The sequence below is a fragment of the Cuculus canorus genome, chromosome 3 (assembly GCF_017976375.1).
Source record: "Cuculus canorus isolate bCucCan1 chromosome 3, bCucCan1.pri, whole genome shotgun sequence".
NCBI classification, from domain to species: domain Eukaryota; kingdom Metazoa; phylum Chordata; class Aves; order Cuculiformes; family Cuculidae; genus Cuculus; species Cuculus canorus.
Window position 1 is genome coordinate 121,734,470 of NC_071403.1, and position 71,273 is coordinate 121,805,742.

Below are 71,273 nucleotides of genomic sequence, written 5' to 3' on the forward strand. Positions count from 1 at the left end.
AAATTTTAAGCTGTGGTTTGAGATACCTGCAATCTCATATGACTTTTTCCTCCTGTTAAGTAAATTGCAAAGAGACTGTTTAATAAAAAAATGCTAAAACCTTAAATACGCATAATAACATATAGCTAATAAAAAGCCAGGCAAAAAAAAAAGAGCTAGTTTGCAAGAAAGGATGCCAAAAACATCCAAAAAAACCCGAATTTTCAGTTAGAACTGTCAGAATCCTGCTCTAACATGAGAGCCTGCAGCGAGCAGCAGAGGGCGCTGAGAGAAGTGGATTTGTTTTAAACTCTAGCCAAGAATACAGGTTTGCTGCGAACTGGATATCGAGGGGTATGCACTTTATTAGAGATCTGCGCAGGATTTAAAAGGGTGGAAGCCCATTACTGAAACAGGACTTTGATTAGGTGCAGGATAAAGTTGTATGTATATTTATATACCCAAAACTTTGTATTAAACGAGAGGAACATAACTTCTTGAATTAAGATGGATTTTTTTCCTGACCTCTCAGCAAAGTGGCCACCACAGTGTCACCGGTCCTCTCCCTCCCAGGGCTGTTAACCGACACCTCACTGCAGTGAGGTGCACGCTGCATTTAAAAGTGCTGGGTAAGAGATTTCTTCTAACTGCCATAGAATCACAGGATGGTTTGGGTCGGAAGGAACTTCAAAATCCACCCAGTCCCACCCCCTGCCATGGGCAGGGACACCTCCCACTGGCCCAGGCTGCTCCAAGACCCATCCAACCTGGCCTGGAACCCCTCCAGGGATGGGGCAGCCACAGCTTCCCTGGGCAGCCTGGGCCAGGGCCTTCCCACCCTCAGTGTGAAGAATTTCTTCCTAATGTCCAATCTAAATCTTCCCCCCTTCCAGTTTAAAGTCATTCCCCTTCATCTTATCACTTTGTGCCTTTGTATAAAGCCCCTCCACAGCTTTCCTGGAGCCCCTTCCAGAACTGGAAGCTGCTCTAAGGTCTCCCTGGAGCCTTCTCCTCTCCAGGCTGAACAACCCCAACTCTCTCAGCCTGTCCTCATAGCAGAGGGGCTCCATCCCTCGCATCATCTCCGTGGCCTCTGGACCCATTCCAACTGTTCCATCTCCTTCTTATGTTGGCGATTCCAGAAGTGGACACAGGACTCCAGATGAGTTCTGGCAGAGGGGCGGAATCCCCTCTCCCTGCTGCCCACGCTGCGCTGGGTGCAGAGCAGCACACGGGGGGTTTCTGGGCAGCGAGGGTGCTCCGCTGGCTCCTGTCGAGCTCCTCATCACTCAGCACCCCAAGTCCTTCTCCGCAGGGCTGCTCCCAGTCACACCATTCCCCAGCCTGTGTTTAAATCACGGATCGCCCCTAGCCAGGGGTAGGAAGGGCCGGTTGAACCTCATGAGGTGGAGGTTCAAACACGGGGTGGTCTGTTAAGAATAAAAAATGGTTGTAGATAAGAACGGGCGGTTTTCTCCTCACGGGGCAAACACTGCTGCCTGCATCGTTTCCAGCAGAGCAGCTGTTGGGAGCCCATCCCGGGCAGGAGCGGGGCAGGAGGCCGCGGCTGTGAGGAGCTGCTGTAGGCCCCGAGCTCCCATCAGAGGGCGCCGCCGCCCCGCTCAAGGCCGGGGGACCCTCCTCCTCCTCCTCGGGCACCGCCGCGCCCGGACGGCAGCAGAGCCTTTTAATTTCTTAAAATGCCAAAAAGAAAGTCCGCGATAACTCCTGCGGGACACGAGCCGTCCCTCGGCGGCACCGCAAAAGCGCTCCCCAAAACCGCCAAACCCCCCCTTGTCCCGCCCCCCCGCCCTGGTTTGTGTGGGGTTTGAGTCTCGCCCGTAACGGTCAGTGCTGAGCGCGTCGCGCTTATTGCGCATCGCAGGTATAAATCGGCGCGAGTCCTCCCCGATCGAAACCGCTCAGGGAAGCTCTGGGAGTGCAAAACCAGCACCAAAAATGCGAAGAATCTTTGTTCAGTTGGATTTTCTAAACGACCCCTCTAGAGGCGTTTGTCACGTTTCGCGAGTGAAACGCAGTGTGGTGAGAGCGGGACTGCAAAATAAGGCTTTCCTGTCCACACCATTCTGATAGCAGAGAGACAGCGGTGGACAGATTCGTCTGAGCTTCTCTTTTTTTCCCACCCCTCTCTCCCTTCCCCCGGCACGTAAGGAATATTTAATTGCGGGTACCACGGCACTGCAAAGCTTTGGCTGTCACAAAGCAGGTTGGCTCTGCCCTGTGCCGGCCGTGCAGGACAGGGCTCAAAGGCTTCAACGGGAGCGGTGGCGAGTGTCCCTTGAGGAGCCTGGCATCCTCCTAGGAGGAGCATCCTCCCGGGGGGGGCTGCACGGCTGTCTCTGCACAGCCCCATGCAGACAGCACGCATCCCCTCTCCTCTTCCAGCGTGTTTTACTCCAGTGCTTCCCTTGCAAACGGTCTGTCCAACCCACTCGAGGATGTGCCCTTTTCTCCTCCTCCTCTCTGCAGCAGCTGAGGGAGAAAACCCTCGCCTCTGCTCTAACAACTTCCAGCAAAGCCGTTGTCCAGCTCCTGGTACAATATCTGGCTGATATTTGTCTCTTGCCTTTTGAGGGTTGAGTTTTTAGAAGAAGATGTCCACTTAGAAACAGGGAGGGAGGAGGGGGGAGGCTGAGGGGAAAAGGGATGAATTTATGCTTTCTGCTTTAATTCGAGGCCAAAGCGAAGAAAAAGAGAAAAGCCCACCCTTCCCACCAGCCAACCAACCACCGGCAGAAGAGTCTCCTGATGAAGTTCTTTTCGTTTTCGAGATTACATAGATATAAAAGCGTCTTTACCTGTAGGACCTTTGAAAGTACAAAGGACACAATGCACTTTCCCACAGGATCCCATGCAGAATAACAAAGATTTGTAGGAACGTTATAGACAGAGCTTGAAATTTCCAGAGACAGGACCTAGAATTTAGAAACACCTTCCTTCTCTCTGTCTCTCTGCCTCTGTGTGTCTCCTCTTCCCTCCCCCCACCCCTCCTCCTGGTGCACCAGCCCACTGCGAAGCTCGATTGTTCCCTCTCAAAGGCGGAGATGGGCTCTGCTCGCCTGCAGAATCGGTCGCCTCTTTGCTGTACAACGCGTTAAAAAAAAAAAAGAGGACAATGCAAGGAAGGTTTGCCTGGGGAAAGGGAAAAAAAAAAAAAAATAAAGGTTAAAAATGGTCCAACTCCTCCTCTCCCCTTCCAAACCGAGAGCTACCCGAGAAACGCACAAACCCAGCTCTGGTTTTAATCGTTTCAGAAAGTAGCTAATCGCTATTCAAATGTGGGCAGAGAAGGCTTTGTTAAACTCCCTTTTTCCTTTTTTTTTTTTTTTTTTTCCCGCAGAGAAAGTGTTTCCAAGTTATAAAATACACAACCCGAGCCCGAAGTGTATGGCTTTGAAAAGGAAATCACTGATCTAAATTTACTCCTTTTAGATTTGCTTGAATGTGCTCGGTGAGACGCTGCTTTGGTGCTTTACTGCATCGGAGAGGATCGTTTCTGGACGTGTAAATAAAAGCGTATCTCATGTGGGGAAAAGCATAATATCTCGTTGTAAATGATGAATCGCCTAGTGCAGAGGCAGCCTATTCTTTATTTTAATATAAATAGGATAGAAAACGTATTCATTAATTTCTCCATTCTGTCTGTCTATCCATCTGCTAAAATAGCGGCTATACGCGCTCTATAATATGTCTATTTGATCACTATATCTCCGTATATCTGTGTAGATGTTTAAATACGTACACAAACATGCATTTATATACACTCCTATCCAAATCAGGTTTGTATGTACCCATGCATATGTAATGTGCAGTAGACATGTGCCTACAGATGCAAGAATATATAGAATTTACGTCTATAAATGTGTCCATTTAGATATGTCTGTACATGGGAAAAGTTATCTGTTCAGAGATATATGTGTGTCTATGTGCATGTATGTGTATGTCTGTACGTGTGCCACTCGGTATATGTATATATCTTCATATGCTGCATATAAGTTTCTCTCTGCGTGTATATGTATATATACAGTCACATATATGTCTGTAGATATATGTAACTGTGTAACAGATAATGTTTTTTACTCTCCGATTGAGGTAGACTTCTGCAGCCTATTGTTTCAGACAACAGATATAAGTTGCGATGGAAGAGGAACGTCGGATTTGGTGTCTGTCCCCCATTTCCAATTATAGATGGATCATTACAGACAGAGAAGTACTGAGAATCCAGACATCTGCTCTTCACATGAATGCACTCACCTCCTAGAGAACAGCCTGCCATCATGCTCTGGAAACTGGTTGAAAATGTCAAGTATGAAGATATCTATGAGGTGAGCATATCCTATGTATATGAGTAGAGAGTATAGGTATATTTAAATATACATCTAGAATATAGATACAGGCAGGACTATATAAAATAGATATTTAGCTCTGCATATACATACAGGCAGATAGAGACGCATACACCGACACACACAAATATAGCGACGGGAAACCAAGAGTAAATGCTTAAATGTTATTTATTTGCATATTTGTATTCAGCATGCCAAGTCCTAAACTTTTTTTTTTTTTTTTTTAATGGAAAAGCTGCTTGATGCGATTTAAAACATCAAAGAAATGATCTGGGGGTTGGAATGAGGCAACTTAAAGGCAAGAGTGTGATTGTTTAGACCTCGAATTAAATATAATTCGATTAAATAGGGACAAATGTAGAGGAAAAAAAAAAAGCTGAAAATAGAAGAGAAACACAATCCGGTATTCAGGGACTGGATACATTTCTTTATTTTCTTTTTTTGTTTTGGAATTCCAAGCTAAGCTTAAGCTGAATTTGGATTTCTTTTTTCTTTTTTCTTGTTTTCACAATCGGAAACGTTCTTTACGATTTTTTATCCCTATGTACTGCTGGATGAGATGTGACTGTGTGCACATACTCGCTTTAATTAAGCGGCACGCACATTCTCGCACGTTTGCGAGCACACACACCCGAACCGAGGCACTGAGAGGCAGCTCCGCATTCGCCGCAGACACGGAAAGTTGAGTGCTTTATTCAGACATCCGCGTTATTTTCGAGGCCAAAAATCAGACCAGGAGAAAAAAAAAAAAAATCCCAGCTCAAACGTCGCGAAACCTTTCTTAATTTCTCACGGTTTCCTGACCCGGATCTTTCCCAAACGGGCTCTGCGAATGCGGTTCTTGTAAGTTAACCAACGTGGTGATGGATTTGCTCCGAAACGGGGAAAAAGGATGCGTAAAAAAAAAAGGAGTTTTGCAAAATTATAGTTTAATTTTTTATTTTTATTTTTAATTTAGAAGGGGCATTTTTCACGGCGATAGCGGCAGGAGGGGAGGTTTCCAGAAGGGCGCAATGTGCACAGGGGCTGAGCCGTGGGGAAGCGGCAGGGAAGGGGCTGGGAACCGCGCTGGGAAATGGGATGGGGACCAGGCAGGGGATCGGGCAAGGGCTGGGAACGGGGCTGAGAAGTGGGATAGGGACTGGGCAGGGGATGGGGACCGCCCTCGGTACCGGGCAGGGGCTGCGTACCGGGCTGGGAAGCGGGATGGGGACTGGGCAGGGGACTGAGCAAGGGCTGGGAAACGGGCTGGGAAGTGGGATGGGGACCGGGCAGGAGCTGGGAACCGAGCTGGGGTGTGCGGTGGGGACCAGGCAGGGACTGAGAACAGGGCTGGGACCGGGCTGGGGAGGATGGGACGGGGCTGGAGCGGCAGGAAGGGAGCTGGGAAGGTGCTGGGACGGGGCTGGAAGCGGCAGGAAGGGAGCCGGGAAGGTGCTGGGACGGGGCTGGAGCGGCAGGGCCGGGGCTGCGGGGAAAGCGGCGGGGGGGGGCAGGGCGAGGGCAGCGCCGCCGCTCCTCCGGGGGGCAGGAGGGGAGCGGGGCCAGCGAGACCTGCCCCGGGCCCGGCACAGGCGGGGCGAGCGTCCGTCTGTCCGTCCGTCCCGCCGCCCTCGGCAGCCCGGCCATTGTCTCTGCCGCAGCGGCGGGCGGCGAACCCCCCCCCGCCCGGGCGGGGGGCGCGGCTGCCGCTTCGCCCACCCTTCCGAAGGGGGTTTGAGCCGCTGGGTCGCCGGGGAGCGGCTGGGACCTGCGGGCACCGGGCTGGGGGGCGCCCCGAGACCCTGTGCACCGCGGAGCCTTGGAAAGAGAGGGAAAAAATACCACTGTTGGGTGTTTTCTAAGAGCTGAAGCCCTCTAGGTTTATATTTTTTTTTTTTTAAGGGAAAAACAAAAAGTGTTTCTCTGTCTTCTTTCCGATTTATAATTAACAACAAGGGGCGTCTCAGCCACTTAAACCGAATCTGTTCTTAAAACAAAAGTGTGTGTGTGTGTGTGCGCGGGGGGGGCTGCTCGGGGAAGTGTGGGTCTATTTAGGAAGGAACGCAAGTTGAACTTTAACAGAAATGGCAGACAGTCCAGTTGAACGGGTTCCTGCAACATCAAAAAGGTTTTAAATCGCCCCTGGCTTTGCCCCGAAACTATAAACTTACTATCCTTTAAAATTCACTGCATACATTTCACATTTGGGTGAAAATCGGGAGAGATAGATACATTTTCATTTTTATTTTCATACCGGGAGGGAGGAACAGGGGTCAGGAAAAAAAAAGTGGAGCCCAACTTAATGCAGATTCCAGTATTTATTTGGCTTTTGCGAATAAACACGGTCTGTAATGTGCACCAGAAGGGCTTAATCTCCGCTGTAAATATTACAGTGACTGCACATTTCTTAAAAAAAAAAAAAAAGGAAAGGAGTAGAAAAGCCTCCTTTTTTCCTCATTATTTGTTAAAAAAAAAAAAAGTAGAAAAACAAAAGCACCAAAGGCGATTAATTCCTTGTATTAGGAATGTATAATTAAATGTTAAAAAAAAAGGAAATCTGTTTTCTCTTCGCCTCTAGCATTGCTGCATCTCACTTCCTCGCTCCAGCTCAGCAGTGTCTACTTTCCCCATCTTCCTCCGCTCGAGTTAATTGAAGTTATGCCTCTTCCTTGCTAAACTTTTTCCCCCCTCTCCCCAAACTCTGCCTCTGCCAGCCCCCCTCGTCTGATTACATCGAGTAATTCTCCACTGAATGAACGTCATTTACAATAGTAGGGGAGCTCTCGAGCTGGCTGCCAGCTTCACGCTCCATTTGGTCCTGCATTCTCCCTTTAAAGTAGTCGTGTAATATTAATAGTCATGAATATCAATTATTATGAGGCGGTGTAGGGAAGGAAAGGGAGGAAGGGGTAGCGGAGCAGTCTGAGCCCAGCCTTGGGTTGAAGAGGATTGGATTTGGGAGCTCAAAGGAAAAAAAAAAGGGGGGAAAAAAAAAAAAAAAGCAGCCCCCGAGAGGGAGGGGTGGCTCCTGTGTGCAGAGAGAGGTTTCCAGGCTCGGGTTTGGGGGCATCGGGTTTTTTTTTTTTTGTCTTTTTTTTTTTGTCTTTTTTTTTGTCTTTTTTTTTTTTTTTGATGTATAGACTTCGAAATACCTCAAGCTGTTCTGTGTCCAACACGCCCCTTTGCAGATCTCCTTGATATTTTTTCCCTCCAATTATTAGTATTAGCACCATTCTTTTATTTTTAGCTATTACAAGACTTTTTTTATTTCCAGATGTTAGTCCACACCTATTCCGCCATGGTGAGTTTGGATCCATGTTGTACTAGAATTGCATGTTCTCTCTCTCTCGATCTGTTGTCTCTCTCTCTCCCTCTCTCTCTCTCTTTTTAAACGCCTTTGGCTTGGTAATTTAGCACAATAATTGGAGGAGGCTTGCAGCTGCTTCTCCCTTTTTGCATTGTGTGTTCTCGACTCGAGCAAGGGGAGCTTGGGGGGGAGAGCAGGGGGAAAAAATTCAACTTTCCCCCCCCCTCTTTTTTTTTTTTTTTTTAATATAAACGATGTGTGCCATCGCTTGTGGGGGGCTGAGCTGCACTTTGTGGAACAGATATTTTTCTTGTTTACTTTTAGCCTCGCAGCCTGAGCGTCACGGAGTTGGACAAAACTCCTCTCCCACCTTTTCTCTGAAGCCTCCACACACTATCCCCCCCCGCCCCCCCCAGCGTCCCCCCGCACACCCCAAAGACTTTTCATTACAATTAACCCCCACCCCATTCTCCGGAATATAATATTGGGAAAGGAGACAAAAGGCACTGGAAGTTGCTGCAGAAATCATAGCAGCTGGATTTGTTCGATACCGAGGTTTCATTTTTACTTTATTTGATATATATTTTTTTGAAATTTTAATTTATTTTTTTTTTTTAGGGGCGGACTCTTTATACAAAGAGCTCCCGAGATTTTTATTCTGGGTTTGGGTTGTGGGTTTTTTCCCCCAAGTCCTTTCTCAGACAACTCCTTACCTCGGAGTCCTCCGAGAAGTGCAACTTTCCCTTCACCCTTTTCCACCTCAAGATGGGTTGGTGATTTTTAACTTCAGCGGAGGGAATAAACAGATGTTTGGAAACTTTAGGCAGGACAAGGGGGAGGGAGTTTGGAGAGGGATTTGGGTGTTCTTGATTTGTCTTTATCTATTTTTTTTTTATTTTTTTTTTTTTACCTTTTGTTTTATTTGGGGGAGGGGGAGTCGCCTTGCTGGACCGCAGTCACGGATCACAGGCATCCGGAGCACCTTTTTAATGCCGACATTTAGCATTTCTCCCCTTCGCCCTCGATAGTTCTCGGGAACAGACACGGTCTGGGTGCGAAAGGCTGAAGGTTTCTGCTCCGCAGAGAGGGGAAAGGGAATTTCTGCGCCCTAGCGCACAGCTATTTACATTTTTATTTTATTCTGGGGAGGGTTTGTACTCCTTTCTCTTCCATTTTTTTCCTCTAAAAGGACCTGTTTTCGTTGTCGCTTGTATTTCCGCGCTGTAGGACCGGCATGACGGAGTGCCCAGCCACAGCTCCCGGCTGTCCCAGCTGGGATCCGTCTCCCAGGGACCCTACTCCAGCGCTCCTCCGCTCTCCCACACCCCGTCCTCGGATTTCCAGCCGCCTTACTTCCCACCCCCCTACCAGCCTCTTCCTTACCACCAGAGCCAGGACCCCTACTCGCATGTCAATGACCCCTACTCCCTGAACCCCCTGCACCAGCCCCAGCAGCACCCCTGGGGGCAGCGCCAGAGGCAGGAGGTGGGATCAGAAGCCGGGTCGCTGCTGCCACAGCCTCGGGCCGCCCTGCCCCAGCTCTCGGGACTGGACCCCAGGCGGGACTACCACTCAGTAAGGAGGCCAGATGTCCTTCTGCACTCAGCCCACCATGGCCTGGACTCCGGCATGGGGGACAGCCTTTCCCTGCACGGCATCGGACACCCGGGGATGGAGGAGGTCCAGGTAAGGGCCGCGATGCTTTCTCCTGGGGGATGCTGGAGCACCCACCCCTCGGCTGGGAAGGACCAGGGGGGGCTCCACAGCGATACCGGGGGGGGACACCATCCTTCTCTGGCACCGGGCTTGTCATTGTGGCACTCCTCCTGCATCGCCTTCGTTTCTCCCCTCGCTGTCACGCACAGGCTCTGCGAACCCCCCTCCGCGGAGAGGCAGTGGGGTGCGGGGCAGCGGGGTGCAGGGCAGAGGGGTGCAGAGCAGAGGGGTGCAGGGGAGAGAGGCAGCGGGGTGCAGGGCAGAGGCAGGCAGGGTGCTCTAAATACTCCACGTGTTTCCAAACCTGGCACAGTTTAAGCCTGGCTTTTCAAATTCCAGTTATTTCCTATGCAATTTCGGCTTTACCCACCCCCCTCATCCCCAGCCAATTTCCTGCAGTTCAGGGGTTTTGTTGGAACTGCCAAATTATTACATTTTTTTTTCATCCGGGAGGGAGGGAAAATATAAACAAAATCCAAACCAAAAGCAATAACCGGTGATGAAGATCAAGCCACCCCCTCTCCGCTATGATTAGTACAGGGTAGCACCGATTTAAAAGAGTTCTATTCCCTCTTCCGGATAACAAAGGAGTTTCACCGTTCTCAAAGGCAGTGTTTCCCAGCCTTCTTCCATCCCACCAAAATCCTCATCACGTGCTGTTCCCTAAAGCCAGAAAGGCCCTGCAGAGCTTCGGTGCGGGGGTGTCTCCCACCTTACTGGAGAGGGGCACGGCCTGGGGGGGAACCCCCAGCGGGGGGAAGCCTCCGGGGGCTGAAATCAGGCTTTCCCATCCGGGATTTGGGAGTCCCCTCCATCCCTTCCCCCCAGAAAATTTATATATCATATGCATAATTTATATATATAATTATTTATTTACACGTGGGGCAAATAAAGATCTGGAGCAATGGATGATACGGATTTCAAAGTTATAGAAGAGGAGAAAAAAAAAAGGAGAAAAAAAAAAAGGAGAAAAGAGGAGGCTGAGATGGAACAAAAAATAGCCATGAAAAAGGCTCCTGCTGAGCATTACAGGGCTCGTCAGTAGAGAAGCAGAAGGGCTGTACGGCAGCGGCTGCAGGACTGGCTCAGGGCGAAGCTCCGGGCTTTGCTGGGGACAGTTATTTTGGAAATAGAGGTGTTTTTCTGTCCGGATTCGCCTCTGCTGAGCGGCCGCGGGGTCTCTGCGGGTTCCCAGGCTGTGTGTGAGAGCCGGGGCAGCGCTCACCCCCGCGGGCCGCATTCCTGCTCCGAGGATCCCGCGGGCAGGTCGAGGCGAGTTTTACCTCTGTGAATGCACGAAGGGGATCGCTCTCCCTCTTTCTCTCCGATAGGCGTTAAGTAGCGTTTGTGCTTTGGTAATTACACTTTCCCCAAAGAAAAGCTGGAGATTGTTCACTCTCGTGAGAAAGAGAGAGGGGAGAGGAAAGAGATAAAGGAAAAAAAAAAGAAAGACGGAAAAGAACGGAAGGAGAGAGAAAGGCAAAGAAGAGGAGCTAGAGAGGGGAAAAAGAGAGGGGAAGGTGGAAAAGAGAGAAGGGAGATAGAAGTAAAACAGAAAAGAGGTGGAGAAAGAGAGGGAAAGAGAGAAGAGGAGAAAGAAGAGAGAAGGAGAAGTCCTGCTCAGCTCAAATAAAGCTGTTCTCCTTTCTTTTTCCAATAAAAGCTCCCTTCTGCGGGCAGGGCATCTCCCCCGGCACCCGGGACGGGGCGGGATGGGCTTGGGAAGGGGCAGACGAGGCTGCGAACCAGCACGACTGAGGCTCTTGGTTTGGGGTGCTGAGGCTCTTGGTTTGGGGTGCTGAGGCTCTTGGTTTGGGGTGCTGAGGCGGCGGGGGGGCCGGTCTGGCGCTGGGGGAGGAGGGGAAGAGGGAGAGGAGGGTGTCCCAGGGAGAAACACGTGAAGGAAGAAGTGTCCAACTGCAAGTTAGCACAGGCGGGAGGGAAAGCAGCCCGGCACTCGCTCCGACCGCTCAGCATGTTCTACTCCTGCCCTCTCTAATGACAGATGGAGTTGGGCAGTTTTCCACTCCGATTTTCACTATGGATTTAGTCTAGATTCAACAAATCCTCTCCAGCTTCCAAGATTCCTATTTAGGCGACATATTATCCCCCAAGGCTAGGGAGAATTTACAGGAAAGGTCTTAAATAAGGGTCTTCCCCGCCCCCCCCCAATTTATTTATTTATTTTTCACAGTCCAAAAAGTTGAACTGATATCTAGGGGTACAGTTGGAAAAGAAGATGTGTCTCATGCATGTCTGGTCAAATCCGTGCCGTGAGAAGGGTCTGGGCTGACCAGGGAGGACGAGACAGAGGAAAAGAGTGCGTGACAGAAAGAAACAGTGGTTATTTTATAAACACCAAACGCAGACCATGTGTGAGCCATTGTCCAGGGGTAGAATTAAGTGATTGTAACACGATAGCCCTCTGTTATTGTAAACAGGACGGGTTCTATCGCTCTTGCTGCCCCTTTCGAGAGGAATTTTCAATCTGCCATTTACAGCCTTCAGACAGGGAGCAGAGAACCCGGGACGCGGCTATTGAAAACAAATTTGCATCTTCTAACAGGGACTCTGAAAACCACCAGCGCAGCTCCAGGGTTTCTTTTTTTTTCCCTCCTCGCTAGCTAGGCGAAAGTGGAGTTTTACTGCTAAGAGAGAGGATAAAGAAAATATACAAGGGGAAATCCAGATTCTCTAAAGGAAAATAAAAAGATCAGTCTTCAGAGTGCTTTTTTTTCTCGGATGACCCACAGCTGTTGAATAAGTTGTATTTATGGTACACAGGAAACTCCGTGCTATCAGATTATTGGAGGAGGGGAGGGAGGGGAATCTTGCTCTCTAAATTTTCTAAGTCTGTCTGGAAACTCATCACCTTCCCCCTCCCCGCACACACCCCCACTCCCCCTCCTCTCGCCGTCCCCGCTCCTATGTGCTACCTAGAGGCACGGAAAGTTAAGCTGCACCAAAACACCCAAGTCTCTTCTAAAGTAACCCCTGGTATCACTTTTAACTAAAGAAGTCTAGTAATTAAAAGTCTGAGTTGTTTTTCCACGTTTCCGCATGCAGTCCTAATTAAATCTTTACGATCCTCTCTGTGACTATTAACTGCCAGCATGCTGAGCGAATATCCTGTACAAAAACCCAGCAGGAGGGCGTAATTAGATAGAAAATCAGACAGGAGTCTTCTCATTAACTACAACAACTAACCCACGTTGCTGATGGAGCGCGCGGAGTGCACGCACGCACATAGAGCGTGTGCACAGCTCCAGAGATAAGGTGAGATAAGGAGGGGGAGGGAAAAAAAAGAAGCAGCAAAGGAAAGATGGCGTTTGTTATTTACCTCCAGTCCTGTGGCATCGAGGAGCACCGCCATGCACTCCAGCAGGCTGCAGGCTTTGCTCACCATCCCTCTTTGGGAGCTGCTCAGGGAAAGGAGGGAAGGCTTGGCAATTTTATTTTGTGCCCTTTAGGTACGTAGCCCGTTGATTAGAAGAGAGAGACCCACACAACAGAAGGAGCCACCGAGTGTCTGTGCCAGCTCCTTCCAGCCTGGGTTCAGGGGAAATGAAAGGGAAGAGCTCACGGAAAATATTGTTCTGTCCCGTTCTGGGGAGATGTAATTGTCTCCTAAATCGTAAAATCGTAGAATCCCTTGGTTGGAAGAGACCTTTGAGATCATCAAATCATATTCTATCTCGAACGCCTCTGCTGAGCAGAAAGAGATGGAGATAAGGGCTGGATCGGGATAAGCTCAGCCTCTCGGTGCAGCGCAGATGAAGTTAGAAAAACAGGGAAGAAAATCATTGCTTTGCTGTAAAGGTGTTTTCCTTATCAGGAAATAAAAAAAAAAGGTTACAAGTCCCCGAATATGCAATAACCCAGAAAACACCCAATTTTACTTAGTAACGAGAAAAATAAAAGACCCAAGAAACCCACAGGTCCTCCTTCTCTCTCTGAAACCCTGAATTTACCCTGACACGGAGCCTGTCCTAATTCTGCAATAAATTGCTCTGACGACCCCTCTTCTCTTTGGGAGACGATTTTGCTGTGCCCGCCGCAGGCTCAGCGGTGATTTTGGTTGGTTTGTTTGTCTTCTGTCCATCCCCACTTTCGCGCTGAGAAACTAAACCCAACATTTACTCCGTCCTCTGTGCCCGTCTTTGTTCTCTTCCCTGCTGAAGAACTTAATGCCCTAATAACAGGTGTGAGGGCTGGAGAGAAAGAACGTAAAGGGGGGAAAAAAGAGGGAGGGGAAGGCTTTGGAAAGGAAGTAGGGAGAGTTTTCCTAAGCCATCAGTTTGATAGTTCATACTTTAGATAAGGAGCATCCCTGCTCCCCGTCCGCACTGACTCAGGACGTGGAAGCAACCTCGGGAGCTGTAAATCTCTTTCTGCTCGTACCCTCCACCATGTGGGCGTTGCGCTGTGCTCCGAATCGCTCAGGCTTTAATTAAAAGTCCATAATGTAAACTATTATATATAAAAAGTAAATGGCCCTTGAATTATTAAGATGTAGGAGGGTTACACAAACAAACAAACAAAAAACGAGGGGAGGGGAAGGAGGGCGAGGAAAGGGGAGGGAGAATTTAAGTTGTCCTTAATAGTGTACATTTATGTCATGCAATAGATTTTGCAGATGTTGCCAAATTGCCAGATTTTCAAAGGAATAAATATAGAGCTTTATCGAATGCAAAGAAGTCTATGTTGTATCTATGTTTTATACGATAACAAAACCAATATTGCAACCCCATATGCTTCACACCTCTTTTTTATTATTATTATTAGAAGACCGTATAATTTGTAAGAATTTCATTTCCCTGTCTATTTTGCGTAATAATAATAGTAATAATAGTAATAAATCCCTCCTCCCCTAGTGAATTAATATAAATGGAAATAACAGAAACTCCAGTTTGGGGTGACATGATTTATGTACGCGATTCTTTAATATCCAGTCAATTTGAATAGTGATGTTTTTATATCCACAGTCAGTTGAAGATGCCAATAACAGCGGTATGAACTTATTGGACCAGTCTGTCATTAAAAAAGGTATGGATTATTCCAACAAGCTAGACAAACTTTTACTGTGTAGCAATATCTTCATGATGTATTTTTACTTGGGGGCGATTAATTTATCCGGGAAGCAGTCATTCATGGCAGCAGGATGAGGAGCTGATTGGATCGGCAGATAGAGGGAAGGGAAAAGGAGAGAGATGCGAAAGGGAGAGTGCGTATTTCCCCCTCCCCCGTCCTTCGAAGGGTTTAATTACACAAACGCTCTCTAACGGCGCACCCCGTGCTCAGATGCAGCTTCCAGGGCCCCCTCCTCTTTCCCCTCGCGGTCCTCGATGGGGACCCCTTGGCTTTGGATGGGGGAAGGGGGCCTATTCCCTTTGGGGCTTAAAGCGCGTTTCCCAGGCAAATCGAAGACGAAGGGGAGAGAAAGAACCGCCTGTGGAAAGGCAGCCCCGACCCCCTTCCCCCCTTCCTGCCAGAGTCCCCCCTTCCCCATACCCATTTTTTAAACCTCCCTACATATGCGCACATGATTTAGTGTAACTGCAGCATCACCCCATACTGTTAAAGGGAATGTGATATTAACAAATGTTTGCAGTCTCTCGTACAGCTGTAAGCAAAATAATTAACTAATTAAACTAATTAAATGTAATTACAATAACTCATTTCGGGCGTATTGCAGCTGCTTAATTTTTTTGCATTTCTCTGACAGCCCCTGGAAGATGCTGGGCGATTGCTGGTGTGTTCTGCTGATAGACATTAAACAGATCACACGCTGCAAATGGAGGGAAAGCTATCTTTAATTATCTAAGGAGTTTCTATTTCTAGATTCAATTTTAAGTACCAGCGATGAGGCTTGGAAATGCTGTCCCTTATGCTTACTATCAACAGCACTTATCTCCAGGACCTTTGTTATTTGTCAAACGCTCACAAACGCTTTAATAGGGATAATCTTTTAGAATGTAAAGCAAAATAACAGGGAAGGTGTTTATTTAAAATGTGTTCGAGGCGGCAGGAGGTCCTTCCGTGTATTTATTGTCTTTTAATTTAAGCCCTCGTGTACAGTCTCTCTGGCACCCACCCGATCGGGTTATTTGGGGGAGGACAGGGGGACCTCGGGGGCCCTGAGCAGCAGCATTTCTGAGCGCAGGGTGAGAAGCCGAGGGTGTATCTCAGAAACGGAAAAATAATACACGTTAAAAGAGAAAAAGTTGTTTTTCCTGTTTTGATTGAGTTTGAACGTTCAGCAGACATTGAGCTCAGGCCCTGTAACCTGATGGCGTTGGGCTGTATTTTGCTCTTTTTCCCCTCCTCACTCCCCTCCCCTTCCCACCCCCGCTCGACACCTCAGACGCGATGTTTCCTCTCGGGTGTATTTGATCAATTGGTGCTTGATTTGTGGTCCAGAGACTCCTTCCTACTGCTGCTCCGTGCTCCTATTTTCCTGTCGCGGTGTAGTTTTTTCCGCAGAACACCTCTGTTGGTCACTCAGCCCAAAATACCTTCTTCCCCCCCGCCCCGTGTCTCTCCCTCCCCCCGGTGAGGAGGAGAGCGGAGGTATTTGATGTGCGCGCTGAGTTGGGTACGGGCAGCGCCGATGTGTGAATATTGACCGCAGTGTGCGTTGGGCAGGGGCTGAGATGGGCTCGTTGGGCACCGCCGTGGCCAAAGAGGCGCAGCCCCGTGTAGGTGGGATTACGTGTGCCTATTTGCAGCCATAGGGAGAGACGCTCCTGGGGTTATTATCCATGATGAACAAGACACACATGCCCTTTGGAAATTAGGTTACAGAAAAAAAGATCCCGAGATTCGTCTGCAGCTGTTTTAAAGTCGCTGGAGGAGTATTTTCTTCCTTGCTGAGCTCTAAGAAACTTTCCAGCATAAAAGGGACATTGTGAGCTCAGTTTCTTTCTTTTTTTTTTTGCACAGCGAATTTCCTGGGTGCGGAGGGAGAGAAATGGGTAATAAATAGCAGGGCATATTTCTGGCAGGCGATATTTAATCAGAACGAGAGAAGGAGCAGCACAGAGAGGGCTCAGTGTGGATTTTGCTTTGCTCCCTGCAGTTTGCAAACGTGAGGGTGTACTTTAAAGTGAGAACAAGTGATTTAGACTGTGTAAGTGGCTGTGGCAGGAGGATGGCATAGACAGACAGACAGAGAGATGGATGGATAGATAGCTAGAGAGATGGATGTATAGATAGATAGATAGATAGATAAATACATACATACATGCATACACACACACACAGATAGATATTGCCTGATTGCTATGCAGAGGAGCACTCCCTGTGATACATATTCCGTAGGCGGGGATTGGAGTGGATCTATTCATCAAACCCCAGTTTGTTTCTTAAAACGCTTTAATTACAACGTAGAGAAAAAGTACGATGAGAACTTGAAGCCTAAACTCAGTCATGTAACCCAGACTTTGTCCGTTTCTCCACGGTCTTTGAGACCTGCAGAGGGAATTATCTACGCAACAGGATTGCCCAAAATATTAAGGAAATTATGTAGGGATTCATAGGCGGCTATCGATTTATCTCGCGTATCGATCCCGCACAACAGATTACGTATACGCAGCCTCTCGTTATGTTTGCTGTCAGAGCTTACTTGACATTTCTGAAGTAATTTAGTTAAGAGGAAATGAGTTGTTCCCAGTAGAGAGAGCAAACGAGTGGAGTGAAGGTAGCCAGCGTGATAAATGGCTCTTTCATTTGGAGATCTCCAGAGCTCGTTTAAGGCTAATTTTCTGTATTAGCCCCCTTTGAGCTATTAATGCAATAGGCAGGGACCGTGGCCCCTCGTCTCTTAGCTGCCCCATTAGAGCGAGCATTAAGCCACCAAGCCTGAACTCTGCTGCCGCGGTGGCGCTGAAATAATGAAAGGTGCTTTTTAAACTCTTCTAATCTGAAGTGGCAGAGGGTGGTTAATACGATTTGAAGGGGGCTGGTCAATGAACAATCAATAAACTAATAATGAGAAGGATGCGGTACATTAACAGTCTAAAAATCCAACAAGACATTAAAAAATCATCGTTAACTCCCAGTTCCATTAAGATTTGGGTGGTGGAAGTGGCAGGGAGGGACCCAGACAAATCATCACCGTGATAATAATCACCAAGAGCGTTAAGACCAGATTTAACTCGGTTTTAAGAGCTTACCGGCTGCACGTTTTGAGGCCTTTCTGTGTGCTGAGGTGAGGGGGAGGTGGTTCCCGTGTGTCAGGAATAAAAGATCAGGTCTACTCCTCAGCTGCTCGTTTGGGATCCGCCTGGCACCGCCTGTGGCGAAAGAAGTGGTCCTCTTGCGAAGCCCTGCGTGGCCCGAGTCCCGGGTTAATATTTTGTGACTCTGGGGCACAGTCAGTGACCTTAAAATTATCCTGATGTGTTTATTTACTTTCTGCCGTTTCTGACGATCGCGTGCACGCTCGGGTTTGATTGAGCACAAAGGACCACTGTAATTTTGGCACCTTAGCGCATCGCCTCCCTGCAAACACCTTCCCTTGTTCGTATTATTTTAAAGAAAGAGATGAAAGGAGATGTCTCGACATTTTTTTGTCCTCAATAATGCAGCATGAGATTCCTCCTCACCCTCTCTTGAAGTATCCGGATAAATGATTAACTGAAACCACCCTGGCCTCAGCTTTCCAGGTGACAGATCTGGGAGTCGAAGATGTTGTTTCATTGCCACTCCGTTTCGTGCTTTTTCCTGGATTACCCACTGACCCTTATGATCCACTTTAATTGAATGCAAAACAATTTCGAGGGAATCCGTCTCACACTGAAATTTGGCCCCAGCTTCCAGGGAAGAGGGACTGCGATGGAGGAGAGGGAGGGTGGAAGAGGAGGAGACGAGAGGGACAGGAGGGGAAGGAACATGAACACACGTTGTCTATATTTATTCATTAAAATTAAAATAAGAAAGGAGTCTTTCAGCGGCAATGGGTAAGACCTCGTCCCTTGACCTGCCAGGTTTAGCTCCCAAGTCAGAACAACTCACCAGTAACAACAAAGTCCTGTTGATAGAAATGGCAAAGAACTTTTACAGATTTCAGGTCCAGTGGGCAGATAAAAAAAAAAGTGAAGGCACTTTGATAGCTCATTAGTAATAAGTTTGTTAGTGATAAGCATAAGAAATATTTCTTCTGATTAATTGACTGATGGACTATCATGTTATTCACCAGGGTTATTGCAACAATATCCATAGCTTAAAGCTATTCAGCTATTTTTAAGGCATAGTTCTATTTATTTGCTTATTTTTAGTACTGTGGAAGTGCCCTCTTGTTTCCATTTCCCGTTGTCCGTGTGCATTTGGGCGCATTTTCACGCGTTTGTGGAGAGCAACCCAGCAGAGAACCACCACCGCCACCAAAAAAAAAAACCCTAAGACTTAATGTATGCACAGAAAATTGTAAACATGTAAAGAACTGAAAGCTTCACGCTGAGTTTCGCTATGCTCCATTTCCCCACCATTTCCTGCTGTCGTTTTAAAGCGATCTCACTCATCTAGAGATCCCGTTTGCAGGAACAGTATGCTTATAATTACTAACAAATCAAGCGGCTACTGTTGCTCTCCCGGTTTATTGATAAGCTGAAGAGAAATGGAAGGGGGAGAAATGACAAAGAAGCCGGAAGTAACCACAGGAAGAGAAAGAGAGAGATAATAAAGAGAGAGAGAGAGAAAGAAAGAAAGAAAGAAAGAAAGAAAGAAAGAAAGAAAGAAAGAAAGAAAGAAAGAAAGAAAGAAAGAAAGAAAGAAAGAAAGAAAGAAAGAAGAGAAAGAAAGAAGAGAGGAACAGAGGAGAAAGAGAGAAAGAGAGAAAGAAAGAGAGAGAAAGAGACAAAGAGAAAGAGAGAGAAAAGAGAGAAAGGAAGAAAGAGGGAGAAAAGAAGAAGGAAGGGCTAGATAAGGAGAATGAGGTTTAAAAAGAGAGGAGAGAGGGAAAGAAATAAAGAAGGAGAAAGAGAGAAGGGAGAGGCTTTGGAAGGGGGCACTGTATATCTGTGAACGCTCTCTCTCACACAGAACAGAGTTTGGGAGTGAAGGAAAATGTGGACAATTTCTGCTGGGATTAACAAGAACTGGATGGGATAAAGTTAGAGCCGAAGTGGTGGGGATGCTGCGTGTATCCGTGAATGCTATTCTGTATTATTTCAGCAGTTATGGCAACCCCTGACCAACTGGGAATGTTGACGTTGACCAAAAATACACTGTGCTTTACAGTTTATTTACATACACTCAGGGATTTGACACACGCAGCTGCACACACGGATGTGTCTATCTCTTCACCCACTAAAACCTCCACGTTAGATATATTATCTCTGTTAACGTCTGGGCTACATCTGAAAAGCTATAGCCATGATAAACATATAGATTGGATATAGATAGAGATAATTCATTCCATGGCAAACACTTTTTTTGAGGCAGCTTTAGGTAATTTACAGAAGATATAGAGTCTAGATAGAATACATCTCTCTGAAGCTATGAAATCGCAATAGATATGCTTACACCGCCTGGTAAGCTTCGAAAATGGCTTTAGAGTTGTTAAACTCCAACTGATGGGTACGTTCACACAGTCTTTTTCGGGGAGGCAGTGGTAGGAACAAAAGCTGAGGAGCTCTCAGCATGGCTGGGAAGGGAGGCAGCCTGCTTCCCAGCAGCATCTTGCAGGGAAAAGCAAAATACTGAGCAGGTGAAAATCCATATTTCAAAGGTTAACTAATGTAATGAGCTCTCCCGAAGGCCAGAGCGAGTGGAGGGAGGGACGTTTAAGCGTTGCACAGGTCCCTCTCTCTCTTTAGTGAGTCTGGACTAAGATCAGATGGTTGTGGAATTGCTGCCTCTTGTTTAATTTCTCAGTTCACTGGACAGTGACCCGATAAACTGGTCACTAAATATAGGCACTGCGAAGGTGTTCCCGAGCCGCTGAGCCCATGCGCTTGGCCAAAGGGGAAAACGCCCGTCAGGAGGAGCTGTCAGGTGGCTCCGCTCTGACCTGACTTGGGTGGGTTTGAACTTCTTCTTGATGCTCCCCTCGAATGACGTTGCAGAACCCCGTGCTTCGAAGTGGCAGACCTGTGTGTGGCGGGGGAAGGGAGAGAGACGCGTCATTTTTTCTCTTCCATTACTACCTCTCATACCCCAGAAGAGTCTTTTCCTGTAGAATCAATGGGAGGGAAATCCTATTAATAGCAACGAAAGCAGGAGCGCACCCTAACCCTGCTATAACTGTTCCTGTGCCGCTCTCAAACCGTTTGAAGCCGCCTTTATGAGCTGCGTAAAGCGCCCGACTAAAAATAATAGAAAAATAGGAATCCATTTCGCTTTCCGATTCCCTGGAGTAAAGCCACTCGAAATAATTTGTTTATACTGGAGACTATATACAAGGCATATGAAGCAATATGTATATCTCAAATCGACATGCCTTTTGGTTTTGGGCTGTTATAGAGCTTTTATTGTGGGGGTCTGGTCTGGCAGTAGGAAATGATCTGTAATAAAAACAGTGGAACACGGTGGTGTCTATTCCATGCGCTGAGGTTATAAAATTGGCAATTGCCCAGTAGTTAGCACTTGGTAATATATTAGGATACCCGATCTTATTGTTTAGCAGCTCCAGACGACTTAAATGCCCCCTCAACGCTAATGGTTTGATTCTTCAGATATGTTGCAAATAAACAGGGTTTTTATGACTTAACTGACGTGTGTTATAACTACCTAAATAGCTGCATATGTGCACGATAGAACCCTATTATTTGCCGGATTGGTTTTACAATTGATTGAGTGGAAACGGGAGGCTGTGAGGTAGTATCTGCTCGACGAGGGTGTGTTAGCAATTAGCCCTCTCCTCCGAAACGCGCCCGGACTCCACCACCACCAGCAAAAAACCCGATTCGGAGTGTATTTTGTAAGGGGAGCGCGTGTTGCCGCGATTCCGAGAGGAAGCAGCAGCAGCAGCTGTCAGCTCTTATTAACTCCTGCATAAAACATACCATAAGTACGGTTTGTTATCAATTACTTGCAGAAATGAAACAACTGGGAAAATGCAGCGAGGCTCCCTATAAATTAAAGTGATTGGTTGATTGATTAGTGCACCTGCTGTAAATCATAACAGTTACACACAATTATGAGGCAGCTATTTAAATGCATTTGTAAACAAAACTCATGTCACGGGGGAATCGCTCTCACTTTGGTTTAGTTTATTTTTTGTTTGTTGGTTTATTTCGGAGTGTGCCTGGTTGCTGTTAGAGGAGTTTCTTCATTGTAATGCTCTTGGTTGCTCTTAAAATAACCTCGCTAGTTTCAGAGAGAAAAGAAATGCGTTGTTTTATCGTGGACAGAATAGCATGGGTTTGATTTGTTTAGTTTCACTTTATTGTTATGTTTTGTTCCCCCTTCCCTCTATAACTACCTTGAAATATGTGTTACAGTAATTAGATCAGCTTTACTTAGGGGGGAAGAGTTCCTCCTGCTTCACGGACAGCACAATAACATAAAGGTGGTGAACGCCATGGTTAGACCAGGCTTTTAAAAATTTATTTTATTATTTTTTTTAGTGTTCCTTTTATTTTCTTTTTTTTCTTCTTTTTTTTTTTTTTTCCTGAAGGAGAAGACTCATTTTATTTCATAAACCAGACTTAATGAAACCACAAAGCAATAACAGAGCTGTCTTCTGGTTGCTGTGTCCTCCAGCTTTGATACTTACTTAAGACAGCGACTCTCTTCGTCTACTGAATTTATTCCTGGCTCTGCTTAGCAGTAATGGAAACATCAGTAAAAAAAGTAAACTGTCCTTTTTTGTTTCCCCTCCAGAGAGGCGCTGTCCGTTGTACAAAAGGCATCGGGGGGCTCTGGGTGAGACACAGGCTCAAACCAGAAAGTTGCCAGGTGCTTGCCAATACGTATTTTCTTTCCCAATGCTCAAACCCTGTATAGAGGCTGTACTGCACCACCCTTCTCTCCATCCATCATCCATGGAGCAGTTTCCTTGAGGTTGGGGGAGCAGCACCCTTTAGGTTGCTGGAGGTAGCCAGAGATTCAAAATTCCCTTTCATTTTGCTGTTCTGTGCATGTCAGAGAGACTGTGGTTACCCTGTGCTCCTTCCCGGTGTGATGGTTTCTCTCTCCCCCTCTCCCCCTTTTTCTTTCTCCAGTTCCGGTTCCTCCAAAATCTGTTACTTCTTTGATGATGAATAAAGATGGATTCCTGGGTGGAATTTCAGTCAACACCGGAGAGGTGTTTTGCTCCGTTCCCGGCCGCTTGTCTTTGCTTAGTTCAACTTCAAAGTATAAAGTAACTGTGGGAGAAGTTCAAAGACGCCTCTCTCCTCCAGAGTGTCTGAACGCATCGCTCCTGGGAGGAGTGCTTAGAAGGTAAGAGGCCGGGAGGAGAGTGTGGACGTGCCCGCGAGGGGCATCCATGCATGCGCCAGGAAGGGTTGGTCAAGAGGATGGCCAATATCTATTGATCCTTACGATTGCCACAGTGTGTTCGCGTAGCCCTCGGGATTAGGAGAAAATATGCTGAATTCAGGCATTGCGGTCACCACGTGGAGATCGGGGAAAGATTCAGCCTTGCGCGTTTTCTATCAAGATTTCTCAAAAGGAGAGGACTGAGACACGAAACTCTCGTGCATACACCTTCTACTTTTTCTCCTTCTCCTCACACGTCTCGTGGCAAATGGGCAAAATAAAACGCCACGATGGCAAATTCGCAGTTAGACGGTGCAGGATGAACCCGATGTGTCCCAGGACCACGTGTATTCCTAAGGATTTCCTGGATAAATCTGTGAAGTTCCCTGATAAGGCAATTACCGTGGTGGCTCCCAGGACATCACTGAAAGTGGCAGTGGAGTAATAGACAACCTGGGAGGTGCGTGAGGACTTGGCTGAAGAAAAGCCATCCACACACAGCTTTGAAGGTCACAAACTTAATGCTCCATCTAGAGGGGGTTGATAGGGGAATTAGTGACAGTCGGTCTTCAGGTCTTTGCTGTGCAATATTCGTGCAAATCGCCTTCTAATATCCTGGTGGGTTTTGCCGAAGACCTGGAAAGAATTTGCGTTATTGGTGCTGAGGAAAAGGAGGAATAAAGGGTAACTTGGAGGCCTGGTGGCCACTCTGCCCCATCAAGAGGGAAATGGGGCATTTAGGGGTGAGGAAAGAACAAGTTAAGCTCTGAAATCCTCAGCTGGAAAAGCTGTCAGGGAGAAAAGCCTTTAACTTCTTATTATGTATGGGGAGGACTATGAATGGTCGATACGACTGTTCTGTGAGAAAGGTGAGCTAAGGATCTGTCTCTGGTCAGGGCAGGGAAGAAGTGGTTATGGCCTTTCATTCAGGCCAAGGGAATGGTGAGAGGGAATAAGAAGTCATTTTCTACGTGTGAGGTGTACACCAGACCCAAAAATAAAGCAAAACTTCGAGACAGAAAGAAATGAAATTAATTCGGCCCCAAATAAATTTCAGATGACGTTTAGAAGTTGCTAATTCTAGAGAAGGACATATCTTGCCAATCCTTGGTTGGGCACCGTTAACGCTAAGATGTGTTAAAATGAAGTTGTTGTTGTTGGGTTTGGTTTTCTTTTTCTTTCTGCTGAAAAAACCCCATCTGTAACGACGTCAGGGGCTCCAGCTCCGTGTCTGGAGGAGGGAAGTCCTGCTCCACGCAGCCATTCACCCCAGAACACGTGGGAGCATTAGGGTCTCCTGGAATAGCTGCTGTTCCACGTGGATGGCTGCAACCCCTGTGTGGCTGTGACCGCTGCCAGAGCGCCGCAGAGGCTTTGGCTCTCGGGCGCTGCTCTGCACAGCCGCAAACGGAGCAGGAGAGCATCGCAGAGATACTCTGTGGGAAATATGATTATCGAGGTAAAGAAACATCATTACTGAACTTCAGTGGACATCTGGAGGTGGCCCAAGCCATAATCATTGGCTGCTGCTGACTTCAGGTCCTATCTGGAATCTAGATTTTAGACAAGCTTTTCGTTCAGAGCGGATGAAATATAGAGAATATGAAATACGAAATATCTCCCTTGCCATTCTGCCTCCCAGCCTTGCTTCTCCCATACGAAACGGCGAGAAGCCGCCCTGGCTCCTCTGTCGCTTCTGGTTTCCTCTCGCAGAGCGTGGCTGCAAGTTGTTAAACAGATTTTAAGTAGGGACTCAGAGATCTTTCCAATGGGCGCTGATCTTAGATGCTACAGCAATCCCCGCTTCATCTCTGGGGATTTACATATGTATGGGCACCCGAACAATGGCTCTGCGTTTCCCACCTCGCTCACCCTTTTATTGTCCTTATCAGCAACCTCCCGCAGATGCTCCAACCTTCCCCCGGGCACTCGGTCCCCTCTCCATTCCGCTCCCTGCCTCCAGGTGAGCTCTGCCTCTCCGCATCGCTTTTCCACCCAACACACGCACACTCGCACGAAACTGTTCCTGAGGTCTCCCAAGCATTTTCCTCCTTTTCTCTGTACCCGCAGGCACAGACATTGTCCCTTCCAGCCTTTCAGTTTGCTGTTCTCCCCTCTCCTTTTTCCCATTCTTCCGTTTTTCCATCCTTCTTTCCCATGCAGCCGTTTTGCCTGGAATTACTCAAGATTGAATGCTCCCACGTTTCTGCCCATCTCCTCACTCCATCCTAGGGCGAGTTAGTGTCCTGCAGCAGGAACCCCCTCCTCTCCAGGTCAGAGCCCTGGGCATGATCTCTCGGTACCTGGATGATTGCATCTCCCCGGAGAAAACAGGGAGAAAAGCGGGCTCGTCCCCACTTCCCACCCCTGGGAGAAATTAAGCAAATCTCATCAAAGCCCACCAGAAATCAACACCCCCAAAGTCCTTAACGTCGAGCGAAACCCTTCCCGGGCTTCAGGGACCGCACAGACGTTTCTTCCAGGAACGCTGCGGGGTTAATGACGATTTCAATTTCTTTGCAATTCTAGAGCCAAATCGAAAAACGGGGGGAGATCGTTGCGAGAAAGGCTAGAAAAAATCGGTTTGAATTTACCAGCCGGGAGGCGTAAGGCCGCAAATGTCACTTTACTCACCTCCCTGGTGGAAGGTAAGCGGGGGCACAGCTCCCCTCAGCCCCCCCTGCTCCCAGCTGGTCCCTAAAAACTGGGGATCGGGGCGGGGAGGGGGGACGGACATTGCAGAGGTGAAATTGGGGGGGAGTTCGGCTGAACACGGTGAAGGGTCCCATCCCCAGGAACGCAGGCACTGGCTGGAGGCTCATTCTCCCCTCTTGGTGATGAGTGTGTGTGTGTGTATGGTTTTCCAGGGCGGTTCCAGCCCCTCACTCCTGTTAATTCCCAGCCTGTGCTCTCCTACTCCACTGCTGCTCCATCCTCCCGGTAGTTCGCTCCTCCCGAGCCACCACAGGACTCTCCAAGAGGAAAAATAATACAGGATTTGTTGCTTTAGTTTGGTTTTGTCAAAGAAATCAGAGCAACTTGAGAGCCACAGTGTACCTGAAGGTGGTGAGAACCGACCAGAGAGACCCGAGGAAGGAGGGAGGGAAGGGGAGTCTGAAGTTTCACCTGATTTCAAGTCAACTAACATGATTTTGGTGTTAGGCGTGTTTCTTTGATTTACTGTTCCCGTATTGAGAAGTAGAATTTAGAGTCACTGAATATGTTTATGGCATGTGCGTGTTTATGCTACGAGAGGTTGGACCTTCTCCAAACCCCATAACTGGAATAGTATGGATGCAATTATGAATTATGTGTATCTACATTACACATACACACCGAGAGGCGTGTAAATAATCCCCTTATCTTTTCTGCTTATAAACATTTGTGCTAGATATTAACTTTTCAACTCTTTTGATGGAGCTGTGCGGGGCTGAGAGGAACCCGATCCTGGTTCAGCATCGCTCCTCGGCTGCAGTGATGCTAAAACCGATGCCGAATGCGCAGCGAGGCTCTCGCTCCCCCCCTCTTCCCCCGATTTCCTCACAAATCGACGGTTCGCCTTGGGAGAACTCCCTGCTTTTGGAAGAAGCTGCACCTGCTGGAGATTTATCTTCCTTTCCGCCCCGTTGGGCGCTGCTGCTCTCGCATCACCTTCATTAAGCGCTGTGGTGATTAGCGAGAAGCCCCGGACGGCAGAAGGTGACGTCGGGAGGAAACTCCTCGTCGTTAAAAACAATGCGGTCCTGGAGTTATCTGTTCTGTGTGTTGGAAATCCTCCCCTTGGTCCCTCAGGCGGTTCTTAAACGCTTCATTGCTTTATTCTGGAGGGGCTGAGCCATAACGTGGTGGAATCCCCCCAGAGTCGGGGGGTCCCCCCGCTCCTCCCCTCCCCCTTCCTGTCCTGTTCCAGTGGGATGCGGGGCGTCAGGAGGAGCTGGATGACACGAACCCCTGGAGGCAAGGCCGGCAGGAAAAGTGACGATCTGAGTTAGAAGGATGGTTATTTTTCACAGAAGAAAAGCTGCCATTTGTTCTGTCCTTACAGAGGAGTTCCTGCTGCACGGTGGCCATTTAAAAAAAAAAGCACATTAACAGTTTCCAACAGACGAAATGCAGTTATGTGCATCGTTTTAGGGCTGTGGTGGTAACTGTGATAGTGATGGGAGTTGTCTGTGTTTGTTTATAAGCAGAGTGTGTATCAGGTCCCGCAGGGAGGGGCGATAGCATCCTCCTTGCTTCCACAGCCGGAGAACTCCGGCCCGGGCCGCGTTGTGTAGAGACGGGAATGGTTTCTCCGGTGTAATGGGAGTACTGTCTTTCGGGATTTAGGTTTCTCCTTGCTTTTTTTTTGGCCCAGTCCATGTGGAAGACAGTGTGTGTGTATGGTGTGTGTGTGCTTTCCCCACCCTCCACGAGCCTCTGGAGCCAAGCCGAGCTCCCGGGAGGTGCTGACGCCCCTCTCATTCCCTGCAGGTGAGGCCGTTCATTTAGCTCGGGATTTCGGGTACATCTGCGAAACGGAGTTCCCGGCCAAAGCTGTTTCTGAGTACCTGAACCGGCAGCACACGGACCCCAGCGACCTCCACTCCAGGAAAAACATGCTGCTTGCTACAAAGTGAGTGCCAAGAGACCCCTCTGCTACTGCCCCCCCAGGAAAATCCTCCCCAAACCCTTCCTCTGAGCTCGTTGGGAAAGCAGGTGGAGTTTTCAGTCCCTAAATTACAGAGGCCCTGTGGGGAGGAAGGATGCTGGGCAGGACAGACCCCCAGCCCGAGTCCTGCCTGGGGCTTCTGCCAGCGAGTGCTGTCCCTGTAAAGGGGGCAGTGGCTCTGTCCCAGATACTGTACAGCATTCCCACCACACCCCCATGTAAAAAAAAATCTTAGTGGAAATGGGACCAAAACTCTATATTCTGCTTTCACAGAATGTCTGTCTGTCCCTCCTGTTGCTCACACACCTGTTCGCTGGTACCAAATTGCAATGTCCTTCTCATAGAGTTTAATTTAGAAAGACAAACAAATGGAAAAGAGAGAGAGAAAGAGAGAAAGAGAGAGAGAAAGAGAGAGAGAAAGAGAGAAAGAAAGAGAGAGAGAGAGAGAAAGAGAGAAAGAAAGAGAGAAAGGAAGAAAGAAAAAGGAAGAGAGAGAGAAAGAGAAAGAAGGAGAAAGAAAGAGAAAGAAAAAAGAAAGGAACAGAGAAAGAGGACAGAGAAAAGAGAGAAGGAGAAAGAGAAAGGAAGAGAGAAAGAGTAATGAAGAAAGAAACAGAGTAATAAAGAGAGAGGATAGAAAAAAGAAAGAAAAAAGGGAAAAAGAAAGAGAGAAAGAAAGAGAGAAAGGAACAGAGAGAGAAAGAAAGAGAGAATAGAGAAAAGAGAAAGAGAAAGGAAGAGAGAAAGAAGAACACCCCCCCCTCCCCATTTACTGCTTACGATCCTCAGTTTTGTGCCCCCAACCCCTCTCTCTCCCTTGGCACTTGCTCCATGGATGCACCGCACAGGGTGGTCTACACCGGGCTGTGCCCCCTGGGCTGCTGACTGGGTGCCTCATGGTTTGCTGGGGTTGTTGTCGGTGGGGGCTCTGTGGCTCTGCACATCTCCCCCTGTTTAGCAAAAGAAGGCAAAAGAAAGAAAAAAAAAAAAAGAGAGAAAGAAAAAACCCAACCCGCTCTCATTTATTTTTCATGCTCTGGGATGTGGCTTTGCCTCCGATGACAGTGTAATTTAAAGAAATATATGGAGGGCTGAAAAATCATTTGCTCAAATTTGTCCAGATGTTTTCTAGATGTGATTGGAATTTGATTGGCCTTTTCCGCAGGGTCAGAAGATATTAATGTCCCAGAACTTTAATTGCTCGCAGACCTTACTTTGCTCTTTGAAGATGTAAAATGTTGGACTCATTACTGTTTGTTCTTCAAATTCAAAGTTTCCTCTCTTGCACTTTCTTAATGGATAATACACATAGAAGTAGACCTTTATCTTTCCACACCCTCTGAAACCTTTAACCCACTGGGAATTTCAGAGAATTTCAGAGGACAAGAGCTGAACACCTTTTTTAAGGGCTTCTTTTTTTTCTTTCTCTCTTCTTTTTCCCCCTTTTTTTTTTTTTTTTTTTTTTTTTTTAATTCCAGCCCTTTTTTCCCCAGTCCCTGGGTAGGCACTGGTCTCAAAGAAACTGTTCTTTTGGGAATGCTACCAGTTCCCAGGGTTCTTACACTGCCCAGGCACCTGTTGACTCGAAGGCCCTTTGGGCCAGAGCAATGCAAGGGAAAAATGTGTGTGTGAAGTCATTATAAAAACAAAATCTGATCTTTTGAAGGTGCAGGCAAACAAACAAGAGCCAGACATCAACTCTGATGTGTTAATTGTCATACCACCCCTGAAATAAAATAGGAAGTGCTGGCTTTGCTCCTTATGCAATGAACAAGCTGGCATGGAGTCCCAAAGTCCTGATCTACCTCGAGAAGGTGACCGAGTCAGAGGAGCCTCAGAGGAGGCTCTGTTTTGGTCCTTCCTTGCATTGCGTCCCCGTGCCACCCAGTAGCAATCAGTGCATGGTTGTGCTTTCCTCCACGAAGGACACTGGTGGGAGCTGCTTTGAGGCAGGGTCCGGTCTCCAGAAGATGGGTGGTTGGCATCCCCGTGGCACAGCTCCCTTTCTCTATATATATCATCTCTGGTTATTTCCGGAGTCATCGAGCAGGACAGGGTTTTCACAGTGCTTCAGAAGCATCCCTGTGGCTGCTGGAGATATTTCTATCTCCAGAGCTGGTACTTCTCTGCAGTTGCAGTAAGGTTTCTCCTGAAGAGCATCGTCCTGAGCAGGGAGCTGCTGGCTCACCCCGGCTGGTCCACAAGCACTGCCAGGGAAGGGAAGGTGGGAAAAAGGTGCTATCCTGGGGCTCGGGATCCCCTTTGGCCTGCACCTGCCCCTTCCTTCAGCCTCGGTTAGCTTGGAGGAGCGTGGGATGAGCCTAACTGCTGTTTTTCCCTCTCCCTCTTGTCCTCTCTTTGCTTTTCTTCCCTCTGTGCAGGCAACTTTGTAAAGAATTTACAGATCTCTTGGCCCAGGACAGGACGCCCATTGGGAACAGCCGGCCCACCCCTATTTTGGAACCGGGCATTCAGAGCTGCTTGACTCACTTCAGCCTCATCACTCACGGCTTTGGGGCCCCCGCTATCTGCGCTGCCCTCACGGCCCTTCAAAACTACCTGACTGAAGCTCTCAAAGGCATGGACAAGATGTTCTTGAACAACAACACTGCTAACAGGCACACATCTGCCGAAGGACCAGGTAGTAAAACTGGAGACAAGGAAGAGAAACACAGAAAATGAGAGAGAGAGAGAGAGAGAGAGAGAGAGGAAAAAAAATAAAAAAAGAGAGGAAAAGAAAAAAGTTAAATAAATAAAAGGAGAAAAGAAAGAGATAATCTTTTAAAACAAAACCGTCTTAATTTTAGCTTTAAAAATATTGGATTTGGCTTTGGAAGAATTCTATTAGGTAGGACAAAATAATAATAATAATAATAAAAATAATAATAATAATAAAAGAAAGACAATAATTTAAGATCAGAGGAGCACAATGGCGCAAGACCAGTGGTTCAGAGTCTCTTGCCAGGAACATGTGAAGACAACCACCAGGATTTTTTTCCCACTTCTGTTCTTTCACATTTTTTAAATAATGATTTGGGGGGGAGGGGACTTTAATAATAATTAATAATAATAAAAAAAAGAAATGAATAACTTATTGGAAGAAATCGCAGAAACATTTTTGGTGTCAGTGCTTTGATTTCTTGAGCTGCACGGTCTGTCTTGCTATACCTTTTATTTTATTCTTGTTTTTGAATGACATCCTGTTTCCACCCTAGCTAAAATGACCTTCCAGAGCGTTCTTTTCCGAGCAATCCCATCGTCTCACCCCCACCAGCTCTTCCCATCTCATCTCACCCCTCTGGTTCTGTCTAGACTAGGAAAGGAGGGGAGGCGAGCGCACAGACCCTTCGCCAAGCCGTGGCCACCAGCCTGTTGGAGCTGCGTTCATGGCAGCACCTTAACGTTCGATGCCATTCGATGGGAAGCGTTGAGTCGCTGTGATTCAGTCGAATCAGCTAACTCCATTCTTTAAGAGCTTTTTTTTGTTTTTCCTGGTCTAGACAGACTCCCTGTTTAGATTACCAGTGTTTACAGGCATGTGTGGGTGCGTGTGTGCCTACGTGTGTGCATACGTGTATGCGCACACATCACTCAGTAGGGGTGCGTGTGTATCCCGTGTATGTTTGTGGATATATGTGTGTATACATATATATTTAATATGTGTGTATCGCCACACATATTCATGCATGCAAACATACCTTTGTAATTCAGCACTTGCCTTCGATGGCAAAATACCTTGTCTACAATGGGCTGCGATATTTGAAAGTAAGGTCTGGGAAAATGTCAGCGCTATCTGATTTCTTAATTTTCTGAGATCTCCTGTTTTTCTCTAGGGAGTTTTATATTCCTAACTATGCCAATGTTTTAGCCCTTAATTTCCCCGAGTAGTGTGTGTGAGAGAGATATCTTCCCCCATTTTTAAAGAACTGTTAACAACAACAAAAAAGATTGAGTGATATGAGTATGTAATTCTTTCTCAGGAGTATGCACTGTTTTATTTTCTTCTGTTTCCTAAAGCTTTGCCCGCTTGGCTTATGAGCTTCTTCAAAGAGGACTAGAGATCCCTACACAATATATCAGGTACAGAGAAAAAAAATCCACAATTCTGATATTCCGATACTTTTATTTTATTTTATTTTTTTTGCTTTTTCAAATCAAAGCCGGTTGTTTCCGCATTCTGTAGGTGCACTTCTTTAAAGAAGCTCAAAGGGAATAATCTGAACGAGATAAAAAGTAGAAGTTGAAGTCGAGGAGTGATATTGCAAAGAATAAGAGCTGTGTTGAGTGTTACCACGCTTGCTTGGCACTAGGGTTTCGTACCCAGGGAGGAAAGGGTTGCCATGTGAGCCGGCTCCTCGTGATGGGAGTGGGGAGGGCTTGCCAGGGAACAGCCTGCTTTCTGAGCTCAGTCTGAGAAAATCTGCTTCTCTTAGAAAGCTTTTGAAACAAATGTCTTGTGACTCTTGCTTTAGAACAAGTCCATGTAGTGTGGGGGGAGGTTTCTTAACTCCAATGTTTTTATAGGCGGTTTGGTGTGTGACAGGATGTCTCATGCATATGATTTGGGGGGAGTGGAGGAGAAGCCTGGTTTCCTTCCCTTTTTTTTTTTTTTTTTTTTTTTTTTAAGTCTATTTTAACGTAAATACTTTTGTCTTCTGTGATAAATATAATGCTGAAGTGTAAGGATGTGAATTTCTGTTTGGGTTCTGCCGGTTTGGGTAACTGCCTGTGTTTCTCAGCGGGGCAGGCTCCGTGCGCTAACACATCTCTTTGCTGATGCCAGAACAGTTACGGGGTGTGGGCAGAGCTCCTGGAGCCACTGCCAAACCTCCAGCGGGGTCAGGCCTCCCCCCAGGTCCCGCTAAAGCTGCAGCGCTCAATCCCACCCACCCAAGCAGGCACACCTGAGCTCCGAACAAGGCAAGAAACAGAGATCAAAGAGAAGCCTTAGCCGTGTTTTCATTTCTAGATACCTTCCGAAGTGGATGTTGGGGGAGAAGTAGGTTAGAAATACTCTCCGCATCCCCCCAAAAATGTTCTTAAAACAAAAAAAATCAAATGAGCCTCTTGACTGTTGCCCTCAGCATCTTCAGCTGTCTGAGAAGCAGCTACAGCTCAGGGCCTGCTCTGCTTTTCAAATCTTTGTGCAGCAAGTGAAAGTCTTGGCCTTCGTCCCCTACCAGTGAGGTGGACGTGCATGGCAATAGAAACCCAGGAACCATCCAGCCCCAGGCAGCACCGACCTCTCTGGCACTGCTCCGTACCTTTGGTTCTTCTGGGACAGAGTGCTGTGAGGAATTTCACAGGAGAAAAAGGGGAAACTGAGGCAGACAGTCTTCTCCATGGGGTTCTGCAATGAGCTGAAGGTAGTCTTTGGACCTGCTTGTGGGTTTGGTAATTGGCAAGCCCCACGGGATGTCACTAGAGTAGATGTGGACCCCTGGGTGATGATGTAGATCTCACGGACGTCCCACTGGTAGGTCAGGGACCACCAGATTGAAAAGCAGTCCCCAGACAGTCCCTGGTTGTCCAAAGCTTACCCCTTGCCAACCACTCCCAATTTCAGCAGGCCCCTGGGGAAGGACAGTCCAAGTGCCAGCGCGGGACGTGCCCCAGGAGCGATGTATGGGGAAGGGAAGGAGTACCTGTGTGTGTCTGGGGAGGAGCGAATGGCACTCCCTGAAGCACATCTTCCTTCTCTATCTGGCGAGAATATTCCGTTTATTGAAGCACAGCACCGTGTTGAGCGTTGCTTTGCCTGCGCTATGCAAAAAGAGCCTTTGTGAAAAGCCTGTGTGCCCAGATCGCCAGCTCAGCGGGGTTCCTGGGTGTGCGGACACGACAGGTTAACTTCTAGTCCTTAAACTCCCCAGGTGTAAAGACAGGGACATGGGGACCTGCTCCCTGCCACCTCAGACCTTCCAGCTGAAGGTTTTGGGGGTGGTTATTCCTTGTCTTTGGAGGGCTGTTGGGGATGTTCCTTTCTACTGCTAAAGACAGCGTCCCACCACCACGAGTTAATGAGGAGAGGGAACCACTCACAACTTACTGGGGAGAGACCTGCGCCTACGTGTGCACCTGGTCACGCGTGTGTGAGGGTCTGGTCCTGCTGCGGCAGCTGAAATCTCCCCTAGGCACAGGCTGGGTCATCTGGACCAGGACCTAAGCCTTGAGAAGGCTGAGGGAAGAGCTTCAGTTGACCCCTGGCAGCTTTGGATCTGCCCCTCGTGCCTTCTGCCTGGAAGAGACGGATGGCAAATGCCAGGTTGCACTTTGCCTGAGTGAAGTAAAGCCTAATGTAAAATTCCCATTGATTTTGGTGGGATTGCCCCCATTTGCTCCCTGAAGTATGGAGACAAACCCCACAAACTTGCTGATTTAAATGCAAACAGAAAGAAATCATGGCACAGGGGGACATCCATCACTGTTCTTCCCCCTACACTGATCCCAGAAGGAAATATTCCTTGCTCAGTGGCTCCTGCCAGTGCTGAGGAGTGAGGTCCCCCAAAAAGTACACTCATCTTCCCCTTCGGAAGGTTTTTTTCTGGCTCCCCTCCCCTTTTCCAGCCCAACTACTTGTACCTCAGATGTGTATCTGATAATTGAGTTATTAAAAGATTTGGTTTCCTTGGGATCATAAATCAATAAACAGGAGGATTAACATGGCAGCTTTGCTTTTTAACTCAAGGGAAAAGTTTGAGGAGAGACCAGGAAAAGTTTGTTTTCAAACCAAACAGGTGGGTTACTGTAAATTGTATTTAATTTTTAGTCTCTCTCTTTTCTTTTTTTTTTTCTTTTGGTAATAATTGTCTTTTTTTTTTCCATTGGAAAGCTCTTTGTTTCCATACCCTACCAAACTTTTATTTTTCTGGTTGTTATTCACACAAAGTGTGAAGGAAACAAGAAGCCAATTTTACGGGAGTCCTTTGACAACCCGATGATGTCTTTAAAATCGGGTGGTGCCTTGTCCCACCTAATAGAAGTTCTCTGTGAGAAGCTGTTTCACGCCCCTTTGCATCCCAGGCCAACCTCCCCTGAAGCCCCCAAGGCTGCATTTGGGGCTGGGAGGGCGGTGGGGGGAGAGGATGGTTTTAGGACCCTTAGCTGGCCCAAAGGGCTTCTTCCCTTCCCCCGCTCATCCCTTCCTGACCGGTTTATCACGCAGACCTCTCTGGCTCTGTTTTGGTACGTTTCTCGGAGAATTTGGTGCTCGTTTCAGCTGCCGTGAGCTTTGCCAGATCGACCTGGCCAACCTCACCCCCCCCTCCGGCTCCCCCGCGAGAGAGAGACCGTAGGCTTTTTACAAATAGTATATTTTCTTATAGAAAGGGAAAAAGTAAGAGAAAATATCCCCAGACACACTGGCCGGTGCCTGAGTGTTTAGAGAGAGGCGAATCATTGTGTGCCAGCGCAAAATAAAAGACCCAAACAAATGCGAGGCTCTAAAAAAAGGGAACGAAAAGCTGGAAAGATGCAAGAAAAATTCTCCTTTTATGCCCCAAACGATCCCTTTCACCTCCTCTTCTAGAAAAATCTGACCATGCAGTGAGAAATATCAGTTTATCGACTCTTCCTTAGAAGAAATGCGGAGAGGCATTCAGTATTGAGTTTGTATATATTTATTTATGCTTAATTTAACGGGAATGTGTAAATATGGCGAGCAAGTAGTTTTGGGGTTATTTATCTGTGAATCTATACCTCTGTGAATGGGTGGGGGAATTTAAAAAGACAAAGTAAAAAAAAAAAAACAAACAAAAAAGAAAAAACAAAACCAACAAAAAAAATCCCGCTTGACTAGCTAGTATCCTACCTGAATCTTTTCTGTTCTTTATAGACAAGCTGTTATGGTAATGGGTAGAAATTGGTTTCTTGTCCAGTGATGACCTGATTTACATAAATAATAAGAATAAAAAAAAAAGAGATTGTTGTGTTTCGTTGTATTTTCCTCTTCAGTTTTTTTTTGAATGTTGGTGCTGCTTCGATTCTGCAGACAGATTTACTTATAACTCCAAGAAGTCTTTATTTTCCCAATCTAGGCTTTGGGGAAATTCAGGACATGTCTCTACATTAAAAAAAAAAAAAAAGAGAAAAGACAAAAAAAAAAAAAGACAATAAATATTGCTTCTCAGAAATGTTGGTATTTTATTTCTGTCTGACTCGAAAGTGTCCATATTTTTACCACTCTTACCTCGTCATTCTAAGCAGAACCTATAATAAACCTCATGTCATGTTAATGTGAGCTTTCGTTTCAGTTTGCTTTTACCAGCTGAATTAGGAGTAAATCTTCATTTCCTTTGCACAGTATTAAAAGAAAATGTCATGTAAGCCTTCCAAACGGATTCCTCCCTCGCTGTGTTGTGTTTCGCTCCTGTACGTGGCTGTGACGGTGTTTCTGTGTGCACATACTCATAGATCGGGAGTGATGCTCGTATGCACAACGCGGGATTCCTTTCTACCTTTAGGTCTACAGTAGCAGCGCCAGTAATTAGCAAAAGGAAATAGTCCAACCAAAACAACTTCTTCTTCCCTCTCCTCCCTCCCCAAATGGAATTTGTTGGGGTTTGGAAACGGCCCTTGTGAAGGAGAGCTGGATCCCCGGGGCTAACCCGGAGCCACTCCGGAGTGACTCGGGGTTTACCCTGCCACTCAATGAAGAGGGAAAGGGCGCAGATCAAGGGCTGAGATAGGGTTTTTTTCAGTGTTAGTATAGAAAGCACCATTTTTTTGCCTGTAAATCAGAGGCTGGAAAGGACTGTCAGTTTAACTCTCCGCACAGTCACCCTGAAAACAAACACAAAACAGAGCCCCGAGGGTGGAAACCGGTTTAAAGCATCGCCATTTACCGAGATGAACTATTTTTAGTGAAATATCCGCTTTGAGGAGTTCGCTGGGTGGGGGGTTGTGGGTCTTTGGAGAGAGTAGTTCGGGGGCGCACAGGGGGGGCAGGAGCGGAGGAGCGGAGTTTGTACTGAGCCTTTCCCTCGGACGGGGGGGTGGGGGGGAACAGCAAAAAATAGCTCCATCCTCATCTCCATCTCCCAAACTACCTCCCTTCTCCCTCTCCTTCCAGCTTGGACCAGAGGAACCGGCTCAGCTGATCGCTCATGGTGTGCAAAATAAATCATCATCACCACCATCATCACAATAATAATTAAAAAAAAAAAAAAAGGCAAACAAGCAGCGTTGCCAACGACGGCCCTAAAGTCTGTTGCGGGAAGGCTTTGGAGCTCGGCTGCCTCGGACTCGGCCGTGACCTACTTCTCTCGGCGGAGCGCCGGCAAAGCCGCCCGGGGCGAGCTGGGGCCGCGGGGGGAGCAGCTGCCAGCCGGGGGTCCCCCTGCCTCCTCCTCGTCGGGGCTGTGCGGGACCCCTGGAGCCCCCTCCGAGCAGGCAGGTGCGGGAGCGCCGCGGGGAGCGGGACACGCCGCAAGACGCGCTGCGCCCCCCGACGCCCCCCCGACCCCCCCGCCGCTTCTTTTGTTCTAATCGCACCGGTGATATTATTTTTAGCAGAGCACGTGTTTCGCACGGAACCCTCCGGGACAGCTCGGGAGGGTCCTGCGGGGGACCCCCGGGGATCGGGAGCCGCGCAACAGTTGTGCGAAAGGAGGATTAAAATAAACGCGCCAGGGAAAGCTCTTTTCTAACTCCGCAGGAGCGCTCGCTGTGGAAACCGAGAGCTCTCTTTAAAACGGGACCCGAGCAGAAGGGGACGGGCTCAGGCGGTTTCCGGGGCTCCCGGTGACTGCCTCGGGCTGTACCGGCCCCGGGGCTGCCGCTGTGCGGCCACGAGAGCCGCTGGACGGAACGCCCCTGCGCTGCCGCCGGTGCCCAGGGGCTGCAGAAAGTCGGGAGTCGTTCTTTCTCTATCTCTCTCTCTTTCTTTTTCCTCTCTTTTCCTTCCTTCCTTCCTTCCTTCCTTCCTTCCTTCCTTCCTTCCTTCCTTCCTTCCTTCCTTCCTTCCTTCCTTCCTTCCTTCCTTCCTCCCTCCCTCCCTCTCCCTTTATCTCTCTCTTACTTTGTCTCTTTATCTCTCTCTTTCTTTCATTGTCTGTCTATCTGTCTCTGTCTCCTGGTTTTCCTCCTCTTCGAGCTTCTCCCCCAGCTAAGGTTAAAAATAAATGAGCAGCAGCAGTAACGCAGCTCATCAGAACTTCCCTTTCCCACCAGTGTGATGTTATAATCTGCTCTCCAGCCATGACCAGCGGGGACCTTCTTTCCATCTCTCCTTCCTTGCCTCAGTCTCTTTAAAAAACTCTAGGTAGTTCGAGCTTCCATCTCAAAACTTCGCCTTGATTTATGTAGTCATAAACATCATTTTCGTCTTTCTTCCCTTTGGGGTGAACTCCTTTCCTTCCTATCTGCTCTTCGCTTCCCCGCTCCCCTCTTCCCCTCCCCACCTGCATGGTATGGCCCACATTTATACGAGATCTCATAAATAACATCTGGTGTCCCTATGATGGAACCAGTCAAATGTCTTAAATAATCCCCAGTACCAATATATTCTCCGAATTCCTTTGTTTTCTCCCTCCCCCTGGCAGACAGACCCCCCCGCAGCTTTCCCCCTCAGCCGGACCCGTGTCTGTGCACACGCACAGCTCCACCGGACACTGCGCTGCACCTCGTGCCGCAGTCACACGTATTCACACACCGCCGATGACTTTTAGGAGTTCAGGGAGGGGAAAAAAGTGCTCCTCGGATTTTTTTACCTTCGGAATTCAGCCCGTGTCCCGCCGGTCACAGGGCCGGTCCTGCCCCCGAGCATCCCGGCACGGATCCTGCCCCCGGGGTGGCGGCGGAGGGGCTGCCCCGCCGGCTTTCTGCAGAGGGAGAAGGGAATCGCTGGGGATTTAGGAGTTAAGACTCTCCTTGATAGGAAGCTGGGAAAACCCCAGCATCTCACGAATTAGGAAATCACTGCAATTACTTTGGAGCTTCCTCCAAAGGACGCTACAATTAAAGGTGTGAGTGTCTGCGGGTGCACTTCTCACCCGAATATTCAGACAATAATCTCTTTACCCGCCCCCCGCCCTGAATCTGAAGAAGAAAACCCTCACAACAATAACAACAAGACCCAAACCCAAAATAATCATAAAGGTTTAAGCCCCGGTGTTCCTGCCGCAGAGACCAGCGCTGTCCGGAGCTCTGCCCGGCGCGGGGAGGTGTTGAGCTGGTGATTATGAGTCCTTTACCAAGAAGGAGCGGGTGGGGATTCTTTCCTCAGGTCGAGGAGTTTGATTCTTTCCAGGTGATAAATTAGTGCGTCTTGAGATTTACAAAACGCGTTAGGCTCAATTGCCATTATATCCGTAGTTTGGCTCGCTCCAAACGCCTAAGTGAAGGAAATGCCAGTGGGCATTTCTCTTCCTTGTAAAAATCCATTGAAGTACCATGGGGGAATCTTTATTTTTTTTTTATCTCATGAAACCAGGGCTAACAACAGTTTATCTCGTTCTTGGGCACAGAGCATCACCGGAAGGTCTTTGCAGAATTCCCAGTGATGACCGAAAGCGTCGTTGCCTGCAAAGTCAGCTCTTCAGCTCGTCCCAAAAGCTGTGAGCAACCACCGGGACGGGAGCGAGCCCTGGGGTCCCCAGCGCTCTGGTGTTTGGTTTCAGTGCAGAATGGATCCTATTTGGGCCGGGAAAAACAAGGGAGCTCGTTTCCAGCTCTGTGTGGAAACCCACAGCTCAGCAACGGGGACCAGTGGGAAGGGGCGGGGGGAGCTGCGAGAGGGGCTGCGGAGCGGTTTGGATAAACGCTTTTCACGGGAACAGGCTGGATTTTGAAAATCCATTTAAAATCGGAATAGCTTGGGCAGGAGGTACCGGGTGAAATATTTTAAAACGAAAAGTTCTGGATTTTTATCTTAACTTCGGGCGGTGGGTGCGGGACGAGGCTTAGTTTGGCGAGTGAAAAAACACCGGCTTTAACCTGATCCTCCTGCTCATCCTCATCCAAGGACACCGGTGGGTGCAGGAGGCTGAGAAAGAGAAGGAGCCTGTGGTTTCGATCGTTTAACCCCCCCGGCTCGCTCCCCGAGGGCTCTCCCGGCGGCAGAGGCTCCTTCTCCCCCAGCTCTGCGCTTTAACCCGGCACCGGCCGAGAGGAGCGGACTCAGCCCCACCTGCAAAGCCGCATTTTGGGGACAGCCTTTTCCTCGCCTCCCCGCTGCCCTTCCCGGCCCTGGGTCGGCTTGGGGAGCTCGAGCTTTTGCTTTTGGAAGTTTGGAAAGAATAATCATTAAAAAAAAAAAAAAGGGAGGGTTGGTTACAGCGAGTTTCCTCTTTGGATGAAAGGTGTTAATTATGGCGATTTCTCGCCAATGTGAAGCGATTCCCCCTCAAACAGCCTCCCCCGCCCCGGCTGGGGCTTCGGGCAGCTCTGGAGGGGGTGTTCCTCCCTCCTCAGGGTACGGGAATCTCCCGTGTGTGCACATCTTTGCACTCGTGTCACTGACCCGCGGGAAGTATTTTACAGCTACTTATCTCTCCCGGTGCAGAGAACGAAGGCCACGGGGCTGTTTTCTCCTCGCTCTCCCCACCCCTCCCCGTTCACACGCCGGTGCCCCATCCCTTGCAGGAGGGCAACACAGGCATTGCCTTCTTTGTCCCGAACACAGGCGCAGCGCTCCGAGGGGCGCTGTGTGCAGCCCGGGCTGCGGCCCTGCCGGGGGGAGCTGCGGCCCTGCTGGGGGGCGGGCTGCGGGGCCTGCCGGGTGGGGCTACAGGCCCTGCTGGGGGGGTTACAGGCCCTGCCGGGGGGGGGGGGCTCCGGCCCTGCTAGGGGGGTTCCGGCCCGGGAACACACCGGGACAGAATCACAGAATCACACAGAATCACAAGGTCGGAAAGGACCCATTGGATCATCGAGTCCAACCATTCCTAACACTCCCTAAACCATGTCCCTAAGCACTCATACAAGGGGAGAATCGAATGATGAGGAGCGGAGGGGGAAGAAAAATTGGGTTATTCGCAGCCAGAGCCGAAGCACTCGCTGCTAAAGCCGGGCGAGGAGGCCCTGGGAGGGACCCCATCCTCCCCGTGGCTCCCCCCGAGCTCCCTCAGCCGCGCGAGCCCCTCCCGCTCCCCGCGGGCTCCGCACGGCCCAGCGCGGCCCTTTCTCCCCTCCGTGCGGGGCGATAAGGAGATCACAACCTCCCCCCTTCCCCTCGCCCCCTTCCCAACATCCTGTCAAGCAATAGGCTGTAAAATAGTTATCCAGCCCAGCACACAGGCAAGTGCCGTTTGGGAGCGATTTCTGCCCCGGGCGCTTGGCCGGGGGCAAAGCAAGCGTGCTCTCTAACTGATCAACCTGGATATTTCATTATTCATTAATTTACTGTTTAACCAAATCCCACTCATTATCAGAGGCAACGCTTGGCAGAGCCCAGCGAACAGTAGCAGTTGGTGTCAGGCGTGGAGAATTGGCCCATTTGATCCTGGGCTGTTTTATTATTCAACACCACTGACTGAGAAAAAGGCCCATGAATAATAAAGAGCCAAAGCTTGTTTGAACTGAGAAGCATGACACAGCCTTACAAAACAGCAGTTAGGAAATTAAAGGCGAGGTGGCCCAGGCTTTGCATTTTTTATTCTCACTATGGGCACAGGCATCGGGATCCCACATTTTTGTTGCTCCTGTGGTTATTGTTGTCGTTATTACTGTTTTCCCACAAGACATTTGGGAGGCGTAAACCCAAAATCTTAATTTTTATTGCAGTTTCTCTCTGCTCTACCGTGATTATCATTTTGGTTTTAATAATGACAAGGACTGCTGCTCACTTCCTCTCCCTTCCTTTACTCTGTAAATAAATGAACCCACAACAAACATCAGATGTGGATTATTTTGGGTGTAAATCCACAAAAACACTCTCAAGAGAAGGTTAGCTGAGCACCGGGATACCAATGGTGCTGTGGCAACTCTGCTGCAATCCTGAAGGACCCTCAGGGCTGGGACTGGTCCATCAGAATCAAGTATTTGAAAGTATCTGAAGGCATTTTTCTTATTTTGACACCACCTTCACCTCCCAGCACTGACTGATTGCAGCTGATAAGATGAACACACCTCCTGGACAGTGACACCACGCAAAATGGTTTTCACGTCAGTAGCAAATGGTCTAATAGTAATCTTTATTGTTATCATCCTGCTTTTCATTCTTTTGAACCCAAATTTTTGCTTTTTGGCCCTAATCCCTCCCTTCTGTATGGCAGAAACTCACACGTGTTACCTCAGTTACATCAGGGTCAAACCACGTGTTTCAAAACGCATCCATTTTCCTAGGACGCACATTGGCTGTCCTGTGGAGTGGTGATATTTAGCATCTCATTAAACAAATTTTCTTCTCTAAGGTGGTTAAAAAATGAGGTCTTGGAAAAAAGTGAGGAGCAAGCGGTCAGCAGCAGCTTTGAAAAGTGTTGACCAAAAGTTCTCTGATTTATAAAAGTCACCCAAGAACAGCAGAGAAAGGGAACGTGTCCTCAGCCACAATAATCACATGAGTGAACCTGGAATATTCACGACAGCCTCAAAATATTCTTTCTGTGTTGCCCTTTGGTGATTATGACAACTGCTGTTGTCAAATACCCTCTGGTTTCCTTATGTTGCGTTATAGCTTATGTTGGAAATAACATCTTTCACATTATCGGGTTGCGGCAAAGATCTGGCTTTTATTCTTTCTCTGGACAAATGGGAGGATGCATTTTGCCTTTCGTTCTTTTCCAACCACTTTCTGCTGACTTTGTCAAGAATTATGGCAGCAAAAGAAATGGCATTTTAGTCCTCCCGACATGTGACCCTGGGCACGAGGCACGGGGTTAGGCACCGAGCGGAGATGCCATCCCCACAGCCCTGAGACTGGGCTGTCTCCGCCCTTGTCATTTGTATCTGTTCCGGCTCAGGCATTGCTTAAGATGCTCAGACGATGAAAAGAGACTGTTCCTCTTGTTTGTGTCCCTATCTTCTCTCTCATCTCCTCTCCTGCCTCTCTGAGACGCACAGAAGTGGGATTTCTGGCAGGTGGTAGCTGTGCAGGGAATGATAATTGTAAGACCAAGACCAGGTTATATGCACATATTAGTTCTGGTCAGGACCAACAAAGACCTCCTAAACGATTGAGACTTACTTGATTTGGATCAATTGTTTATTTAATAAAATAGCGGCAAATTCAGCCCCATACCACATGTTTTTCTATTTGTGGCCTGGCTCCCTGCAAAGGCATCTTTGAACAGGCCATGTGGATCCCATTGTGGTGGCAGGCACTTATCCATAGGCTCCCTCTCATCCTGCTGGGTATTTTTTAGGTTTGGGTCATTTTAGTGGTGTTTTTTTTTTTTTTCTCCTTTCCCCCCTGGAACAACTGGTGTGAATTTCACTGGAATTTTACATCTTGATTAAAAAAACCCAAGTCCAAATATCTGTCAGGAATTGTGATCGGAGATTTGGCTTCTTAGTCAGAGCTTTGTCTTATCTTTCTAAATCAAAACCTGCTTCAGAAATCACTTCACGTTATCAGGGCTTCCTCTCGAGTCTGGTTCAGACTGACTGTGGGTTTTAAATACTGCCAAAAAATAATGAGTTGTCTGTGCATGTGGGTGCACAGGGGTTGGTACAGATGATGCTTGCTCTGTTGATGTGTCTAAAGTGTCTTCACACAAGCTTTTTTCCACCCTCCTTTCTCATCTTTCATTAATATCCATGACTATGGTCAGTGTTCCTGGAACTGAACGTATCCAGTGCAAACAGGTCCACAGCAGCCCAGATTTCTTGTTAGCATTTGTGTGGGCTTCACATTCCTCTGAGCTCTTATCATCAGGAAGATCATAGGTCCATGGTCACAGAAACAACCTTTTTGCTGACTTTAGGAGAAGAAGGATTTCACCTGCGTGTCACTGGTACCAAACTACAGAAGATGGCCGTGCAGTCCTGCAGAAGAGATGACACATACAGGTTGTGTCAGATTGCTGTTGACTGCTTGACCAATGAGACACTGCTGTGGTGAGTTGTCGGCCACGTGTTAGGGACCATCAGTGATTTGCTCTCATAACTTTTCCACAGATTCAATAGAGGGTCGAGTATGTGACCTTAAGGATCCTCCATTTGCCTACAGGAAAGCTGGAGAGGGGCTCTTGTGAGGGATTGTAGTGATAGGATGAGAGAGAATGGTTTTAAGCTGAAAGAGGGTAAATTGAGATGAGGTCGTAGGAAGAAATGTTCTCCTGTGAGGACGGTGAGGCCCTGGCCCAGGTTGCCCAGGGCAGGGTTGGTTGCCCCATCTCTGCAGGTGTTGAGGGCCAGGTTGGATGGGCCTTGGACACTTGTTCCAGCTGAAGGATAGACACAGCTCTGACCCCTTCAGGGTAGAAATTGCCTTTCATTTCAAGTGCACAGCATTTTGTGAAATGGCACAGCAATTTTAATTCCCAGTAGGTACTAAAATCGAATCAACCACAGCACACATTCTTCAGGAGGTATAAAATCAGGATGCAAGGTGATTTTCTGGGAAGGCAATGTTCCATTGGAACAGTAGTTCTTTTTGTTCCTCCGTGGCAAGCGGATGTTCTTTGTGTCACTGATAGAAAACTAAAAAAACACTCTGCTGTCAGGATGAGAGAAGAAATCTGGTGTTTCCATGCGTGCATGAATGTGATGAGCAGACGTGTGTCCCAGTGAAGGCTGTTGAGCATAAGTGGATGCGAATGCCAGTGAAGGATTATACCGTAGGTGCAGAATTGCAGGTTTAATCACATGTGATTCTAATTGAGTGTGGGGGGAGGTGGGCAGCACTGGTGGTGTAACTGAATGGGGAGTGTGAGGGTGTGATTGTAATTAAGTGTGGGTGTAACACCCTGGACATAACCGAATGTGAGTGCCAGGAGTTGGGTACGTAACCAAATGTGAAAGTGTCTGAGTGAGTACATGTTCGTGGAGGAAAGAGGACGTGATTGAAGCTGAAGGTGAGCGTGGCTGAGTGTGTATGCGATGGAGCTGGTGTACGATCGGAGGACTCTCAGAAACCAGAGTGGCAAAAGTAGGGCCCCAGAGGACCATCTTCAAGCCCATGTTCTGGAGCGAAGGGTGTGGGTGAGCGTGGTGGGTGGAACCAAAATGCAGTGTGGGTTTTTTAAACTGCAGTGTTAGCTAGGGCAGCCCTTCCGCTGGTGTCCTCCAAGTCACAAGCAATCTCATTGACTTTACTAGAGCCAAACCTGCCTGAATAAGTGCTCAGTGCCAGGAACAGGGACTATAATTAACGAACCTGATAGTGAATGAGGCTGGGCTACTCTACAAAACACTGGCTACTTGCTCAAATAAAATACTGTACATATTTTTTGCTATGTTAATGCTCCCAGTGTATTATTTTTTTTTAATATATGGCTTAGCCTGTAAGTTTACTGCAGGGAAGTTTGTTCAAACAAGGGATTTCCAATGACTGTTAGAGGAGATTTGAAGCAGAGGTATTTTCAAATATTTTTCTCACGTATAACGTGTGTTTCTAAGAACTAAATTAATCCAATCAAGGCAAAGAACTAGCACTTTATAAACTATGCATCTATTCAAAACTGATTGGTCTACCTTGATTTTTGTATATCAAATATATACAATGAACAGTGCATAGGCTTAAGACAAAGATTCTCAAAGAAATTATTTGGTAAATGAGTTGTAACCTTGAAGATCGTGTGTAAATCTAAAAGGAAGTTGAATTAATCCAATCCTCCTTTTCCTCTTCAAAAGAGTTCCACAGCTCTAGTTGTTTGTGTGCCAGAATGATTTAAAATGATGTTACCAGCAACACTCTCATAGCCATTTACCAGCATAAGCAAGTTTCCTATTATTTTCACCTTCCTTTTAACAGCTTCTCATTGAGACAGGCACACATTCCTCTTCATGAGCCTTAGGGCTTCTTGACACTTCAGAATTTACCAGAATAGCTATTCCAGAATTCTGGAATAAAATTGGCTACATGGGGGCTTTAATTAAACAACTACTTGGAACCATTATCGAGAAATAGTAAATTTCCAGGAGTAGAAAACCTTTAGAGAGACAATGTGGCCCAGTGAGTAGAGACATGGCACGGGAGCGAGGAAAAAATGCAGTCTTTCCTCAGCTCTGCTGGAACAGCTGCTTTATCCCTCATTTATTACATACACACATGGGGACAGGGAGCCATATACTGGTTGTTTGCTAAGAGATTGAAGATAACCTCATCAGATTTTACTTGTCTATAAGGTAGTCACCTGTTTAAGCGGCAGAGGCTTCCTGTATAAGGACAGAGAGAGCTTCTTCCAGTTGCTGGCTTGTTCTGTACTGACATGAGTATCTAGATAGGTATGGATGAACATCATCTGTACATCTTGGTTTCTCAGTGGACTTGACAGGGACCCAGGGGACTGAAAGGAGATGGTATGAGTTGTCGTTCATGCATAGTGATACGCTAAAAGTGCACATCTGATACAGAATGTGCTAAATTAGGCACAGGTAATTGGTAAGAATATGACCTTTGCTACTTATTTTACGCCGAGAAAAACTTCACGGTCTTCAGACATAAAGAATTGCACTTCCACAGCCGTCTCATTGCTACCGTAGACTTTCCTGTTTCCTTGTCCTGTGCTTGATTGAGTAAGTGGATTTAACTCGAAGAATGTTGGGGAGATCCATTCGGTTTGACCTGGGAGGATTCAGATATTATGGCCTAATGGCTAGGACGCAAGGTGATTTCACAGTATCTTTAGAGTCACAGATGTGCTCACCACATCCACTTTATTCTGATGCTCTGTCAGCTGCTTGCTATTGCTCTGCTTCCATGCGTAGGCTTTGATAGGAGGAACACATCATTTCTACTAAGAGCAGAGCATCTTTGAGTGTAGCCTCCACACTTGACACCATTTGTAATACAAAGGCAGGTCTAGGATCCTAACTGGCTATCCAGAGGGAAATCATGCTCCCTCCTGCTTCCACACTGCTGGTTTTACAGTGGCTTGATTGCAGCACAAGAGAGTGAGAGTCTTTTTTTTTTTTTCTCTCTAAAGTAGCCTGGTGGTTTAGGGGTCTTTGTTGGGAGACAGGGGCCTGAGATATTTTGTGAGGAGCTGGGCACTAACCCTACGTCTCCTTTTTCCTGGGCAAAAGCAGCAATTTCTTCAGCTACACTTTGATTTGTAATGAACTTCTCTGATTTGTAATGAACTTCCTTAGCTGTCATAGCGGTGAGCTCTTGTATCACTCTCCCAGTCTTCTCTCTGAGGTATGAGAGTCTGAGGAGGTGGACTGCGTCTGATCAGTGGGTGTTAAGTCATTGGGTGTTGAGCCAGTAGTGTCTGATTCAACACCCATCCGTCACTGCTAAAGCTTTCAGTGACATCAGTGGCCCAAGACTGGGGCCTTCAAGTGTAAATTTTAAGGAATGAATCACTACACACTTCTATAAAGGTTCCTGCTGGAAATGACTTGATTAAAAATAACACACTTAGGAGAGGTGTTTCAGCTCCAGCCAGACCTCATTAACAGAATCACTCTTGATGTTCTCCTTGGCAAGCCTGGCGTTAGGTCTGCTTCAAACTTGTTTATGAGGTTGTTTGAGGTTTGTGCAGCACACAAGATCTACAGTTGGAAAAGTGTCACTGCATGAGGCTGTAATCCTCACTGTGGTCAATGTGTTGAGAGTTTTATATTTCCTGACCGCAGGATCTTTCCATAAAGTGAAGGGGGGAGGGATATAATTGTGATTAACCAGCTGGTTTATTAAAACTTCTGGAAGCCACACTGAAGCTTTAATGAGAATATTGTGTCCATAAACTGTTAAGTTTCTTCTGCTCTTTCTTATTACAGGGAAAACAGTGGAATTGGCCAGGCCTTTCTCAGGCCATGCAAAAGGTTATTAGAGACCATAACTCCGTGTGTGAATGGTGGCAGTGAGACAAGGAGAGGCCTTCGTGATGCACTCACCAGCTGAAAATTTGTGAGGTGTTTTTTCCCCGCGGTCTCTGGAGGTATAAACTACAGCAGAAGCTTTTGGCAGCTGCACTAGAAACAGGGACAGGATTCCATCCTTCCCTCAAATCTCCCCGGCTAACCTGCAGGCTGAAACATGAACAAGTTTTCCACCAGTTGGCCATGACCCATGGTTTGAAACCATACGTTGCATTTATAGACTCTGCTTTGGCAGAGTCTTCAAGCACCTACGTAACCCCATGTGTGTGACTTCAGCGTGACCGCTCCGGCTGTGTCCCCAGCCTGAGCCATACCAGACTCTCTTTTTACAGTACAAGATCAACGGAGCAGCAGTGTTCACATGATAACAACATTTGGCATTTGTAGAGAGCAGGGCCTTTTTGGCATGCATTTCCAACATGAACTAACTCATTGCTCTGCCAGGGAGCAGGACAACAGGATGCAGTGGACAAGAAGGGGCTAAATGTGACCTGGATCTGAGGGAAAGAGGGAGTAAGGTCAGCTGTGAGAATTTCTTGGCCTTTCCATGTTGGTTCTTCCATCCTTTCTATGAATTCGAAATAAAATGTGAAAACATCACAGGCTGCCCTAGTAATTTCCTGGTCTTCTCCTACTTTGTTAATTATATTATTGTATATCTTTATTTCCTCATTTTGGTTGCTCTTCCTTCTTGATTTCCCCTCCACTTTATTATTTTCTTTGCTTTCATAACCTATTTAGAGAAATGCAGAATGGCATTTAGCCAGCTGTCATTTTGCTTGGAGATGTGGAAAAGACGTTGGAAAAGCTTCACAAGAAAGAAGAAAAGTATGTCAGGTTGTGTCCAGTCTGGCGATGGTTCCTGAACATCTGAAAAACTAAAGAAAGAACTGAAACAATAGAACACTCAAATAATATTTCTAACATAAGGAGCTATAAGTCCATCCTCTGCAACAGACAGCTTGAAGCTATCAAGCCCCGCTTCCTTGGCACCAGGCCCAAATGGCACAACCTAGTCCTACCAGTAACCATATGAGGCAGATTATTCTTCGTTTGGGTGACTTTGATGCGAAAACAGACACGATCGCACTTTTTGGTGGTGGGCTGGCGGTAGACACCCCCTCCAGTAGCCAACTTCTTCTAATCTTCCCAGGAACTGTGTTTTTCCAAATGGATCGGGAGGGAAAGTGGTGAGCTTCTCCAACAGACAACCCTCCATACATGCTGAGGTGCTACAGTCCTTGGAACCACACAAAGGTTTTTAAATCCCTGATTAAACATTTCTAAAACAAACGAGTGTGTGGTCTGTTTTATAGTGAGTGCAATAAAAATTACTGGACCCAATTTGTCCTTAACAAATGCAGGGCCAGAGGTGAATCCTAATTTTTAGTTGTTACTGTAGCAAATATTTACATTTTTTTTCCTTTTAGGCATCAGCTCAACAATTTCTGTTTATTTATGACATAAATGAAGGAGAAAGGATGTTGTTAAATGAATAAACTGTTTAAATACAGGCATTATAAAAACACAGAGTTAGCTATTAAAGTACTCAGAGAAGCAGTTATGAAGTCTGATTCAGCTTTCATTTCAGTCAGTAGCAAAATTCTAATTGATTTCAGTAGGGACAGGGCTTGGCCTTAATTTCTTCAGTCCTGTCCACTGTAAAGCAATGGAATCCCATTGCTGTCCTCTTAAAGCAACGCAGCACCTTCCTTGAAGATCTGTAGAGGAGGACCCACCCTTGTCATTTGGGATGGGTCGGAATTGCTGTATCATAGGATCTTTTTCAAGGACATGGTGTAATTATCCCCAATGTGTAAATAACTTTCCTTGTAGAATATATATGGAAAAAGAGGATTTTTTGGAACTAACCAATTCAAGTTCTGATTATAATTACACGGGGCCAGTGAATTATTAGGTAGAAACCCCATCACTGTAGGTCAGGCTGGTAACACCCACAGGTGGACTTTCTTTAGTCTGTGAGGGCTGACAGGCAGGAGTTTTTTGTTCTCCCTGATTTCACGTATTTGCAGTCATCAAATTTGTACTGGATACGATCTTTGACCCACTACAGGAAAGTGCCTACTTGGTTTGGCACTACAGCTTCCAAGAAAATATAGAGTTTGCCCAACCATATCCAGAGATCCATCTCATTTCAAGCACTGTGGGACTGGGATGTAAGTAATTTGACTGTCAGGCAGTGGTGACATAGTATTTCTTCTACATTAGGGAACTCGTGCAGTAAGTGTTGATAATTTGTATTGTTCTTTCACATTGGCCTTGAGGTGACACTGAAGGTTATATCAGCTCATCCTTAGGACACTGAATCTCCATGCAAAGCTAAATTCCATGTGCTTGCATGCACGTGATATAGGAACACATAAGTGGTCTCTGAGGAATCTGCACTGGAGCCATCAGCGAAGCACAGCAAAGAGGAAACATCCCATACTCACGACAGCTCCTCTTGTAACCTGCTGTAGGCATAGCCATGCTCTGCAAGGTGTCTTCCTCATCCCTGGGCCTGAGAGTTGATGAGTGGACCTTTTATATTGGATGAGATAATCTTTTACACTTTCGGTTGGCCAAAAGGCCAGCAATCACTTTTCCAAAGGGAACTCTGACCTCGTGCCTGGCCACATGGCCTGAAGATAAAGTGGGGAAAACTACACTCAACTTTTAACTTGCAAAAAATGCCATAGAGGTTCTTCATTTAGAGACATACCATGAGACATGTCTGGTTCACAAGTGGTAAATATATCATGAAGATGGAAGAGTTCTTCACTTTTGCCTCCAGCCCCATCCTCTCTTTACCGTGTTCTCATGTGCTCATCAGTGAAAGATTTGAGCAGCCTGTGTAGTTATCAGTGCTACAAACCTAAGTAAGCGTGTGTGCAGACAAGCGAATGAGAGGGTTAGAAACCCTCAAGAGTGAGACGTGAGGTAGCAATGACTGTAAATCCGAAAGTTTTATTTGCTGGTGAAGGAACAGAGAGTCTAAGATGTTTTAAGAAGAAGTTTCTTAGTGAGAGCTGCAGATGGCCCAGAGGTAATCCTCTTCTTCTCACTGTATTCTGGACTGAAATGACACTGAGGATACTGCAGACTGTGTTTCAGGTGATGTTAAAGGAAAGCCTTTTTTCCCTCTGCAGCCGTCAGGCTTCCAGGGAATTTCTGCCTGTGGACACTAATCCCCTGCCAAAGATAATTATATTATCTCTAAATTCTCAGTGCATTTTTGGTGGGTGAGTAAAGTCTGTGCCTCAGATCGCCTATAATATTGCACTGTTCTATTAAATCACTGTGGCAGCAATGGCTGTCCCACAACAGAAAACATCTTCACGAGGAGAAGGTATTTCGATCGATGTGTATAGGGTATGTGTACCCTCCAGGCAAAGAAGTCATCGGTCACTCTGTGGGACTGCCCATTCTAGTTCAGAACTCTATATCTGCACACAATATTTGTTAAAGCCCGTCAGCCCCATCCCTTCCTCCATCTCTAACAGCACAAAATTATTCTACAGGTTTCTCTTTTTGCTAATTGGCAGCAGCTCTGTAATTATGAGATAACCGCTCCAAATGAAATATTTGGGATTGGGTTTGAAATATTGTCTCTTCCTGCCTGCCTGGGGGATTTATGCAAATGCAGAAAAAATTGTCCCCTAAGTCAAAAGATTCTGTGGTCTTATCCACCTCTTCCAGGACTTTATGAGCAGGAAGGAAGGTTAGGGCAGTTTTTCATTTCCTATGTGAATGACAGAGCTTGGAACAATAATGGGGTCTAGGATTGCTCTTCATAAAAGGTATGTTGAAATTATCGGTAGAATGGAAGGGAAATGCACCAGGTGAGATAGGAGACAGAAAAATAATTTTCCTGTAACAAAGCAGTTTTCTTCCTTTAAATGGCGTGAAGGGCTAATCTGTTTAGTATCCAAGCAAGCTATTTATCTGGTAATTTATTTTCCTGCAAAAAAGTCCTTTTGATATTATTGGGATATAAACAGACGGTATATGTATTGTCTGCTTTTTTTTCTCTCTCATTTTTTTCTTCTTCTCTGCAAAAAGCTGATTATTTCTGCTGTGCGGCTGACAGTCACTGACTGTAAGTCAGAACCACAAGCTATAGATAAGGACAAGAGGTTAATTTTAAGTGTGAACTTTCAAAGCCTTAGCTGGCTAAGTTTGAAAGAAATGATGAAACGGGTTCAAAGGTTAACATGACTTAAGTATCCCAGGACAAGATAACTACAGCACCTGGGAGACTGGTTCTAAAATAACCCTTAAGCATATGAAATAATTAACAATTTGATAAGGCTTTTAAGTTCCAGAAGTGTCCGTGGTCAATAGTTATCACAAAAAGTATACCTTGCCTAGAATTCAGATGCAGAAACTTGGAGACTGTCAGGCTTCCCAGCTGTCTGTTCATAAGAAACCAAACAAACCCAAACGCCGTAAAATACATGCACGCTGAATTACATATGCAGGTACCATTAGTTCACCTGTATCCTATGTACATGCATATACGTACACGTATATGTGTGTTTAAACAGGGGGAGAGGAGAATGACAATGAATCGTTGTTGAAGAAAAAGACATGCTAGCAAATCAGAACTTGCTTCTGGGAAGCATAAATATGAAAAAGCAGTATTTGTTACTGCAACAACACTCACGAGATTTCTAAAGAGAATCTGTATATCTGGGGGGTAGATTAGTCTCGTGTAATATTAAATGTCTAGACAGTAGGTACCTAAACTAAACTAGTTGTCTAAGCTGTTGATCATCTCTCAATAGTCAATGGAAGCAGACAGGATCCTCCAGAAAGCACTTCATCTCACTTATACGAGGATGGATTAGGCCATTTCTAGAGGTTTGCGTCGTTCTTCACTGACTTTAAGAGGAACTGATTAAACAGTGTAGACAGATGTCTAGCTTTCTGATGGTTAAAGTTCAGTGAGGTGAATTCACTCTTCCTGTGCTTCCAGGTTGACACATCCATTCCAAATAAATTGCTTTAGTGTTTGAGATGCATTAGATTAGATTGCTAATCTAAATATTAGAAAGCCAAAAGCTTTGAACTACTCAAGCTTTTGTACACCTCCAGTCTTTAAGTATTAATTATAGTGTTACAGTATTCTCCTTCATCTGCCTTTCATCCGTCCTTTCTCTGCCACCATTAGCCAAATTCACGGGACACAAGACCACATTCCCACCACTTGGATAAGACCTAAATCCTAAGTTTATATTTAGGCACTGCCTGCAGTCCTATGCCACATGAAACCGAGAATGCAGATAGCTAAAATATAATTCAGAGTTAAGGAGAGGTGGGATTCTGTTAGAGCTTAAGGCACTAAAATCTTGTTTTCTAAAGGCAGGTACCTACGGGCCCTCTAAGTATCAAATGTTCTCCTATGGGAACTAGTCAACACTCTTGGAGGAGCATAGAAAGGGTGCCAGCTCACACTCACATTTAATTTTAAATTGATACCCCAGAAGCTTGAGTTGAGAGGCCAAATTAGATTATTTTGTCCCACCTCAATCCTGAAAACTGTTGTGTATCCAAAGTTGTGGCCAAGTTTCTGTGGCTCCTACCACCTGCCCACTCTCTATACGATACCTTGCATTGTGAGTGTCTCTGGTGGGTTAACTGTCTGTTTGACTCATGTTCTCTGGTCCCCAAAAGCTAGACTTGCACAGGTCAGTCCTAACTCTGCCAGAGCGGGTTCAGCTAAAACATCATCACCCTGAAGATGACATTGACACTCATGCCCTGAAGCCATCTTCCACATAATGAGCTATTCTACAGCCTGAGATTTGGTGCAAAGGAGGGAAAGGAAGGAAGCAGGGACTTATCCTCTGTACCTATCACCAGGCATGGGCTGTTCTGCAGGGAGATATGCAAAATTTATGGGACCCAGGGAACAAGAGTGACCAGAGCTCTGCAGCTGGCTTGGGTACTGGGACGGGTAACTCCTGCTCCTGTCACCACGTATGCACTGTGCTGTGAAAAGTCATAGCGTGAAACATGTATGGACTCTCTGAAGAGCTCTTTATCGGTCCTGATGGTGCCTGCTGACTTGTCAGGTAGCCTAAATGTCATCATTTGGATTACCCCATCGAGTGGGTACCTGCTGCTTTTGTGATGCCTGTTTCGAGTCTTTGTGGTAAATGATCTGGGTAAGGTTCCAAGATCTGGATCCAAGTGCAGAGGAGCATGGGCTCCATCAAGCTTTTATGGACCTAGTGGTAAATGCTCCATCATCTTAAAAAACAGAATAATGAGAGAACTTGAGAAAAATGCATCCAAACTTCATTTAGTTGTATTTGGAAGTAGCTAAACTGAAATCTGCAAAGTGGCACTGGTAGAACATCAGTGCGAACAGGTCAGAAACAGTCACAAAATCTCCTTTCTAAGCCCTGCTAAGACTTTATGACAACACTCATGCAAATCATCCAGGATACCTCGCTTCTAATGTGTTTTCTCTGAAGTTGTAACATTCTGCAGTCTGTTTCTCCCGAGCCCTCGGTCTTCTGGCGGTGCACACACGCTCACTGTTAATAAAAGCAAATGGCTACAGAGGATCCTGAGTCTTAAATTTAGTAATTGGTAAGAGTTAAAGTAAACAGTGACTTTGCACCTGTGCGAAGGGCTTTGCAATAGACATGCCAATGGTGAGGTGCAGCTGAGCAGTCCTCCTGCCTGGACGCAGACCTCTGCCTTACCTGAGCAGTGCAAAATGATAGAGAAGGGCAAACAGCTTTTCGCTCTCACCCCCTTCTCCTCCTGCCTCAGCCTCTCCCTCACTGCACCTGTGAGGTCTCAGCCCGCTTTATTTCCCCCTTTTTCTATTTCATTTTTCAACTCTCCAGTTCCTGATGCAAAAGGTGTTTCCAAAGCATCCAGGATCCCAAGAGCACCATGCTAGGAATAAATAGCACAAAGACTAGTCATTCCATGGCAAACACCGCTCCGTAGGAAGTAGGAAAACTGAAGCAGTAAGTATGCCAGCAATTCTAATCAATATGCCCCCCCTTGCACGTCAGGCTACAAATGCAGAACAAAGTTGGTTAAAATGTACGTCCTGGGACATTTTAACATCTGGAACTTTTTATGTATTCATGAAGACTGTGAGTCAGATTCAAAAAGCTGTTTAAACAAGTGTGTTGATATACATAAGGTTTACTGTATATGCAGAAAAAAAGCATCATTGTTAACATGTTTTTTTGTATCCTTGCCAACCTCCTGCCAACTGGGGATAGAGTGTAGGTTGTTGGCACGCATCCCTAAAGCTCTCATTGGAATGGAAACTTCCCAATGCTGGTTCAAAGGTTAGCGGGGTATTTGATTTAAGCCAAACAGCCTTGGAAAACAAGGGTTTATTTTTACATCAAAATGAGTGTTTATGTTGGTAATTCTCACATTTGGTTTTCGTTGTTACTGGAGATGTTTATTTGGGCTTGAAACAAGCGGTCTGGTCTACATGGTACTAAAAGAAACTGATTTAATTTGGGTAAGACCTGCATTATAGCAGTAGCTGACTGTTTACAAAGGGATTAAGCTCACTTCATGTTGGATGTCTGCAGACTGGACATCAAACCCTAGCAGTCAACTAGCAACCTGTTTTAGGACTGAATGCATCAGTGTCTGGAGGCTCCCACCTCTTTTGCACTGAACACATCCATGAGAGCCGGATGCCTGGTTTGGTCCAGGTGCCTAATGCCAACTCTAGTGTGATTGTCGCTCCCATCCCCGGGCGTTAGCGACAGGAGCTTCGTGTGTGCTTCAGAAATCCAAGCACCTCAAACGCATTGAGAAATTTCCTGTTCTTTAAGAAATGAAATTTAAGTTTGCCTCCAAATTCCTCTTGGCTTTAACAAACAGGAGGGAAACATCCACTTATTTTAAAACCCTGTGCTTGGTGGAGTGCGAAGCTGTTCTTCCTTTCATGAACCTTCCAATCTGCAGCCATGGCTACACTCCACCTCAGGTATCCACAGGTAACTGGTCAAACTGGTGAAATATGGTAGCCTGAGCCCTGTGGTGCACTGTGTGTCTTCTTGGGGGTGAAGCAGGAGGCAAAAAGATTTAATTTTTCTACCCACTTGTTCTCTAACCGTAAGGGACTTTGTGCCTCAGGGAACCCATCAGGTAGTTTTCCATCCAACAGAATGAGTTTGAGGTATAATTAATTAATTAATCACTGTAAAGCACTCTGAGATTTTGTAAGAGTTAGAGGCAAAAATGCTAATACTCAGGTATATGGCAACAATAATGATAGTGCACGTGTGAAAAAGAAGTAATATTTTATGAATGTGTTTACAGTATCCTCATTTAATATCCATTTGGTTTGATTGCCCTGAAAAACCCTCTTTAGTCAAAATGCTGTGTTCAGTTAGCTCCGTGTAGATCCGTAACATGTAAAATGTAATGCATTAATTCTTAAACCTGTTATTATTTTCTAAAAAAAAAGTAGGTTTTAATGAAGAAAAACCTTGTTGTAAACATTCTGCCAAAAGATACACCCAGCTTTATAGTTAGAGTTTAAAATGTAAAATTATGCCTCCTTGCTTTTTTAAGGTGGAATTTAGGTGTCTTCTAGTTAGAAATCTAAATCTAAGGAGGTTGTTCTGGACTCCCTTTGTACGCTGTGGAGAAGACTGGTAATTCTTGAGATACATAGGCCTAAAATAAGGATTTAATATAGCTGAGATAAATAACTCTCTGGAATTGCCTATTTTTTTGTCCTAGTTAGGAACTTGCAGTGATTCCCGCAGGTGGTCACTACACCTTTAAGCATGGTGATGTGGCTTAAGTCGTCAAGACTTTAAACACGCTCAGGAAAGATGAACTGCACCTGTGGTTTCTGTATTTTTTAAGAGAGGCAATACAATGAGTTTCCCGATTTGACCATGCTTCATTTACAACAGTTACTCATTACTTCTCACCACAGAAGCTGGATAATCTTCAGTGCAGTTATCTTCACGACTGGATGGTGCTGATGGCAGTAAGACACTTAAATTCCATGGAAATTAAAGTGTATTAAGGATCCAGGACCAATGCCCTTTTTAAGATCAGAAAGAAAGGCAGTCATACAGGAGAGGAATGATTCGGAGTCCCTTCTCAACTCCACTAGCATGATAATAGCTCCCTCCTCACTCCTTGTTTTCCTTGTTTTCTGAGCATCAATTAATCAATTAAATCATGCTGAAATCCAGTGAGTTGTAAAAGTGCTGCTGCCGAGGATTACACTCTGGATGAAAGGTAGGATACCCACAGGATTGCAAGAGCCCATTGCCTTTCCTTGAAAGGTGGAGCTCTCTCTTTTTGGATGCTCCTTGAATTTTTTTTTTTTTTTTTTTTTTGATATCTGAATATTGGTGACTGATGTTAAAGATGAGTGATGAAAAGGTCCTGATTTTCAAAGCAATACTGAGCACCAGTACTTTAAATTAAGGGTCTTTTTTAACATATCTTCGGTTGGGAAAGTTAAATCAAGATACACTGAGGACCTGAGTCAGCAACTCATGTAAGTCATGATCCCATTGAGATGCTCCAGAATACTTCAAAGGGCTACGGAGCTGTTGGATGTGACACAGGAGGTGTTATAAAGAGAGCTCTCTTGGAGTGGAGGCTGCAGACACCTGTTTGTTGAAGCCTTGGACTTGAATTGTACAAAGAAGGCCTGATATTTCTGTGAGAAGATCATCTCTTCAGAGATTTCTTCAACATCTGCTTCTCATCCCATCACAAGCGCTGCCTGTCTTTGGGATGCTTTGGCATTTCCACTTCCAGTCCCAGCTTGCAACCAGCAGTAAAAAGAACGTTAGAGGAACTTGAAGTCTGGTTTGCATTTAAGTGTAAAAATGACTGAGGGTCATCTGCTTTCTGTCTCTCATGAATTGCTGGCTAGTCCTTTTCAGCCAAGATGTTCAAGTGAAGACTATGTACATTTTTAAGGAGATTGCGTAGGGGCCTAGAATAGGGGCTAGGTTGAAAGAATCAGGAGATCCTTCTCCCCGTGTCTCCTCTATAAATCTCTCATTATCAAAATAATGCCTCATTTGTGGTCTTGGATGGCTCTGCCTTGAATGACTCATATTTCTTTTGATACAGATGATTCATATCACTTCTAGTACAGCCCAGGCTTGATCTGCAGAGAAGCTTAGCAACAGAACTGCTATAGCAAACAGGCGCTGCACATGCTCCGAGTTTCTGATAATCAGCCTTTATTTAATTAAGCTTCATATCTTTCTTGTGAGGTAATTATTATTACTCTACAAGTTGTACCATATTATAAAAAAGAAAGAAAACACAGAGATATCGAGAGACTGATGAAAGCGATGGGAGGTGTTATTGTAAAGGTCCACTGTTCCTTAAGAACACACAACTCCCTTTTCTAACACAAGTCATAGGTGTGTATTCAACACAGCCAGAAGTGTCTTTATGCTGATCCTGTTGTGCTTCATGTTCTGGTTCAAGGACCACAGAGTGCTGTGTCCCTGGCTTTAGGGATGAAGCAGTGCCTTTTCTAGGAGAAAGCAATCAGGAAGCAGAAATATGTGCCTTGGTGAGGCTTTGTAACTAAAGACTCTGAAATATGCGTGTGTTTTCCTGAACCTCTTGTCCCTCTGCTCTCAAACTGTTTGCATGCTTGTGGTTCTGAATCCTTCAAAAGAGGATTCTTCTTCCATTCTCTTCCTCTGCAAACAAACAGGATTGTCTGGCATTTATAGTGGGGAGAAAGGGATGGTTTTCAAATTAGACCTCATGGTTTCTGCATTTCTATTGCACAGATCTGAGACCGAGAATGATTTCTCCATGTGGAGAGGTTACCAGTGCTGGAGTCTAACTGGGCTCAGTCTTTGAGAGATGTAAATATACTTCAGGTTTTATATCATTGAAACAAAGACAAAGCAGTCTGAGAATCCTATCAGTGTTGCACTTAATGATTGTTCTGATGTACCAGCAGCTATGATCCAATATCAGACTTCATCCTATTTACTCCAGACTAATTATGATGACAGCTTCGAAGATGAAAGTCAAAAATACATTAGCTTTAAATAAGGACAAGATACATAAACGATGTTGTCATAACATCACAGAAAGTGAAAAGAGCTTTTTGAATAGCACCCTGCCATGTCTATTAAGACACCCAGGCTGGTTGTATCTACAGCTATTTTCCTGAAAGAACTTAGTAAATATTTCTAATCCTCTTGTACCGATATTTCCAGGTAAGCAAAAGTGGGCAATTGGAAATAAATAAGTGATGAGGTGTTACAAAAATCAGACATCAAGTCTATCAAATATAACATTAACCAAGTAAATCAAATCAACATCCAATAAAAAAACAGCAATATCATTCCTCCCTTTCACACATAGGTTCTTCCTGAAATATTACATTTAATGCAGCACAGTATTCATTTTCCTGTTGTTGTTGACTTCAGGTGAGAGACATTCGGACACTGAACGTCTGTGACTGCCTGCTGGATCATGTGGACTGTCTGCTTTCCCAGTCCAGTTCCTTGCTTACCAACAGGCACATCACAGACGCGGCCAGCAGACTCCATCACGTCGTGGGATACATTATCATTCTGATTCCAATGAAATAGATACCAAGCCCTTTTTCTTCTAGCTATGGTTCACAGAAATATCTCGGAAGGAGGCAGCAGAGTGGAAATTTGCTGAGATGCTTGCATGGGTAAGCAGAGATTCGTTTTCCAGGTCAGCATTCTTTTGCAAAATGTGAAATTCACGTTAGAAAATACCCAAACAGAACAAACTACTGAGGACACAGAAAAAAATCCTCATCTTTCAGGAAAGAAAAACAAATCCTAATATCAAGATGCAAGGTAAATATCTAGAGAGATACAGCTGTAATTAATTCAATTATAATGATGTAATCAATACATTGACACTTTCTGATTCGACAAGCATGATTACTGGACCACCATTTATCTCCTATGTTTCCCAATAGTCAATGCTTCTAATGAAAAGCCTCCTTTGACTCTTCCCCATTTGGTGCTTTAGCTCTTTTGAATTATTAGCTCCAATTTTGTCAAGCTGGAATGTTACAGACTGGGCTGCTACGATCCTGCAAGATTCATGGGTTTGGATATTGTACCACAGTAAAACAGCTGGAGGGAGGGGAGAATCGGAATGGTGAGTAATGGCAAATGCATCCATCACAACAAAGAAACTTCCAGCAGCCCCACTGGCAAAACAGTGAGTTACTGCACTATCAAGGGTATCAGGCTGAGGATTTTGAATGATAGCTAAATATACTTTCCCCTTAGAGGAGTGATCTTGCTTTGGACTGATTATATTTGTTGCTATCAATGATGACAATGAACAGCTGTGCTCGGTGGTAGCTGCTTCTAATTTCATATCAACTCATAGGACAAATAGATGCATGTTGAAATTAGCAATAAAAGAGGACCAAAAAAGCAAACAAGATGTACAGCTGTGTGGTAGCGTCCAGCCGTCTCTTAAAGAGTTAGCTATTTTTTGACTGACCTAGTAGCATCATTGACTCTATTTATACTATATCCTAGGTTTTGTTACAGGGTTTTTAACAGTGAGGTACAATATTCCCATGGGGTAAAAAAGCTCCCGCTGCATAGAATTTCCTTCTAGCGTAAAGCCAAACCATGAGCTCTGTCAACTCATAGTTTGTCACAGAATAGATAGCTTTCTTCAAAACCATATCAGCGCATGTACAAAAAGTACCAGGAAAGAAATTGTAGTACAATTGAAGTGAATGGCAAAAGTATCACTGATTTTAAGAAGGACAATTTAACCACAAAGCATAGCTCTGAGGTTCTCTCTGACTTTGGTATACCTTTGCCCAACAGCTTCTCCATAGCAAATATGATCTAAAGTGTGTAAATTTATTGTTTCAATTTATTGTTTATTATTTTCCTTAGGGATGAATTTGGATTTGAAATTTTGACCAGGTGTTGGTTCACAACTGCTCATCCTGGTTTAATCATTTTGTTATCATTGTCATATTGGTTGATAGATCTGAGGAAGGCTATCTCTAACAGTCACGTTACTCATATAACTTTCAGATATGTGTGTAAAGTCAGACTGGATAACTGTAAGGATTTCTTATTGTCTTAGAAATCTCTGTATTTAAGATTGTAATTCACACATATTGTCCTCTTTTTCTTCCTGTCCAGTTTCGTAACTGAGAACAGTAAATATTGTAAAATGAGGGAAAAACATAAATATGATGCAAATTTAATGTAAATACCAGTGAGCACATCTCAGAACTTGGAAAAAACCATTTAAAAAAGGTGTACAGAAAAGAGGGTGCCCATGCTTGAACTCTGGTGTCGGGGGAGTAGTTTAAAACACACCATCCAAAGTGGAGCAGTAATGATGAGAAGTTAGCTAATAATGAGTAAGTGTATGAAAGCAGAGAGTGCAAAGAGTCAAAATAAATGAGGGAATGAGGCCACACAGAGCATCGAGGCTACACTCAAAGAAACCGGGCATAGGCTGATAGGAACTGATGTATCTCTGTGAGGAACATCTGACCTTTTGTTAGCACCACTTGGGACCTCTGAAATCTGTTCCTTCTTGGCAACTGCAGCGAGAAGAATTGTCTTCAATGCTCAGTTTTGAAAGACCTGGATCAAGTTGGTATCTAAAATACACTGAGACTAATAGTGTTTGTGGGTTTGAAGTAAGCACTCTCTGTGTCCTGCTTGAGCGCCCAGTGTTGCAGGGGAGGAATGGCTGTCCTCTAAGTGGGAAGAAAGTTGAAACCTAGTGTTATTTAGATGTCAAACACCTTTGGTTCCGGACTTTGCTCCTTGATCTGTACTAGTTGCAAAGACCATGGTCTCTACAAGATCAACGGGAGGTGGTTTACTTTGGGAATAAGCAAGAGGAGAGAAAGAGAGCTGGACATATCCAAATGGCTTCTTGAGGGTCTCTAACCTTACTGCAACGACACTTAAATTTCAGATAATGAGGGGCTGATTCAGGCTGTTGGTAACTCTGAAGGGTCGCTCCCTACTCACAGTGTGGTAAAAGGAGACAAGCTTTCACAGTCTTGAGTTGCTCATCCAGCAAAGCCATCATTTCAAGTTTACTCTCACCAACTGCATGGGGGGGAGTTGTGTCCGATGATTGCAGGCAGAGTATGGTCAGAAACCACTCAGCTCTGTCTTAAAGTCAGTTACTGTGATATTAACAGGGCCTGACTGAAGGATCCGTCAGGGTGAGGTTTTTGCCCTCAGCTTCTTGAGGTGGTGGAGGCAGTGGTACCTTCAGGAATTCTCACATGGGATTCTTTTTCTGATTAATACACCTAAATTTAAGCGTTTATGTCTAGATGGCTAAAATCCCCAAACAGGCTTGACTGAGTCACCCAGATCTGTAGTACTATTACAATGCTGGAGACTGCTAAGTCCCCAAGACATCCAAGTCAGGTTGTCAGATACAGATAAGGAGCTTGAACTCTTGATGGAACACCCTGCATTATCCCAAGTGGCACTAGACACCTGTGGCTGAGTACTTGAGTTAAACTCTGTGTTAATACAGTCTATGGAGCTTGGAGAGCAATCAGTCTCCTCTTAGGGCAGGTATGTAAGCAACATCTGTTCTAGGAAACAAACCAAATCAGGGGCCCAGGGCTGTAGGAATGGGGTCACTGTGATACCCTCTCAAAATCTTCTAGGCTGAAGTGAATTAGCATAGGCCAAAGAATTTTCCCAAGCGGCAGTTTTAATCCGCCTGTCTCGTTTTGGAAGCTAAGAGTTTAAACCATGCAGGTGGCCAAACTGTGCCAGGTGGCAAAGTGACCCTGACATGGCTCTCCTGGCTCTGTTGGTTACATCTGTACTGAAATGGGAGCAGAAACATCTCCTGCCTGCTTAAACACTTGTATGTAGACATCAAAGTTATCTTAATTTTGAACTGAGTTCCACCTCTGGAACAGGATGGGGGGCAGCTGGGGGAGCATCCAGCCCAGGGCAGCAGGCACCTCCGTGGAGACGGGGACATGAGCCCGTGAGTTGGGGTCGAGTTTGGGGTCAGGATTAGGCCCAGTGAAGGTAACTAGGATCAGACACATCCAGACAGGGCCAAGGTCAGGCCTCCATGTGCTTCAGTTTCTTTCAAGAGGAAACCAGAACTTTCCCTTGACCTGTTCCGTCTGGCAGGTGTTTGAATAAGATGTGTTTTTGTAAGAGCTGTGATCTCACACTTGCCCTTAACAGATCAAACTGGTCTACTGGATTGTAATGTGATGACCCTCCACCTGCATCCACACATCTTCCTCGTCTCTTTCATGCAGATTTACTCACTGTTTGTTTTTGTGTTGAGTGGTCATCTAAATGATTTGCTTGAACTCTAATGCTGTCCCTCTCCTTTTCCTCTGTAGCAAGGCTGGTTCGGGGATGCAGCTTACGGTGAGGTTCCATAGTCTCAAATGATAACAATGAGGGAAGGGGCACAGCAGCTCAGCCTGGGGTGAGGCTGCCAATTTTTGTGGCTGTATGTGCTCAGGGTGGCTTAAAGCAACGTGAGCCACGGTGTGTGCAGGTAGGATGCTTCCTGTGGTGAAATCCAGCTGCGGTTTCGGAGTATTTAATAGTGCTTTTATTATTGCTGGTATTAAGGAGTTACACAGGGAAGATAAGGAAAAGGAGGAAATAAAAGCTAAAATAATTTCTCCAAAGTCAGTCTAGATTTCCTAGGCAACAGTGAGGAACATAGTGGAAGTCTAATCATTTAATTTAAGCTCTGTTAGTGGGAATAGCCTCTTCTTGTAATTATCTCAGCAATATAGTCCCTCTCTTTTTATTTTTCCTATTTACTGATTACTTTTTAAAGTTAAATAGCATCAACAATAAACAGACAAAAACTGGGGATGTTTCCTATCTACAGTCAGTAACTGAGTAGAAGTGCAAATGAGAAACTCACTTTGGACTTCTGGATCTGAATTTCAGTCGTAGCTCTCAGACAGAGTCAGACTCTTAACTACTGTCAGAACTTTTACTTTTGACTCTATGAAGAAGCAATTAAAAATATCAACCCTGAAACACTCAACCAGCAATAATTAATGTTTATGGAATGCTAATTATCTGCTATCAAGATTACAAATCAAACTAACTATTCAGTTTACCTTTACGCCGAAAACAGAAGAAATTTCAGTCTCCCTTCTAAGCACTAAACTCAAGTTTGTGGGATATTCAGAACTAACACCACTGTAATTGGAATTCCATGCCAAGCCATTCATTTCATTGCAGTTGCTCCTGATTTACATTGGCAGTGAATGTTTTTCCACATCATGAAGAGATGCAGTTCTATTTAAGACCCATTTATTTCACTGGAAGTGGAAATAAATTCCTCCTATGGATATTATAATAGAAAAAAGGACTTTGCCTCCTTCCCCTCCTACCCCTGCCCCCTTTCCTCTTTGTAATGCTGAAGGTAATGAAGCAAAATCCATCGCTACAGATCTAAACATGACAGTTCGGCAAATTTTATTTCCTTAGTTCAGCTGAATTTGTTATTCTCACACAGTTCGGTAATTGCCTTTCTTTTTTTCCCCAGCTATCGAGTTCGCACAGGTAGAAGAAAGACGGCTTTAGATCTGAACTTGATGCTGGAGGTCATTGGGAAGATTATGTAATGCGACTCAAAAAGCTTTACAAACTGTTCAAATAGCAGAACATTTCCAGTGCAGTGCAGGAACATAAAAGTGAAACCAAACAAACCCAAACTGTTTTGCAATTACTGACAAAATTGTGTACCAGCAGAAAATGTGAAAGAATAACCGGAGCAGAGTGGTGGAGGGTTTATTTCTTTCTTTTTCTTCCCTTCCCCCTCTACCCCCCTTTTTTGTTTCCTTCCTTTTTTTTTTCCTTTGGTACCAATAAAGCAAAAGCATCTCAGTTCCTGAAACAACTGGCTGCACGCCCACTGCCGCTGCCTTTCCACTCTCCTTTGCGTGGATGGCACCGGTAAAAGATTAAATAGCATTTGGGCCAAGTGCAAATGAAGTGATGGATGTCACATTTCCCTTTTTCTGAATCTAACTCTTTAAACCTTAGTTTAGAAGCTTAAATGTGGAATGAGGGACTATGTCCTGTTTCTCCCTGCTGGGTTCATTTAGGATAAAACCCAGGCTGTCCTGCATTTTAGTTGGAGACTTGCACACAGTGGGGGTGATTGGACTTTCTCTGCCCAAGGCACAACATATGCTACTTCCCATCACTTTAATAGGCATTAGTTCCGCAGACAGCACTGGTCAAATGTACATTATTCACAATCACTTTAATGCAAATATGCAAGGATGAGAGAGAAAATATGTCACAAAGAAAGAATCAGCCATTTCTGTTCTTTTTTGATTTTCTTCTCCTATCATGGCATCTCTTCTTTCACCGCATCTGTGTGCCTGCGTACATAGGGATCTGTACAATTACTGCATGTTTTGGGAGGATTTGGTTTGATTTTTTTTTATGGAAGGTCTCAACGTTGTTGGGTAAAAGTGTTTAAATGGAAAATATCAACACTACACATTTTTTTGCAAAGGTTCTGTCTGTTGTTATTAGCACTCATAAGAACAAGGCTTTCTTTTTCATTGTCATCCTTGTATTTTCAGCAGGTTCATCCTAATGATTATTTCTATTATTTTTGTTCTGCTGGATCCTTTTGCGCACCCTCAGAATGACCTGTGGCTTTAACAAAGAAAGCTTCCTAATTAAAATACTATCACCAGAAACCTATTCATATACTTCTGCATAGATGAGGAGTAGTTCCATGTTCTTTGCATTTACACCATGGCTACTTTACCTTTTTGTTTCAGCTGTATGAAGTACATGCAGGGCACTGCTCACTGCCACTTTGCTATGAATCCCATTATGGTATTGTATTGTAAATCATAGGATCATAGAATCATTAAGGTTGGAAAAGACCTCTAAGGTCATCCGGTCCAACCCCACAGTGCCTACTAAACCGTGTCTCAAAGCATCGCATCTACAGGCTTTTTTAACACCTCCATGGATGGAGACTCCATGACTGCCTTGGGCAGCTTCTTCCAATGTTTCACCACTCTTTTCATAAAGAATTTTTTCTAATATCCAATCTAAATGAGATGAGAAAGATGTTCTTAGTATCTACTTGTCTCTTTGCTCACCCGTCTATCTTTATTTCCTTGTGATCGGTCCTGAACAGATAAGAAACAAGAGATACTTCTTCTGTGAGGATCTCAGACAATCCTAAAAAGATAATAAATACAATTCAGCACCTTATTCAGAGTGTGATGTTGGGAGTCACAATACGTAGGCATTTTACTAGTTTTCGTTCTCTTTATCTCATTTTCCTGCCAAGTGCAACACTTCACCCCCCTCTGCCCATCCATTCACACAGGTGTAAAAGCTTTTCCAAGTTATTGCTATCACTTACAGCTGTTTCTTTCCAGCCAACTTCATACACAGATTCTGTGGCTGTTTGGACTGAGGACTGAGTGTGAATCCAAGCTTATGAGACATTTGATAAAATGGAAAGATGTTGCTCAGTGGCAGCCAAAATCAATCTAAACTTTGTCTGGCACCACGCTCCGTAAGAGAGAGGCGTTGTTCCTCTCCGCCTAATAATGAAGGCTGGTGGTAAAACCTTGGCCAAGCCTCAAATGCGTTATGTCAGTTCATGAACTATATCAGCACACCCAGAGTTACCTGCCCAGGGAAGTCTCATGCCACCCTGGAAGGCTCTTTAATGTAACAAAGAGACAGAGACGTAAGGTCCAGCAGTTTTGTGGCTGGATAAACTAAAACCTCAGATTTTTAGCCAAGAGCTCACTGCATCCATAAGGATAGCTTTCCAGGGGAAGTGGTAGATTCTGCAGATTTTATTTCTTTAAGGCTGTTTATCTTTCTTAAGTAGACACCAAGGATCTACCACAGTGTTTTGGGGTCATGACAGGAGTTTATTGGGGATGTTTTCAAGTTAAATAAACTCTGCTCAATGGCACAGAACACTGTGGCATCAGAAAGCCCAAACTGTGTGTTCTCTGCAAGAAAAGAATTTGAAAGAAACCGAATCATTTTGTTAGACACTCACCTGTGAAACTCAAAAATATATTTTAAATAGATATATTCCCATGATGTATTTTAAATTAGACAAAATGATGTTTTCTGAAGAGAAATCATTCCCCTCTTTTACACCCCACCCATGCACACAACGTTCGCTTTGCCAGTTTCATCAGTGGCAATTGATTAGACATTAATTGTGAAAGTAACATTGTATCAAGTTTGTTTTGTGATAGGTGACTTTTAATGGCACAGTGCTGTACCAACGACTTCTAATTAATGCTTAATTTTGTCCTGCTAAGTAGAGAAAGAAACACAAAGCAATAGATGTGTGCATGTATGTTGAAAGACAGATAAGACTCTTTGCAACCCATTTATAGCTTTCCTTTAAAAAATAGCACTCAGTTCTAGATAAAGGATTAAATGATGGCAACATGATGGCTGAAACTGGATTATTTTTGATTTTTCAGTGTTACTTTATTGTATCCTCACTAGAATCAATCCAGATTTACACCACCAGAAAGGGAAAAGAAATGTTGCTTTTATTTTTTATATATCACCAGCTCTTAGAGCTACAGAGATCATAATCAGGGCTGGCCCAGTGCCAAGTACCAGGGAGTCCAGGCCAATGATCTATGAGTTTTCCTGCCCTAGTGAGATAAATTACATCAGTTTTGTAAAGAACAGCAACAAGGAACAAAGCAGCAAGCGTTGTGTCTGGACACCTTTAGCGTATTGGCCTAAATAATCCGATGCCCAGTTACATGTGGATTAGCTAAGAGCTGTTTTTTTGTATTATTTCTAGCAATCTTTGTCATCTCTACATGTATAACAAGGTGTTTTATTGGATTTGTCACTATCTTGCAGAGATAAATAAAGGACAATAAAAATAACAATTGAAATGACTGTGCTCCTGCTCCTCCTCCTTCCTCTGCAGCTCTTTGCTTTATTGGTGCTTTTACCAATACTGGAGAAGTTATATGAGTTTTTAAAACAAGTTTGGAAGTAGCCAAGCAGTGTTTCCCCTTGAAGCAATCACTTCATGGACTGCTTTGTTTCATATCACAGGGTTACGATACGGTTTAGATGTCAGATATTTACATTGTAGGTTTTTTATTATTAATAGATTTTTCAATTGAGAAAGCCTGTGTTTTCTGAACTTAGCAAGACTTTATCTTTTCTTGCTGGTGATGAGTGATTTATGTGGGCAGCTCCTATTAATGCTAATGGAAAGCAAATGCGTAAAGCTCTCCCCGTGTGATAGATAGCAATCTTACAGAAGTGGTCCAAGCAAAGCGTGTCTTTGTACGGGGTCTAGCTAGCAATTAGCATAAAAGATTGACATCAGCTCTAATTCAGTATTTATATGAGCACTGTTAATCTAAATACAGAATCAAATTAATCCCTTGTGTAACTCCAGTGCCTGCTTTGGAATTTCAGCGCTGAAGACTATGACCTATTCTGTCTTCAAACGTGTAAGCTAAATATAAGAGCACAGGTTTTAAGAACTAGGCTTTGGTACCCTGTTCAGTCAGAGGGAGCTTTGTTAATTAAGGCAGCCTGTATACATCCTCTCACCTGATGTGTGGAACCGTTTGAAAATCAGGATTTGTAAAGCAGAGTGAGGCAATTACATGCTTTTGGGAGTTAGGCACCTAAAATACCACCAGGGAGACAAGATCTTACAGCACAGTCCTTGAAAAATTAGGATAGAAAAAGGATAATTTGAAAGGACCTTTCCATGGAACTTGTGTAGGGAAAGGAGGTGAGGACTGAGCAGGGAAGGGAAAAAGGACAAAAGAAAGGTGCCACATTTTAATCAGCAGATTAGTAAACAGCAACAAAGACAATCAGGGGCTTGGAGCATCTGAGATGCTGAGAGAGGCTGGGACAGCTGGGATCATACAGGTTGGAGAAAAGAAGTCTCATGGATGAATTTACTCGTGCATATAAATAACTAATAGGAGGGACAAAACAAGACAGAACCGGACTCTTCTTAGTAGCTGACTGGACGTGGCCCTGAGCAACCTGCTCAAGACGACTGTGAACTCTGCAAGCGGGTTGGACAAGATGGTCTTGAGATGCTGCTTCTAACTTCAGCCATTCGTTGATTCTGCAAACCTCTGGGCTCAGTTCAGTTAAACAGACACAGGGCTAAGCAGCTTTTCAGATGAATAGGGTATCCTGTCTAGTCTGCATTTGCTCAAAAATTCTATGATGCTGTGATCCTGTATCTTCAAACTTTCCTCCAGAAGTGTGGCTGGGACTTCAGCTCATGCTTTTATATGACGATGGTGAGTGGAACCATATTTAGAAACCTGCTTGATTCCCCAAACGATGTTACAAGTGCATTTCAGAGTTCAAGAAGTCAGATTCCAAAACTGCAGATGCCTTTGACTTCCACTGATGTGAAATCACTGGCAATTGGAATACTCGTTCCCTCTCAGCACCCACTCCTTCTGCAGTTAAGAAAGTGTATATTAAATCAAACTTGCATATGGATTCAAGAAGAGGAAAAATAACCAGAACGGTTTGGACAAGAGACTGACTGAAAAAATGGAATCAAACTCCTGTCTTAATGAAAGTAATTAAAACATTTTATTGTCCAGGATCTCAATTTTAAACAGCACTTACATCTTTTCTAAGGTATCTGGTCCATGATTCTTATTTTTTTTTTTTTTGTCTCTACATACACTCACAGAAATGAGACTGTCACAAAGTAATTGAGCAGTGGCAACCAGCCTGTCACAGCTTGCACCCCACTACACAAACGGGGTTCAGAAGCTTTCAGGATGAACTTACCTTTTTTCTCTCAAGTCACCTTTTAAAAAGAAATTTTTAAAGGACAGAACTGCTGTGAGAGACCTTCCTGTGTGTCAAATAGTTAAGCATTCTTCCAGGGAATGTCATGTGGCAGGGGAGATTCATCCCCTGGTTCGGCTGCTAATTTGGATGATTGCAGTGCCAGAATTTGTGATAACCTGCACCTGGGGAAGGACAATCCACGGTTTCAGTACAGGATGGGGGATGGTGTGATTGAGAACGGCCTTGTGGAGAAGGACTTGGGGTGCTGGGGGAGGAGAAGCTCAACATGAAACAGCAATGTGCGCTCACAGCCCAGAACCCCCCCATGTCCTGGGCTGCATCCAGAGCACCGTGGGCAGCAGGGAGGGAGGGGATTCTGCCCCTCTGCTCCACTCTGCGAGACCTCCACCTGGAGTCCTGTGTCCAGTTCTGGAATCCCCAATGTAAGAAGGAGATGGAACTGTTGGAAGAAGTCCAGAGGAGGCCACAGAGATGATGCAAGGGCTGGAGAACCTCTGCTCTGAGGACAGGCTGAGAGAGGTGGATGGTTCAGCCTGGAGAAGAGAAGGCTGCGGGGAGACCATAGAGCAGCTTCCAGTGCTGAAAGGGGCTCCAGGAAAGCTGGGGAGGGGCTTTTTACAAGGGCCTGGAGTGGCAGGAGGAGGGGGAATGGCTTTAAGTTTGAAGGGGGAAATGATCATTTTCGAGTCTTGCTTCATGAGAAATTAACTTGAGAAGCTCCAGAAGAAGAAATGAAGAAGACTGCTAAGACACAGAATACCTCAACACATCCCCACATACAGACATAATTCTGCTTTTGCATCAAATTCATCTGTCATTTCACTCGCCTCTACTCAACCTGTGACAACTTATGCTGTTGAATCCAAGCCTCAAGCCCCTCCCCATGCCTGAACATATCCAAATTCATTTATTTAAAACATTAAAAAGTCCTTGGTCTTAAATTTTTTTTAACAGGAGCCTGTGCTTATTCTATTAAAAAAATTAATCTGCTAGGATGTCTTTAATCAGCCAAGTCACACAAAGGCGAAATAATGACACAGTAACATTAAGGAGCCCTGACTTTGAGCCGCCTTTTATAAGCAAAGAAGGCAGAATAAAAAATAATCAAAAGCAGTAAAAACTCATATTATTTCTGTCAGTAGCTCCTTTTCAGAAAATGTGAAAACAATCTCTGTGTGGAGGAAGCGACACACTGAGCAACAAGCCTCAATCACAGGAAGTTCATTTTTTGACTTGGCGCTTCGCCCAGTGCCATCAGAACTAATTAAAACCAGAGCCACGCTGGTAGGAAGCTCAGTGTTTGGGTTTTACAATAACGGAGCAGCAAACCAGGGGGATGTCTAATGAGAATAGTTTGCGAGTTTGTTTTCTAGCGTTGGGCAACTATGTCAATTACTGGAACGACAGCTCAGGGCCAGCAACCATGCTGAGCCATGAAAGGGGGTTATTTGCAGTACAGATTGAGCTGCTACTTTGCTGCATGTGCTCGGCACGTCAGTTCTGTGCTGGTGCAATTCCTTGGCTCATGGCTAAATAGGAAGAGGCTGATGCCACCTTGCTCTTCTTGTTGGAGGCTCGATCCAATGTTATGAGACAGGGCTTTCCCCGGATCATTGGATATGCTCCAGTTAAGAAAAGGAAATACGTCCTCCTGTAAGGATTCTACTTGTAATGAAGGATCTGACTCGCAAAGGGAATTATCAGCAAGGGACTTAACCCTTGGAGGGTTAAAAGAAAAGGCAGGTTGTCCTGAATATTTGAAAAGCAACCTTCATGACTCAAACAATCTCTTTCCCAAACGAAAGACAAAATACAATGTGTCTAAAACAAACACACTGCTGCAAAATCCCACATATGCAATTTTTACCTTTACAAGTAGCCTGCTGAATATAATGTCTGTGGAATTAATGTAGCTATTAAATATTTTATGTTCTTAATTTAGGGTTATTATTAATTTTGTGAGCAAAGAAAACAGAAGAGAGAGAGGACAATATGTGGCAGCTAAGGATAGGGTTGCTGCAAAGATAAAGGAAATAACTTGTTCTCCATAT

At 45.5% G+C, this 71,273-nt stretch overlaps 1 protein-coding gene across 7 annotated transcripts; it reads left to right on the plus strand.

The window, feature by feature from the left end:
* The first annotated feature begins 3,384 nt into the window (after positions 1-3,384).
* On the plus strand, positions 3,385-32,681 carry TFAP2B (transcription factor AP-2 beta). Of its 7 annotated transcripts, none has more exons than XM_054062953.1 (10): positions 3,385-4,325; positions 7,603-7,629; positions 8,863-9,321; positions 14,337-14,397; positions 22,177-22,251; positions 22,518-22,737; positions 25,306-25,424; positions 27,250-27,391; positions 29,809-30,068; positions 31,445-32,681. In XM_054062953.1, the coding sequence occupies exons 1-10, from the start codon at positions 4,245-4,247 to the stop codon at positions 31,483-31,485; spliced, it is 1,485 nt and encodes a 494-aa protein (XP_053918928.1). In that variant the 5' UTR covers positions 3,385-4,244; the 3' UTR covers positions 31,486-32,681. The 7 variants fall into 7 exon arrangements, with proteins under 7 accessions (XP_053918928.1, XP_053918927.1, XP_053918929.1 ...); XM_054062952.1 differs by having other exon boundaries at positions 3,386-3,779; positions 4,097-4,325; positions 29,809-32,681; XM_054062954.1 differs by lacking the exon at positions 7,603-7,629 and having other exon boundaries at positions 3,387-4,325.
* Positions 32,682-71,273: the final 38,592 nt, after the last annotated feature.

Coding starts and splice junctions, on each gene's coding strand:
- TFAP2B (XM_054062953.1), top strand. CDS start 4,245: ATGCACTCACCTCCTAGAGAACAGCCTGCCATCATGCTCTGGAAACTG. Junction 25,425..27,249: donor ACTCACCTCCCTGGTGGAAG/GTAAGCGGGGGC, acceptor CATTCCCTGCAG/GTGAGGCCGTTCATTTAGCT. Junction 27,392..29,808: donor AACATGCTGCTTGCTACAAA/GTGAGTGCCAAG, acceptor CCCTCTGTGCAG/GCAACTTTGTAAAGAATTTA.